This window comes from Tamandua tetradactyla, chromosome 17, assembly GCF_023851605.1.
Source record: "Tamandua tetradactyla isolate mTamTet1 chromosome 17, mTamTet1.pri, whole genome shotgun sequence".
Classification (NCBI taxonomy): domain Eukaryota; kingdom Metazoa; phylum Chordata; class Mammalia; order Pilosa; family Myrmecophagidae; genus Tamandua; species Tamandua tetradactyla.
Genome location: NC_135343.1, coordinates 13,538,593 through 13,606,908, shown reverse-complemented (window position 1 = coordinate 13,606,908; position 68,316 = coordinate 13,538,593). Strand labels below are relative to the sequence as shown.

Here is a 68,316-nt window from a genome sequence, read left to right as displayed (position 1 = left end):
TCCTAGAGCAGCATATGTAGGAAAAATTATGAGAACTAATATTTATCCAGTATTTTCTAGGTATCAGGCCCTATTTTTAGAGCTTTAGTTATATTAATTTATCTAATCCCATAACAAAGAAGGAACTACATTTTTTTTTTTCCCATTGTGGAAACTGATGAGAAAGCAGTCTCAGAGAGGTTAGGTAACTTTTCTAAGGTCATTCAGCTGGTAAGCAGATGAGCTGGGATTTGAATTCAGACAGTCTTGCTCCAGTGTCCATTTATTAATGACTATGCCAAGCTATTTTCCCAGTGGCATAATCCCATTTGTGTACAAATAAACTATTCACACATATAGCTAATATTTTAGTTTGTTAGGGCTGTCGTAATGAAGTACCACCAATGGGTTGGGTTAAAACAACCAAAATGTTTTGTCTCACAATTCTGGAGGCTAAAATTCTGAAATCTGCAGAGGCGAATCCTCCCTTGCCTCTTTCTAGCTTCTTGTGGTTTGTCGGCCATCCTGGAGCTGCAGTCTCCACATTGGTCATTACATGGCCTTGTTCTCTCTCTCTCTGTCTCTTCACATGGCATTCTCCTCCCCTGGATCTGAGTCCAGTTCTTCCCTTCTTATAAGGACACCTGTCATATTGCACGAGGGCCCATCTTAATCTAGACTGGCCTCGTCTTAATTAACAATGTCCTCAAAGACCCTACTTCCAATAAGGTCACATGCACAGGACAAGGGTTAGAACTTGAACACATCCTTTCAGGGTTTATGATTCTACTGATGAAAGGTAAATACATTAAAAAGAAAAAAAAGGTCTGAAAGTACAGATACCATAAACCATTAATCTCTGAGGAAGAGAATGGACTTGAGGAAGGTGGGATGGGACAGATGATTAAAGTGAAAGGGGACTTTCGCTTTTTATTATATACACTTCTATATTATTTTGATTATTTAGTGCAAGTATGAATTTACCTATTACTTTTGGGATTTAAAAAAATGGTGAAAGAAATGAATTTATTTTATTTCAAAAACACTTATGAGGAACTAATTCAGGTCCAGACAGTGTTCTTAGTGCTTTGCAAATATTAAATAACTTAAACCTTTTTAAAATTTCCATTTTACAGCTGAGGAAACGAACATATGCCCCACAATTCGTAAGAAGCAGAGCTGGGATTGGAACTCAAAGAATCTGGCTCCAGCTTCTGTGCTCCTAATGACTGTACTCAGATTTATGCATGTGTGAGCTGAGCCCCGAACCAATGGTCCTCACCCATTTTCAAATGCCAGAGCAGGAAACTACCCTTGGGGTGTGGGAAACATCCCTTAGTGGGGAGGCTAGACGTACGGGCTCTGGAATCACACATACATAAATTTAATTTCACCTCATTAGTTTCTAGCTGTGTGAATGTGGGCTGGTTATTTAACAATTTTGATCTCAGTTTCCTTATCTATCAAATGGAGATAACAATCATCACTCTCATAAGTCATAATTAAAAAATTACTACACACAAAGTGCTTAGCACAGAACATGGCACATGGTATGTTAATTATTGCCATTGTTATTATTTATTATCCAGGCACCTCTTCCCCAATTCTCATTAAGGTTGGGGGTAGGCTTTTTCTCTCATCTTTATTTGGAATACAAAAGCACATACCCTTGACCCAGCAATTCTATGGCTAAGAATTTTTTTTTTATTATTAATTAAAAAAATTTTTTTAAATACCAATGAACACCAAACAAACGCAAACATTCTTAACTTTTGATCGTTCCATTCTAAATATATAATCAGTAATTCACAATATAGAATTTACCCATTGATGCGCTTGCGAAAAATACATTTAAAAAAGTATATGTATGAAGAGGTTCTGTGCAGTGCTGTTTGTTCGAGCAACAAACTGAAAACTACCTACCTGGTTAAATAATCTTTGATATATCCAAACAAGGAACAACTTTTAGAGAACTTTCTTCCCTGCTGATTCTGGGCAAATTGAGGTCTAAGTATCCCCGTGATGGGGAAATTGGATGCTGTGCCGTACGCTATGTTGCATTAAGACACAAATAGGTTTCCTGATATTGAAACACAGATTTGGGCAGACATTCATCCACTCTGCCCACCTCTGGAGAGCAGAAGGCCCACTTCCTGTAGGTAACTCAACCCTAAGAAGGGAAAGGGCAGAGTTGAACCTTTCAACTAGTTTAACCTTCCAGATTTGTTAATCATGTAAGTCACTCAGCATTCCAGGGGAGGAGAAAGTAAGGGACAAAAAGGTGCTGTGGATTAAATGGAGTGTCCCGCACTTGGAAGACACAGTCTCCTCTAACAAAGATTATGCAGATGTTAAAAATAGTGGTATATCTGGAGTGCAGACGTCAAAAGATATGTGAGACAGCAGCCTAGGTGTAAAAAGCAAGCTGCTGAAGGATAAGTATAGTTAGAGCTCTTTCAGGTAAAAGTTGTTCAAAATATAGTAACAAGGACACACACAAATAGTAATGGTGGTTGTGGTTATTTTGGGGGGGAAGAGACTGAGGGGCAGAAAACTTTTGTCTTCCCTTGTAGGCGTTTTTACACTGTTTTAATTTTCTTCCCATCTGTATGCATTTCTTTTATGTTTAAAAACGTCACCAGGGGCTATCTAAACTGCTGCATTAATGATCAGCGTCATTCTCTTTTTTTCTACTTCTCTGCAAAAATGTTATCATAAGGGCTATTTTAAAAAATAAAAACAAGGCAGCGTAAAAAAAAAAAAAATTGCCCTCCAACTCAGTAGGCCTAAGGAGTTGCAATCATAGAGATGCCGGGCTAGCTGAAATTGGGAGAAAGAGCTATGATCACAGGAGAACTCTCTCCACAATTAAGCAATCCAGAATAAGCAGCGGTAGTGACAGCGGAGCTGGCTGCAGGGAAAGCAGCGACATAGAGCAGCCGCGGTGGGACCCGCAGGGATTGGGGTGGGCGATGTGGCAAAGTGACATCAAGAAACAGACGCTGCCACCCAGGCCTGCCCTACCCCAAGGGGAGGGAGAGGATGGAGGGTCTGAGGCGTAAACTAAATAGGAGACGAATTTAGGAACCAATGCTAAAGTGACCGTGACTCATAGTCTTATGGTCCTCTGGGGTCAAGTGGCTTTGAAGAAACCTGGTCCCAGCGTGGAGCTGAGTCACCCAACTCAGAAATACTGTGGGCAATAGAGCTTCTTCCTGCAGGCCCAGGTAATCAAAATGAGGTCACTGTGACCTACCAGGGGCAGTGAGGCAAGATATCTGCCTCAAGTAAGTACTTCCTCTCGCCTCCTTCCTCCTCCCGGAGCTCTGGCTATTACAGGAAAGCAGGCATGGGGTCTAACAACTGGTCACACTTATCTCACACTAGACCAGACCCTGTAAGAAAATTCCAAAGAATTGATTGTCACAGTAACAAAATACAGTAATTCATGTTGCAACCCAGCCCTATTCACTGAGCAGATATTTTAAGACCCAAATTCCTCAAAACAGCTTTGATTTACTACCCAGGACACGTTCCAACTGGTGTTTGAAGTGAGTGGAGCTGCCCACGGGAAGCCATTTCTCACTGTTCTCTGGCAATAAGTAGTCAAGAACAGAGAGATTTCTTCAGTTTCCTTTGGTTCTCACAACCGGGCTCACAGCTCCATGGATCAAGAAGTACCCGGTGACTGCTGTCAGTCATTCTCTTTGTTTAAAGTGTTCAGAAACAGTAAAAGTTCATGGAGGGGGAACATGTCCAGCAGGAAAGGGCCCGTGAGTTACTCAGCAGCTAGGCTCACGCATATGGCCGTGAGGCTGTAACTTAATCTTGACAACATAGTCTTTCCTGGAAGAGAGTCGAGCCGTGATTTATCATTTTATAATTTGTGGTTTAAATTGGAGCCATAAACCAAGCAGCTGTATCGGTTTGAGGCACTTTTGAATCTTTTTAAAAGCCCCAGAGGCGGGAGGCTAGTTTCAGACTCGAGGCCCCAGACTCTTGGGTTTGCACTAAGAGAGCACAAAGGACGGGGCTTCGGTATTCGCTCTGTTTTCTTAGGAAACATATGGAATGCACGCCTTTGTTTGTTTTAGACTTGGGAAAAGAGGCAGACTTCGATAGCTGGAGCCATGAGCTGGCCCCCCCATATCTTACCCCGGCGGGTTTTCATATGTTACAGAGCCCCCTGGGAAATGAGAAGCTGGAAGCTGAGAGGGGGGAAATGGGTGGAGAAAGGGGAAGCAAGGGGGAAGGGAGGAGTGCCGGAGATAACTTTGCTGACTTCACACTTCCACCAGGGCCTGCCCTGCCTACCTCTGTTGACATCAAAGCTCTCCGAGAGCCTCTGTGCGCTTGCTCAGTCGGCCCTGCCTTCCGCCAGTGGGAGAAGGAATTGGCTATTAGCCCCAGAACAGCTTTGAGAATAAATTTCCTGAAACTGACTTTTCCCTTAAAAGAAAAGATTTTCAAGGCTGTGTGACAGATCCGGTCTCCTCCACCCCCCCACCCCCCACCCCATGCCGGGGTTCAAGCATCCACTATGGAGAAGGGCAGCTTTTACAGGGGAGGCTCCAGAAACACGGGCAGCTGCCCAAGGCGTCTCACTGGTTCTGCAGCAGCGTTGGCAGCCTGTGGGCTGATGGGTGGGGCTTTTGCAATCAAGTTAGGGCGCCTGGATCTGGGAAGACTCGGCTCCTCTTGGAGCAATGCAGGGCATCAGATATCTGCTGGCAGCTGAGCTCCCACGTCTGTTGCCAATCCGTCTCCTCCCGGCTCCCCTTGCTGGGATTTACTTGTTTCCATTCCCATCTCTCTTTTCTCTGGAGTCCTATCGCCTCTCCCCAGGGAGGAAACAGAGGAAATAAGATGACCATCCTGTCTGCTCTCACTTGAGACCTTCCAATCTGCTTATCAGTTGAAGCCCAGGACCAAAAGTGTCGCAGCACCCTCACTAAGCCAAAACAGTTGTCATAGATTCTACATGTTAAAACCAAGTTGGGCAATATGGGTTTAAGAAAGTATATATGTGGGTGTGTGTGTATGATTTTTCACAATTCCTTCGTCCATCAGCCCCAAAGAGTATGGAAAGCGTTACCCTTAGCCATCTTCTAGTGTTAAATGTGAATTTAAAGATAAGCCTGCTTTAGAAGTAGTTTCCTTGTTAATACAGCTCCAGCAGTGAACCTAGGGTGCTGTAGCTGGCTAACAATTGTAGTTCCAGGTCAAAGGATGCAAGCATTCTACCCCTTTTAACTTCATCCTGGCTAGCCCCAGTTCCTGGCTAGAGAAAGTTCTTAGAGGAATCTCACCCGGTCTTTTCTGGCACAAGACCACACTGAAAGCTGTCTGTGCCCTACTGTGTCCAGCTGTGCATTAGGGCTGAAGGGAATGTTGAAGAAGTCTTGTCTTTAATGGGAATAATGGAAACAAAACATTTTAGATAGGAAATCGGTGAGTGAGGTAGTCCAAACCCTGTATTTTAAGACTAGGGATTTTAAACTTGGGAAATAAAAGCTTAGAAAAGTTAGTAAAGAGACTTGCCTATAGGTTTCAATGAGTAATATCGACCTACACATATTAGAGCCTAAGTCAATTTGTAGTAAACACTCCTTGTGGATCCACATGCAAATAAGAGTGTTACACAAAACTAGGCTAATGACAGGAGGGGCACTGGAGTTCTTTTATAGTTAAGGTAGCTGATGGAGAAATCCTGGAAACCCTGCCCTTGATTTTCTAAGCTCAAATTGACCCCCTAACACACACCCACAGTTCTGGGGTATCAACCAAGTACTGCTATCACAATTGAAAGTGATTCAATATGTTTTTTGGAGTGCCATCTCGATTCAGCTGGCAGGCAGTCTTGGGGCCCAAGTGGACATGCGTTCTGTCTGGACTAGACCCAAGTCAAGCTCTGTCTGCCTGGGAGTTTGTCATTCCCTGCCCCTGACTGTCTGATAGCTAAAACTTCAGACTCCTGCTCTTCAATCAACACCACCAAATGTCTGCAGTGTTGGCCTGACTCAGAGAACTTAATCTTTAGCTCCCATATAATGGAGACAGCTCTTTTTTAAAAGAGACAAACACCGTGTGGTATGTCTTCCCTGAATTCTCTTTCTCAAACGTCAATCACCGTACCTTTACGACTATGTCCTGAGTATCTAGTATGCCCTAGATGCTGGGGAAAATGAGGAAGACTCAGTCCACACCCTCCTGGATCTTTGAGGGCCACTGAGTAATCATGTATAACCAAGTTAGAGATTAAAAAAAATAAAATACGATGGGTAGTCCACAGCCTTCTGTCCCATTAATTCTGCACCTAAGAAAGTAAGGGATCTAATATTCAAGTTCTTCAGAGTTCCCTTGGCTCATTTCCCAGCTGTGGTCAAATTCTCTGCATGCTCATTCTTCCTTTTCTGGATTCCTTATGGAATTGCTGGGAGGACAGAGGCATGAAGAATGCAGGCAGTGAAAAAAAAAAAAAGCATCTGCAAACTATTGACATAAAGCCAGTTGTAGTTGAACAGTGTCAGAATTCTCAGTTGCAAGCAACAGAAACCAACAGTGACTGATTTAAGCAGAAAAGGAATTTGTTGAAAGGCTATCAGGTAACTCATATAATCATGGAGAAAGCTGGAGAAGCAGGCTCGGAAAACACAGGAACCTGAACCTCCAGACACAGCCAAGGCCGCAGCCAAGATCATACATGGGAAAGGTGAGATGAGGATACTACAGTTCTCACGGCCCAATGCTAGACTACAACTTGTACTGCCACCATCTTCAGCCGTGGTCAACTGGATACCACCCTGTGCTCCTCTATCCCAAGAGCTCAGATGTTGTCATTGCCCCTGCAGCCTCCCTCCAGAAAGGATTCTCTACTGTCACTGTTTGCTGATGCCAGTGATTTCTGATTAGGTCTGGAGCAGGTGAACTTCATCGGCCAAGTCTTAGATACATGTTTATGACCTCTCAAAGGACGCTGGAAGAGAGCCCTTCCATAGATTCATAAAGTGGGGAGAGAGTTCAGATACTGGATAGCCAAACTGCTTAATGTCCCACAAGATCCCCCTTGCAGTCACGGTGGGGATGGAGAGGCTTTCTGGGAGTGAGAAGAGCAGCCCCTCCTGCTCCAAAGCCTCTTCTCCCTGCACCGGGATTAGCTCTGCCAGCTCCAGCCATCCTGTCCACACCAGCAGGAAGGAAATCCAAGCTGCCATCATCTAAAAACAAAAAGATTTTCACCTTTATGTTGGAGATTTTCACCTTCAGCCTTGACCTCTCATCCCAGACCCACTGCTTAGATTCTTGATTAATCTAGGGATCCTAACATAGGGTGATTCACCTTGGTTTTGCTACTGCTCACCATCAAATACTAGAGCTGATACCTGAGATGCAGTGCACAGAGAGGGAGTGGGGCTCTGCATTCTCATAGCCACCCACACCCCTGGACCTCAAAACCCCAGGCCACAACTTCTACTCACTGATGCTCTCCACCTGGGGATTTTTTTTAAAAACCCGTGGTTTATTTATTGTTTGTTTTTGTCTCCCTCCCAATTAGGGAGTCAAGTAAAAAAAAAAAAAAAGAAAGAAAAGGCTCTCAAACAAATCTAAACAAAAATCGGAAACTCTTTTTTGAGGTATCTAATTAATTGTTCCATGCCTTGCGGAGAGAGGCAAGCTCACACCCATGTGTATTCTTCAAAGGATGCTCCATGGGTCATTCCCGGGACCCAATGGGGAGGGGGTTGGTTCTTGGTGATACACTGTTTTCCTCTGTCCTTTTCCTGGGGATGTGGCTGGGAAGATTCCTCTCCACAGGGAGGGTAATTCCAGCTGTGGATTCTAGTTTAGGGAGGTGGGGGCAGTATGGGAAGTAGGATGGGGCTGTTTCTGGCCACCTCTCTTCTATCCCTCCCCACAAACCTAGCTTCCAACCCGTTCCCATCCTCGCAGCAGTTGGAAGCTCCTAGGACCACACACGAAGCCCTCACAAAAGCTCTGGGCATTTGAAAACTTTGGGCCCCACTTTATTAATAAGATTGCCAGAAAACAGTATATTTAGAGTACATTCACTTAGGTCCTCATAAAAAATGCCTTCACTGAGCCCAGGCTCAATACTATACTCCCAACTTTATTACAGGGTAAACACAAGAAGTAGTCAGATGAAAAAACTTTTTTTTTCAATCTTCTGAAAATTGAAGTGAAAACGTTGTCCAGTATGTTTCTCAGACTCTGTCTTTAGGATCTATGTGATAAATGGCACTTTGAATTTAGTATCAGGAAAAAGATCGCATTTCCTCATGAGCTGATATTGCTTCCTTTTTCCAGACAATAAGGGTGATGTAACTAATTGTGTTTCCCTTTTTGCTTTGACTGTCAGGAAGCCCAGACTTAAATTTAGTACCCATTTACAAAATTATTTTATCTCTGGTTCCTGGTCTTCCTCTTCCTCTACATGGTTTCTCATCTCCCCTTTTATCTTTACTTTAACTGCCTTGCCTATTTGTACATTTAACTTCAACTATGCCGAAGCTTACTTATTAGCAGGCAAGGTATAACAACCACCATCAAATTAGTAACTTGAACAAGGTCACCTAAATTCAAATTTAACTGGGCATCCTGGAATCTATCTGGCAACCTTGCCCACAACCCTTCACCGCCACCCAGACCTGCCACCCAGAAACTTCCGTTAGGTGGTTCACTGTTCTGTGGGCTGAACTGCTCCTTACTCCTTCCCTGTCTTTCAATCCCTCAGGTTCATTCTCTGTGCCAAGGCTCAGTGGGACAGTAAATACTTTGATCAGATGAACAAATTCTTCTCCACAGGTAGGATAGTTATCCCATCCAAGAACCATCTCACATCAACCCAGGAAAGTATACACCCCATTTCCAGAAGGTCCTCAAATTGAATGGTGGGGAGGAACAGATGGAGAGTCATTGGAAACAGGAGGTCTTGGGGTTCATAGATGATGCCATGAGATCCTAAATCTCAAGGAGTCCTAACTTTGCCCGATGGGGAGCTTTAAACCCTACGGACGACTGGGTCCACCCTCAGGGAGTCCGACTGAATTATTCCGGATGGAGCCCGAGCACCGGCATTGCTGAAAGCAGGTCCCTCGGGGGGTGCCAAGGAGCAGCCAAGGTTGGGGGTCAGTGCCCTGCTTCCTGAAACACACGGAGACGAAGGAGAGGGGAGGACAGAGAGAACGAGACCTAGTTTTGGGTGCTCTGCTTGGCGGTGGTAATTGGGGGGATCTAGAAGAATCAAGAGGCCAACACATTCCAACCCAGCAGGGAAAACACAGTTTAGAAAGGAATATCCTCCAAATGTGTTCCCTTCTGAGCAACACAGAGGGGAAACAGTACTTCCCAAGGACCCAGATAGTGCTTCATTTTGTGCCAGACGCACCATCTCCAGTCCTTAGAGATGCCCCAGCTTATGGGAACATTCCCTAGAGAGAATGGCATCTTTCTTTGTATTACCCAGCGATTTCCACCCAGCGTGCCCGCCTCGGGCTGGCGCCGGGCTGCTCGCACGCGAGCCGGCTGCTGATGTCACCTCGGGCACCTCAGTGCAAGAGGCTCCCCTCTCAGCTCGGGGCGGCCACGCGCCCAGGATGTCAGCCTCAGTGCCTTCAGCAGCACGCCCGCCTCGCCTCTGCCCTACTTGTCAGCATAGACGTGGCTCCAGCTCCCACCCAGAGGTGCTCGCCTCTGGCAGGAAGCTGCTTCTGCAGAATTAAAAACCATCAGAGTTGATCAAAGGAAACGCGGGGCAGGCTGGCTGGCGGACCAGATCCTAATCTCCACTCGCTGGCCTCACACGTATCCCTGCACATGAGTCACCCCGCTGAGCTCAGCGGACATGCTGTTTGGATTAGGCTTTTACAGGCGAGGTTTGCCAAACTCGCCTTTGCCGTCTCACTGCTGCAGGGCCCACGAGAGGTGAGGGAAGGAGGAGGGGTGGGGAAGCGAGCTGAGGTGTGGTTGCCCAGGTGCCAGGGGGCGGTGTGACGGAGGGGTGGGGGTGGGGCCCCCGTGCGCGGTTGCACACCCCTCCCCGCACCCCTCCCCATCTTCTCAGCTCAGCTCTGTGAACCCCTTGGGCTGCCGCCGAGCTCACACCAGGCCCACATGTCCTGCTTCTCTCTCTTGCCAACTCTCCAATTAAGATGTACTATTGCAGGACACACATCTTGCCTTCACTCAACCATTTGCCTCTCAACTAGCAGGAATTCCTTTTCTCAAAAGCAGGCAACACTTCACCACTCAGGCATCTCGCCTCCAAAGCAGTGGAGTCCAGTGAGAAAGGGAGGGAAGTCAGAAAATAAAAATTCCTAAATTAAGAGCCAACCCATAAAAGCAGGGCTTTCCCTAGTGCCTGGCTGGTATGACATCACCAGGAGTTACTCAATGAAAATGGTGTCAGAGTAGCAGCTCGATGATAAGTGGAAAATTTCCTCAGAAAGCAGAACTCCGCAGAAAATTAGTTGGGCTAGTAAAATCAAGTCATGTCCTTGGATCTTTTGGGGCTGCCACCAGAGATGCTGATTTCCCTGGACAGAAAACAGGGTAGAATTATCTTCCGAGCAGCACCCACAATTGTCTTGGTGCTCAGGAGTGCTGGTAGCTATAACCCAGTGGATTGTTTTGCTTCCTTCTGTGGAAGCAGTGGTAGGAACGGAATCAAAATCCTTTGTTTCAGATTCTGCCAAGTTTTGCTTCTGTGCATGGTAACTTGGGAAGAAGCAGCCCCCATTATTTTGTAAGCCAAGGATTCTTGGCTTGTAGTCTAGGTTGGGATTCACTTTAGAGTATTTTAGACTCTCATTTATAAAAGGCATCTAAATGGAGGTAGCAGGCCTTGACACTTTCAAAATAAATATCGCCATCAGTTCCCACACCACTCTTGACCCTAAACCATAAATTTCCAAACCTACCATTGCTTAATTAGCTGTAATTAAAATTTTTTTAAGTGTTTCTGATTTCTCAGGTTTCTTCTCATCTATAATTCTCGTAGTTGTCAGATTTGCTCATGTAAGCTGTCTTTTACCTCCTTTCCTCCTTCGATATCTTCACCTTAAAATTGAAATGGGAATTGAAGGTGGTACCATCCTCCTAGCCTTCCAGTTACTAAAGCACACCGCAGCAGAGGAGTGCAGTGGTCAGGGTCAGGGTCAAGGTCAAGGCCAGCTTGTCAGACAAACCTGTGTTGGAGCCTGGCTCTGCTGCTTCCTAGTGGTGAGGTCTTGCAGCCGTTTTCTTAACCCTTCAGTGTCTCGATTTTCTCTTCTGTACAATGTGGATAATAATTGTCCCAACCTCAGAGCTGAGGATTAACTGAGCTAATGCAAGGATGGCATTTTGTAAAGTGCCTGGCATTTAGTAAACACATGCTAAAGGTGGTATTATTCTTATTATTAATTACTGTATTATAATAATTACTCCGCCACCAGCATTATGTAGCTGACTGTGCTAAACTTAGTCGGAATCTTCACCTAACAATTCCTCTTTCTGAAATTCCTCAGTCTCCAGAGAGTAAAAGTTCTAATCAAAAGCATTCTTAGGTTGGTGCCAATGTGTCAGCCAAGAATTGTTCTCATTCTTTGTCAGGAAAAGACCCAAAAGCAAGGGAATGAGAAGATCATTCACGGTGATTAAAAACAGAGACTTATACTTGGGTGCTTCTTCCGGTAACTAGAAGAAGAAAAATCTCAAAACTTTTGAGTGCTTTCTAAGGACAGGGGCAGGGGGTGCAAATTCACATCCAAGTGGAGATTTAGTAGAGGGAAACCATGGGGAGGAATTTGATGTGGCTCAAGGAATAGAAAAAGCACATCTGCAAAGCTTCTACCAGTTCTCTGGGTAGAAGAAAACGAGGCATGTGTATGTGTGTGTGTATGTGTGTGTGTATGTGTGTGTGTGTGTGTTTCCTTTGGAGAACACAGTGCTGGGCAGCATTTCCAGTATATAGGTAAGGCCCAGGCACAGTCTACACGGGGTGGGTGGAGGGGTGGTGCTGAGAAAGAAGGAGCGTGTACTGCTCTGCAGAGCAAAATTAAACACATTTCCTTATTTTGTTGGGCAGAATATGTTGCATTTAGGAAGATTCTCCCCCCTCCTCCCTCAACCCCTTCATATGGATTCAGACTGAGACTGATTGTCCGTAAAATGAGTGTAGAGAAGCACTTGACCTCACACTGGCAGATGGAGCATGAAAGAACAGGAGCGGGGGAAATGAAGCCTACCGTGGAATATTCTGGGAATCATCTAATTACATGATGGTTGACTCCAGACTTCGAGAAATGCATTGCTGTGAATTACCTGTATTTTATGGATTATCCTATTTAGGGAAAAGGGAAACGTTTCAAATGGATGCTGTTGGGTGGGGGGTTTCATGGAGCAGTTCCCTTTAAAATGAATGTACGGTGAGAGCTTGGATTTGTGTCTTTTGTGTTTCCTGCTCTATCCCCACACCTAGAACTGTGCCTGACATGTAGTAGGTGCTCAGTAAAATTTTGTTGAATGCATGGACTTGTACTGTGGAGAAAAGGGGACCTATAGAGAAAAAGAAGAAAAAGAGGGTGGACCTCATGTCTGGTCAAAAGACTAGGAAATGGAGTATTCCCAAAAAGGGACCCTGCTAAGGGTCTTTCCTTCTTCCTTTTGGCTCTGGGAATGGTCATATTTAACACGCAATATTTTTTCCTTCTAGTTATCCCCAAACTTCCAACAAAGTGGGTTCCACATATGGGTTAAAGGTGCAGATTCAAGGGGCAAGGCTACAAAAGAAAATGTGGCCTCCTTGCATACGCTCTTTTGCTCGTTTCCTGTTGCTGCTGTAATAAATTATCACAAGTTCAGTGACTTAAAACAACACAAATATATTATCTTACAGATCTGAGGTCAGAAATCAAGGTGTTGGCAGCCTCACATTCCTTCTGGAGGCTCTAGGGACAAATCCATTTTTTTGCCCTTTCCATCTTCAAGAAGTCACCTGCATTCCTTGACTCATGGTCCTCCCTTCTTTGCATCCCTTCAACTTCTTCCATGATCACATCACCTTCTCTGACTCTCCTGCCTCCCTTTTTCCTTTCTAAGAACCCTTGTAACTACAGTGGGCCTACCCAATAATCCAGGATGACCTCTCCTTCTCAAGGCCTTGACTTGATCACACCTGCAGTCATTTTGCCATGCAGGGTAATGTATTCACAGGTTCCTGGATGTGGACATCTCCGGCGGGTCATTATTCTGTCTGCTACACTCCTTCTGAGACTACCATCCGTGCCACATGGAGGGAGACAGCAATCCTGGAGTCACAAGCCAGGACCTGCAATACAGCACGCAGAGGGCCCTGCTGAGCAGAGAGTTTAGGAAACCAACTCTGCTTTTGCAAATGTTCCAAAGGAAGGTTGTCCCTGGTGACAGGAACAGAAAGATGGATTCTGCTATTATGAATACAGAGCCTGTCCAGGCAGCAGACGCTCAAGTTACATTGGTTTCCAGTTTGGGGGTTAAGGTTCGAGACAATTTGTAAAATGCAGTGCCTGGTTTATGGCAGGTGCACAATTCAATAAGAGCCATCCGTTATTAATAGTAGAGGGAGCAGGGCCAGAGAGATTCCACAGCCCCAACTGTGGCAGTCTCTGCATCCTGCACCCTGGAGAAACTAGATCTGTCAGAAAGGAATCAGGTATATGGCAGGTATGCAGAGGGAGAGTTTCAAATGCTCTTTACCTTGAACTTCTTCCCATACAAGCTAGGAGGAAGCATTTGGCTGGTTCTTTAATGAAACTTGGAACTTACTGCTGCAGTGAAGAAGGAAATGTTTTTGTGGTTTTTCTGCGGGGGAAGAAAGTAATAAATCTTTTTGTTGCTGAAGGAACACCTTTCAGTGGCGTGGCTACGAGAGGGATATATTATTCTTAAAGCATACGTGCTCGAAAGTATGTTTGTCAGGCCGTTGGGAAGTTTTACATAGATCCTGAAGGACGGGAACAGAGTACAGGACTTGGGCATGGGCCAGTAGTTACAGGCTCTGCTGTGATCACAGAGGATATGTTTAAGAAATGGATAATCCTATTTGAACGACTAGAGTTTTGGGGTGAATGTTGGCTCTGGAAACTCGTGTACCTCGGCGTGGATTTCTTGCTGTGCCCCTCCTCAGAAAGGAGCGTGGCATAGTCAGTGTCCCCTCTGATCGGCTGTGTGGCAGAAGACAGAGGACAAGACCTGGTTCTCAAAGAGATGATTCATTCTGTGCAAATGTTTTGAGCTCCTGCCATACTTCTGGAAGTGCTCTAGGCACAGGAGATTCGGCAATGACCAAAACAGAGAACAAATAAGCAAATATGTTGTTAAAGGGTATGAAGGAAAAAAAAGAAAAAAGGGCTCAGGAGTGGCAGCGGGAGTGGTATACTATTTATGGAGGGTGGTCAGGGAAGACCTCTGTGATCATGGGGTTATTAGTTAGAGAACTGAAAGAAGCCAAGGGGACAAAGGGGACAGTAACATTCCAGGCAGATGCCCAGAGCCTATATGGGCACTTCATGCCAGGGAGTGGGTTTACCAGCCTTTCTTTGAAGCAAAAACTCGCCCCAGGACTATTTTTTTGCAGCCCCGCCCCCCTTATGGGTGTAAGAATCCAATGTAGCTATTCTTAAGCGTAAATAACTCGATTAGGGACGGAGATTGCAAAGAAAGAGCACACAGCCAAGAGAAATTATTTTATTGAGAATGCCTTTGTTTGAAAGTTCACATACACACCAACTTGATGACTAAAAATTTAAATTGTGCTTTTCAAAATCTTTTGCTGAATGGTGTCTATTTTTAAGGCACTATCTTTTCAAGAATTCCAGGTGTTTCGGTCTTGACAATGTAACTTCAAATGATAGGTGTAAGATAGCTTTAAAAAAAAAAAAGTGGTTTTTCAGATATGAAAGAGATGCCTTTTAATACTCTGAATCTCCAGGTGGAATGGCGCAAAGTCAGGCTTTGACACGCCTCTCCTTCCAGGCTCTGCCAGCTGCTGGACTGTAACCTTTCCACAACTTACCTTGAGTTAGCTGAGCAGTTTCCTTTGAGAATAAAATGCAAATAGCAATGTACTTTGGGCTCCTGCATTTCTTTCTCCTGGGGGAGTTTGTGAATTTCTAACATGTTTCTCTGCTGAGTGGATTTCACGAAATAAACTTTGTAAAGAATCTTACTATAATGCCTTGCATTCACTGCTAAATGAAAACTGGTAGATACTAAATAAATATTAGTATTTTATAAAATTATATAAAAAAGGAAGTCCCTACCAGTTCAAGATACATGTTGAAATATTTATGAGTGAAACAATGCTGCATCTGGGATTTGCTTTAAAAAGTTCCAGTAAAAAAAGAAAAGTGTACATATTTATGGGGAAGAGGAGACAGATGAGCAGAACTAGATATTGAGTTGGGTGGTGGGTACATGGAGGGGTCATTATTCCATTCTAACTTTGTACATGTTTCAAAATTTTCATGATTAATAGTTAAAAGGAAGTGAGAAATTGAGAGGAAAAAAGAGAGACCATATCTGGCCCACTCTTTCCCTTCTTGATTCCATTGTTGCATGATATCATCAAGGATCCTGATGTGGGGATTTGATGATGGGATTTTTTGCAGCATGACTTCAACAAAGAGAAAAGTTTGATGGATTATTTCTGGAGAGTGGAGCAGTCAGGATTTCCAAGAAAAGTGATGTTGAAATGAATAATGAAGATTCCCTGCTCAATGAAGCAGCCCCCTGGGGTCTTGTCAAACGATCTGGGAAATCATTGAGCGGGACAGTGTTAATAGTGTATAGGGCTCAGCATTTACTTGTGCAATTTAGAAAAGATCGCCTACATCCTGCAGTTTCCCTCTGTCCCTTGAGGACAGCAGGGGATTTACCTTATACCCAGGGTGATCCTCAGGTCTGTGTGGCAGTGGCAGGTCGGTCTTGACCATCAGTTCTCTGGCCATGGCATTTCCAGAAGCCTGGGTGCCTTCCAGACAGTGTGTATGCAATCAGGCCACTTCTCCCAGACATTCTCACTAAGCCCTGCCAGGAGGACTGGAATGCAACAGGGGAAGTTCTCTCTTCTCAGCCCCAGTCATTGGGCCTGTAGGGTGGAGTGGAAATCAGCCTCAGGGTGGCCACACCCAGCTCCTTATCCAATCTGTCCAAAGACTTCACATCCTCAACAGCTGCTGTCTGCATTTGCCTTTCAACTTGACTCTCTTGCCCCAGCTCACAGAGACCATTTTTCAGGGGACAACTGTGACACGGGCGTTCCAATCATTTCCAACCTGCACCTCCTGCTTATGGCCTTCCTGCTATGCAAATTATATGCCTGCATCCATTTCTAGGACAAGATTTATCTCAGGAGGCAAGCCTTAGGTTTGCTCCATAGTTTTGTTCGAGTTTCTTAAGACTTATTCCAAATGCTCATCAATTAAAATGAGGGAAGAAATGCCTTTTTAACGTATGCTTTATATTTTCATTTAGTGAAATAAAGAATGACATGCTGTATTCATCTGGTATTGCTGAGATCACTTGGTGGTTTGAAAGAAGACAGTGAGTGATGCTTTAGGAGGTATCTTGGCCCTTCCATAATTAATTTTACAAATCAAGATGTGACATGGGTTATGAACTTCTGTAATGCTGCCTTTTTAGTGTTCTTCGTCCCATAAGATCATTCACACCCTTCAGTCTGGTAATAGAATCCCTGGAAATTTATACAAAGGAAAGAATTCAAAACAAGAAGGGGTGGAAGGCAACCAAGATGGTGGCATAAGATGCTCCAGGGTGTTGCTCCCTACAGAATTCTTGAGCAACTAGCAAAAACTGGCAGAGTCTTCTTCCACAAAACTCCAGATAACAGTTAAAGGGTTTCAGCCACTGAGTAGGTGCTGAATCAAGAAAATACAGCTTCAGAACTGTAGGGGAAATTTGTGGCACCCTTGCTGGTCCTTTTGATTCCCCCCTTGGCATGGTATGGAGCTGTCTGCACTCCTAATATGGGTCCCTGGCTCTGTTCTGGCTGGAGTGGAGTAACCCCTGTGCACATACAGTCATTCCTACATGTTGGTGAACAGTCTATCAAGCGGAAGTCTAAAAGCCTGAACCAGGAAATTTGTCTCTAACTCACCCTCCCGGAATTTGCCCTGTAGGCTGAAACAGCTTGCAGGCAGAGAAAGCAGTTACATTAAAGTGACCTGGAGCAGAAGATTAGCAGCTCTAGGACAATCAATAGGGCTCCCAAGAGGGGGTGAAAGTCTATTTCATAGGGAGTAGAGGGACTTTCTAGTTCTTGTAAGTAGGGAAATTCCTAAAGCCAGGAGCTAGAACAAGCCCAGGACAGGCCACAGGCTTAGGGAAAAAGGGGAGGGTATAGTACTTCATGTTGGCCTCTGGCTATTCAGCTTGATAGGAGGACTAAACTCTGAAGGAGAGCACTGACCAGTGCAAAGCCAGTTTGCAAAGACTATGAAAGGTGTTTTTTTGCATTGGTCTGTTACTGTTAGCTCCTGGCACTCAGAGAAATCTCTGTCATATCACTAGCTAGGTACAAACTCAAGAAAGCTCAGAGACTAAATCCCAGAGTTAATCTTGTAAAATATCAGAATGCATAATGTGCAACAAAAGATTTCAAGACAAACAAAGAAACAGGAAATGATGCTCTATCTAAAGGAACAAGATAAAAATCAGAAGCCCCATCAATAAAGAAGACCAGATTTTGGACATATTGGTAAAGTCTTTTAAAAAAAGATTTTTAAAATTGACAAGGAGATAAAGGAAAAACACAGAGGAAGAACGAAAGGATATCAGGAAAGCAGTGAATGAACAACATGAGAATCTCAATAAAGAGATAGAAATTTTAAAAAGGAACCAAATAGAGCTACTGGATTTGAAGACCATGATAAATGAAATATTCTCTAAAGGGTTCCAACAAAAGATTGGGGCTGGCAGAAGAAAGAATCAGTGAATGTGAATAAAATAATCAAAATGATTCAGGCTGAGGAACAACAAAAAAATTTTTTTCAGAAAGAAAAAATGACGGAAAAAAGTGGGCAGAAACTAAGAGACCTGTGGGACACCAACACGCATATCAATAAATCCATTAGCAGAGCTCCAGAAGGAGAAGAAAGCGAGAAGGGGGAAGAAGGACTATTCAAAAAAATAATGGCAGTAAAATTCCAAAATTTAATGAAAGACATAAATGTACACATTTAAGAATCTCAGTGAATCCCTCCACCCCCGCCAAAGCAAAACAGGAAAAACTCAAAGAGAAACATATCCAGACAGACAGTACTTAAACTGTAGAATGCCAAGGGCAAGAAGAGTTCTGAAAGCTCCAAGAGAAAAATATGTTATAGACAAGGAAGTTCCAATAAGAGTAAATTCTGATTCATCATCAGAAACTTTGGAGGCAAGAAGACAGTAGAATGAACTATTTAAAGTGCTGAAGGAAAACAATTGCCAACCAAGAATTTTATATCTGGTGAGATTGTCTTTCAAAAATGAAGGTGATGAGGGTACACAGGTAGTTCAGTGATAGAATTCTCACCTGCCATATGGGAGACCCATGTTCGACTCCTGTCCATGTACTTTAAAACAAAAACAAAGAAACAAACATTAAAAAACATGTTGTAAACAAAATTCCTTATGATATACATATTACATATATGACTCTGTGTGTGTGCATATATAAATATAGAAATACATATAAGTGGAGAGACACATAAAAAAAAATGAGGGAGATGTTAAGACATTCCCAGATAAACAAAAGCTAATGGAGTTTGTTACCACTAGACCTACCCTACAAGAAATGTTAAAGGGAATTCTTTAGATTGAAAGGAAGAACTGATGCAAGACAGTGAATCAAAATGACATAAGGAAATAAAGATCTCCAGTAAAGGTAACCATATGGGTAATTACAAATGCCAGTACAACTATATTGTATATTTTGGTATGTGTCTCCACTTTTTACTTCATACAATTTCTAAAATGCAAATGCATAAAAAGTAATGCTAAATCTAGAGTTTAAACATGTGATGCATAGAGATATAATTTGTAATAAGTACAACAATAAGGTAGAGGGATGAGAGTTATAGGAGCAGTGTAGAGGTAGGCTATTGAAGTTAAGTTGGTATCAAATCAAACATAATGGTTATAGATTTAGAATGTTATATTTAAATTCCATGGTAACCATAAGAAAAAACTGCAAACACATACAGAAGGAAATGAGAAGAGACCTGTATTAGTTAGTGTTCTCTAGAGAAACAGAATCAACAGGGAAAACTCACAAAAATAAAATTTATTAAAGTATCTCATGTGACCGTGGGAACGCAGAGTCCAAAATCCTCAGGGCAGGCTGTGAAACTGATGATTCTGATGGAGGGTTTGGATGAACTCCACAGGAGAGGCTAGCCAGTCAAAGCAGAATGAGAGCCTGTCTCTTCTGAATCCTTCCAGTAATTAGATTTAGCATCACTCATTGCAAAAGACACTCCCCTTGGCTGATTACAAATGGAATCAGCTGTGGATGCATCTGACATGATCATGATTTAATTATATGAAATGTCCTCATTGCAACAGACAGGCCAGCACTTGCCCAACCAGACAAACAGGTACCACCAATTGACCAAGTTGACACATGAGCCTGACCATGACAAGACCTAAATGGTAAACTACAACAAATTGAATAAATATGAAGGCAGGCATAAATGAAAGTACTGAGGAATATTATAAGACTGATGGAGATCAAATGGCAAAATGGTAAAAGAAAGCCCTGCATTATCAGTGGTTACTTTAAATATAAATGGATCAAACTCTAGTCAGAAGGCAGAGATTAGCAGAATAGATTAAAAAAACATGACCAAATTATATGCTGTTTATAAGAGATTCACCTTAAATTAAAAAACACAAGTAGGTTGAAAGTGAAAGGATGGAAAAAATATATCATGAAATAGTAATCAAAAGAGAGCTGGGTATCTCTGCAGGTAAACTCACTGCCCTCTTAACTACATGGGACCTGACTCCAGGGATGTGAATCTCCCTGCCACATGGGACAGGACTCTGGCAATGTGCCTGGTCATGGCATTCTGGGATTGAGAAAACCTTCTTGACCAAAAGGGGAAAAGAAATGAAACAAAATAAAGTTTCAGTAGCTGAGATATTTCAAATAGAGTTGAGAGATCAAAAGACATACAAGTTGTATCCCTACAGAATGGGAGAAATATTTGTAAACTTCATATGCTTTAAGGGTATAATATCCAGAATAAATAAAGAAATCCTACAACTCAACCGTACATGAAAGGGACAGATAACTGCTAAAAAATGAGCAAAAGACTTGAATAGGCATTTTTCCAAAAAATATATACAAATGGTCAATAAACCCATGAAAAGATGGTCAGTGTTATTAGGCATTAGGGAAATACGAACCAAAATTACAGTGAAATACCACTTCACACCCACTAGAATGGCTACTATTTAAAAAAAAAAAGGTAAATAACAGTGTTGGAGTGATTGTGGAGAAATACACATTGTATCTTCTCTGACCACAATGCAATGAAGCTCGCAATCAATAATGGTGCAGTCACTATGGAAAAGAGTTTGATGGTTCCTCAGAAAAGTCAAGTATAGAATTACCATGTGAGCCAGTTTGAAAGGATTTATGTACCCTAGAAAAGCCATATTTTAATCCTGATCCAATCTTGTAGGAGCAACTGTTTCCTTAATCCCTATTCAATAATGTAGGTTAATCTTTGACTATCTCCATGGAGATGTGACACATCCAACTGTGGGCATTAACTTCATTAGATGGAAATGTGACTCCACCCATTCCAAGTGGGTCTTGATTTAGCTTACTCAATCCTTTAAAAGAGGAAGCATTTTGGAAAGAGAGAGAAAGAATAAGGACAGAGCCATGAGATGAGAGATCCACAAAACAGAGAGCCCATGCCTCCAGAGACCTTTGGAGATGAAGAAGGAATACATCCCTGGGGGAGCTTCATGAAATAAGAAGCCTGGAGAGATAGCTAGCAGATGTCACCATGTTTGCCATGTGCCTTTCCAGTTGAGAGAGAAACCCTGTACTACATCGGCCTTTCTTGAGTAAAGGTAACCTCTTGTTGGTGCCTTAATTTGGACATTTCTATACACTTGCTTTAATTGGGACATTTTCATGGTCTTAGAACTATAAACTAGCAACATACTAAATTCCCCCTTTTAAAAAAGCCATTCCATTTCTGGTATATCGCTTCCAGCACCTAGCAAACTAAAGCACCTCGTGACCTCAAAGAATTGAAATCAAAGAGATTATTTGTACACTGATATATGTATTTTTAACATTTTTTATTGCAAAAAACAACATATATGCAAAAAAGTAATAAATTTCCAAGTACATTTTAAACAAGTAGATATATAACAGATTTTAAAGTTTGGTATGGGTTACAGTTCTATGATTTTCCCTTTTTCTTCTGGCTGCTCCAAGACACTGGAGACCAAAAGAAGTATCAATATATTGATTCAGCAGTCATATTCATTTGTTAAATCTTATCTTCTCTATTATACTCTTCCTTCTCTTATTTTAATTTTTTGTGCAAAATAATATATATACAAAAAAGTAATAAATTTCAAAGTACATTGCAACAATTACTTGTAGAACAGATTTCAGAGTTTAGTATGGGTTACAATTCCATAATTTTAGGTTTTTATTTCTAGCTGCTCTAAAGTACTGGAGACTAAAAGAGATATCAATATATTGATTCAGCACTCATACTCATTTTTTAAACCTGATCGTCTCTGCATAACTCCACCATCACCTTTGATCTTTCTTTTCCACTCTTTACGGGTATTTAGACTATGGCTATTCTAAATTTTTCATGTTGGAAGGGACTGTCAATAATAGGGGATAGGGGGATGGAACTAGTTGATGTTCTGGAAAGACAGGCCCCTCTGCATTTCAGGACTTATCTGGGTACGCTGACATTGACAGCAGCATTATTTATAATTGCCTATTGATGGAAACAACTGAAGTATCCATCAACAGAAGAATGGATAAACAAAATTGGGTATATACATAAGGATGGAATATTATTCATCTGTAAAAAGGAATGAAGATTTTATATATGTGACAACATGGATAAACCTTGAGTTAAATAAGCTAGATACAAACAGACAAATATTACGTGATCTCACTGATATGAAACAATTAGAATAAACAAATTTATTGACTCGGAAACTGGAATATGAGTTATTAGGGGTTGGGTTGGGAGTAGGAGATGGGGAGTTGATGCTGAATCGACTTTTTGGTGTTCTGGAAACATTTTGGTAGTGGGTGGTGGTTATGGTAGCACAACATTTGCATATAATTAGCACTGCTGCATTTTATATTTGAATGTGGTTAGAAGAGGAATTTTTAGGTTGTCTCTATGTTTCTAGAATAAAAATTTTAAAAGAATTACAGGAGTATACAATACAAACAGTGAAGTCTAATATAAGCTATGGACTATAGTTACTATTATAATTTTAATAATATTGTTTAATCAACTGTAACGAAGCTACCACCCTAATGCAAGGTATTAATGAAAGTGAAAGTTGTGTGTGTGTATGTGTGTGTGGTATGCAGGTATATTGCAACTGTGGATTTTCTGATGATTTTTCTGTAAACCTAAAACTTTTCAAAACAAAATAGATAAATTAAAAAAGTGGAGGAGTAATCTTCCTCCTCCATATATATATGCATATATATACAAAGATGTTTATAGCACTTAGAGAAAAATAGAAACAACTTCAAAACATGAAGCCACAAAAAAGTGATGAAGACTACATAAGGATAAGGAAATACCTTCATTAAGTAATTTTAAACAGCAAAGTGGAACACAAAAATCATATGAACAATATAATGAGAATAAGGCAAAATATTTCCATACCTGACTGAAGTCTAGAGAGAAATCTGGGGGATGAGAAAGCGGTTGTGTGAAATGATAGAAATATGCACGAAGTTTTCCTTTAATGTTGTTTAGACTTGTTTTAGGCATAAATAATTCCTTTTATAAAAACACACACCCAAGTGTTGTATGAAAGGAGAGAAGGTTAGCACTCCTCTTGACAAGGATGGAAGCGGCTCTTGGGCCCACACAAGATGCCTATGGTTAAGGTACTGCTGACTACTTTGTGGCGTCTAATCATTGCTTGTAGAGAAAACACTGGACTGTATAGCACAGTGACTCTACTACAGATGCACAACTACAGTTGGCAGTACAAGTGTAAGAATGCTCTTTCACGAATTAGAACAAGTGTACGAAACTAATGCAACGTGTTAATAATAAGGTGATACATGGAAAAACACTCCCAGTGTAAACTATGGAGGATAATTAATAGTACTACATAATAATTTTTCATCAATTGTAACAAAGGTAACTATTGTTTAAAAATGATTAGTATAATTACAAAAAAAAGTGTTACGATCAACTGTAACAAATGTTCCACATGAATGCAAGGTGCTGGTGCCGGAATGGTGTATGGGAATTCTGTATGTTATGCACATTTGGTCTGTAAAACCATCAACAAATATCAAGTTTTGAATTTAGAATGCGACTTATGGATAATGAAGAGATAAGGTGAGGGGATGGGAAGGTAACAGAGACAGAAGATAAGTTGAAGAAGGCTGTTCTGGGGGGAGGATTTGCATAGCTGAAAACTCATGCAAAGGAACAAGCTCACGTACATTTATTAGAGGTTGAGGATACCTGTGGATAAAAAGCGTGCCAAACAGGCACCCCACCAGCTTTCCTCTTTATCTCTTTGGAATGTGCACATTGCAAACATTAATAGTCCATTTTCTTTGATCCTTTCCCTGGAGGCAGCAGAGCAACTCACCCGGAGGAATGATTCAAATCATTCCTGATTAGAAAAAAAAAAATCCTTGGCCAATTTAATTAATCACAGCATAACAGCACTTGAAATCACTCAAACAAACAAAAAAAAGCCTTTATACATAAGAGATGCGTGTACTTCAGCTTGCCCCAAACGTGTTGGTAGCTTGGGGCAAAATCTGGTCCCTGGCAGCCAACGCTGTGCATTAACAGAAGGGAGCAACACAAGTCTGCAGCCAGAAAGCTTTTGGAGAAAAGCCTAGGTGTCCGTGTTAATTACAGCCTGAATTAAATCTTAGGTTCTGGATGGCCCACCATGTGGTCATATGAACCCAGATACTGAGAACTTTCAAGAGGAAAAAGAAGAAGAAGAAGAAAAAAAAAAAGCAACCCTTAGAATCATCCCCAGAGTGCACACACTGTGGTAGGTCCAGCGAAGATTATAAGGTTGAGGTTAGACATGTCTCCTGCCCACAAAGCCCTTGTATTTGGGGGACAAGATAGAAGTAACAGAATTTGAGTCAATAAACACAATGCACAGAATAAAACACAGGTAACTGTGACATACTTAAAAAACAGACAAACAAATGTTGAGTTAGAAAATCTGGGTTTAAATCCCAGCTAGACTCTCTAACCAGCTTTGTGATCTTGGGCAAGTATGTAAGACTAATTTCATTTTCTGTGAAAAGGGAAAGAATAATGCCTACTTCAATGGCAGGTATAAAGACCGAAAGAATCGGCACAGTTTCTGGCACATAGTAGATTTCACTACTTATTTCTTGAATATGTTGAATCCAAAAGTGGATAACAGAATTAAAAATAAAATTTAAAACAATAAACTTCTAGAGTAAAACATAGGAGAAAATCTTTGTGACCCTGAGTTTGGTAAAGAGTTCTCAGATACATCACCAAAAGCACACTCCATTAAAGAAAATTTACTAAAATGGCTTTCATCAAAATAAGAACTTCTGCTGTTTGGAAGACATTGTTAAGAGAATAAAAACGTTGGGAAAAAATATTTGCCAGTCATATATCTGAAAAAGGACTTGTGTTCAGAACATATAAAGAACTCTCAAAACTCAACAATTAAGAAAACAAAGACCCACTTTTATAAATGGGGTTTATAAAAACCATTACACATCTATTAGAATGGGTAAAATTACAAAAAAAAATTATTGACAATACCAACTGTTGGTGAGGATATAGAGTAACTGGAACTCTTATATATTGATGGTGGGTAAGCAAAATAGTAAAACCACCTTGGAAAACAGTTTGACAGTTTCTTCTAAAGTTAAACATATCCTTATCATACAGACTTCTAGGTATTCACCCCAGAGAAGTGAAAATTATGCTCATACCTGTACACAAATGTCTACAGAAGTGTCATTTATAATTGCCCCAAACTGGAAACAGCCCAAATGTCCTGCAAACAGTGAATGGTTAGACAAACTGTGGTCCTCCATTCAACGGAATAGTACTCAGCAATAAAAAAGAGGAATGATAAGGTGCACAGATGGCTCAGTGGTAGAATCCTTGCCTTTCATGCCGGAGACCCGGGTTCGATTCCTGAACCATGCACCTAAAAAAAAAAAAAAAAAGTAAGTAAAAAAAAGGATGACTGATTGATGCATGTAACAAACGATAAATTTCACAACAATTATTCTGAGTGAAAGCCAGACCAAAAACGAGTATATACTGTAGAGTCCCATTTATATAAAATTCTAGAAAATGCACGCTAATTTACAGTGACAAAAAGCAGATCAGTGGTTAACAGTGGCAGAGTGGAGTGGGAATGGGGGAGATTACAAAGGGGCATGAGGAAATTTCCGGGGTGATAGATATGCTCATCAGTTTGATGGGAGTGATGGTATCACAGGTGTATAACATATCAAGACTCATCCAATTGTACACTTTAAATATGCATGATTTATTGCATATCAATTTAAAAATGGAGAAACTGTTTTTTTTTAAGTTATTCAGACAAGGTGCCTGAATATCAATTAAAATATTAATTAAAAAATTCAAACAGCTGTTTTTTTTTAAAAGTTATTGGGTGAGGTGCTGCAAGTTTTGGGACCACTGGAACACTAAGCCTTTCAGTTGAGTTGTTCTACTGTACAGATTCCAGACCTGTTACAAATCTGAAACTTATAAGGTAAATGAAGAATGAGATACAAATCATTAGATAAATCCATTTCAGTAGTTCCAAGGCCTTCAGTTTAAGCTTCAGGGGAGAACTAGATAAAAATTACTAATCCAAAATGAAATAATAGCAAAAAAAGTCAAGCCTTTAATCTTCCAGGGTTATAAATCACCCATAGCGCAGAGATCATTTAGAATCTGGTAATTTGGTGAAATTGCTCCTTCCAGCTCTCACAGACTCAGTTTCTGTCCTACCCTTATTTTATTAGAGCTTGTTATTTGAACTCATTCTGTTTTCTGCTTCTCTCTCCTCTGACCTAATCTGCAGGGCTTCCAAGAATAGGTACTTGAATGTATTTTAAAAATTGCTAACTTTGTTATGTTATGAAAGACTTCCTTAAATAAATACATTTCCCCTTTCCTCTCAATGACTCAAACAGGACACTCTTTAACAGACATACAGGAGCAGTGTGAAGAGTTGAGAACCACCCCTGGACCAAGCAAAACCCATGTGCTGCTGCATCCCTGCATCCAGCTCTACATCCCACCGAGATGCCACCAGGCCCAAGAGAAAAGCTGAAGGGGATGCTAAAGGAGATCAAGCCAAGGTAAAGAGAGCCACAGAGAAGAGCTGCAAGGTTATCTGCTAAACCTGCCCCTAAAGAGCCAGGAGCCAAGCCTAAGAAGGCTCCTGCAAAGAAGGGAGAGAAGGGACCAAAGGGAAAAAGGGGAAAGTGATTGTGCTGGTTTGAAAGGATGTATGTGCCCTAGAAAAGCCACGTTTTAATCCTAATCCCGTTTTGTAAAGGCAGTTGCTTCTTCTAATACTTATTCAGTATTGTATGTTTGAAACTGTAATTAGATCATCTCCCTGGAGATGTGACTTAATCAAGAGCAGTTGTTAGGCTGGATTAGGTGGAGGCGTGTCTCCACCCATTTGGGTGGGTCGTTGATTAGTTTACTGGAATCCTACAAAAGAGGAAACATTTTGGAGAAGAGATTCAGAGACAGCAGAGCAGAATGACACAGCCACGAGAAGCAGAGCCCACCGGCCAGCGACTTTGGAGATGAAGAAGGAAAATGCTTCCTGGGGAGCTTCATGAAACAGGAAGCCAGGAGAGAAAGCTAGCAGATGATGCCATATTTGCCATGTGCCCTTCCAGATGAGAGAGAAACCCTGACTATGTTCATCATGTGCCTTTCCAGATGAGAGAGAAACTCTCACCATGTTCACCATGTGCCCTTCCACTTGAAGAGAAACCCTGAACTTCATCAGCCTTCTTGAACCAAGGTATCTTTCCCTGGATGCCTTTGATTGGACATTTCTATAGACTCGTTTTAATTGGGACATTTTCTCAGCCTTAGAACTGTAAACTAGCAATTTATTAAACTCCCCCTTTAAAAGCCGTTCTGTTTCTGGTATATTGCATTCTGGCAGCTAGCAAACTAGAACAGTGATACTGGCAAGGATGGGGATAACTGCAGAAAATGGAGATGCCAAAACAGACCAGCACAGAAAGCCTACAGTGCTGGGGATGCCAAGTCAAGTGTGTGCATCTTGATAAATGTGTACTTCTGGTGACCGCACAGTTTGAAATACTATTTTTTATAAAGTTTTATAAAAATGCAGAATTTTGTTTAACTTTTTTTTTTAAAGCTATGTTGTTTAGCACACAGGATACTTCATTGTTGTTTTGGGGGGAAGGGGCAAATGTCACTAATAGAACGTCCCCAAAGCTGGATTAATATGAGAGAAAATACCTTTCCCCTCTAGTTTTGAGCGACTTCATCTTTACTCCCAGGATATTGGATTTCCTGTCATTGTAACACATTAGCCATCTTGGCACAAATGCCTTGTGGAATAGAAAAAGTAAAATTTATTTCTATGTGCTCATGACCTCTTCTTCTCAGTCTTCAGCATAGATTTGATTCCCTGAAATCTGCTGGGACCTGATCCCCCAAATTACCAGAATGTCAGGCAATCTGGACTTTCCAGTGATGCTCCTGAGATGGCATCTCTCATAAGAGCAGCGAGTCCTTGTTTAAGTTGTGGATCTTCAAACTGATAATTCTGCCATTTTCATTTTATTTCCTAAAAGTCAGGGTCAGCTCATGAGAAGTTGTCCAACAACATGCTAAATGTGAAATGTCAACCCTCACTCTAAACTTTCCCTGTTCAGGGCATCAAATGAAGTCTTCATTGGGTTTTATTTTATAGTGGCTTTCTGAGTTTGGCAGTCCATTGAAGAAGGGAACTTGAAATTGTTGTATCATGTTAATGACTGTCTGGCCATGTCCTGCTTGAAATACCACCATAGTTTATGAAAAGAATCTTTAATAAAGCTGGATACAGTTTGAGGAAAGAAAAAAAAGGCATACAATTGGCTGAATGAGATTTGTCTATTTATTGTGCCCAGTTTTGCCCAAAGGCAACGGAATGACTATAAGCTGAATATTTTAACCTTCAATGTGCATATGAATCACCTGGGAATCCTGTGAAAATGCAGATTGTAAGACATTTCTAACCAGCTCTCCCCCTGTGATGCCAGTGCTGCTGCTTGGGGATCCCTCTTTGAGCCTTTCAAAGTCCTTTCATCCCAGGGACACAATAAAGCAATAACGACTCTAATAGAGAAGTGGTCATTCAAGTCAAAAGGAGGAACACTGTGTTAGCACCAAAAATGTTTATACCCCTGGTAAGGGTATGGATTCATTTGTTGTGACTAGCTCAGAACATTTGAAAAATTTTGGTGATTTAATTTATTTTACCTTTTTCTGAAAACGATTTGCAATAGAGAGGATGTTTTTGGTAGGCTATAGTTAGTCAGTCCAATTTAAGCCTCTTTATCACTGTTGCATCCAACCACCTCTTGTGTGCACTCACTTTTTTCCCAAAAGATTAATATTATGTATCTTTCATACTTCAATATCATATAAGTATGGAACTAACGTTTAGTATACTACATAGCTGATGTTTTCAGTTCTTTCGACAAACGGGCTGATTTCTATCCTAGATATTGAGAGTATTATATTGCATGTTCTGAATTTTCCTCTTTTTTCTGGCAAAGATAGCACTGGTAGCAGCAGCAGTCGCTTCTAATAATTTAGAATTAGAGTAAAAGACTTTGGAAAGAATCGTAGGACAAGACTGAGGCATGGCCATGAATCTTCCTAGGGGCACAGGCTGCAGCCCCTGGGTGGGTCTTACCCACTGTTTGCTCCCCCCCACCCCGCCTCTGCTTTGTAAATCAAGCTGCATAAATTTTTTTCCAAAGAAAATTCTTGATTTTCGGAAAGGAACAGAGTTAAGTTTAGTTTTAGTTAGTAGTTTGCCTCAAACCGACACATTTCAACAAACACATTTCAAATATATGCGGATTTGCAATTGAAACAAAGCGTCCTTGATGTGCTTACAAATAGGCCAGCCAGTATTTTCATCAAAATTCTTATTGTGGGTAATTTTCCATCTCAGTTTACCTTGCTATTTAAATTAGTTCGTCATGATTTTGAATAAAAATAACTGGGGGGAAAAGAAAGCATCCATAAAGCTAAAAGTAAATCCATATTTATAGCTCTGTGTTTCTAGTCTAGGATTCCTTATTAAGTGATTATATAGGAGTAATTTTCTGTCTTTCAAGACTATTTCTGCAGAAGAATTTGAATCACCACTGGAATGAATGTGGTAATGAGAGTAGTTCTGTCAACAATATGTGACATGAGGGAGGGGAGCATAGAAACTGGGCTGTCTGGACTATGGTTTTGGATAGGGTTTGGGATTTTTGTTGTTGCCAGAAAACTCAAAGTTCAAAGAGAGTAGAAAAGCATATTGATTAGCTTTGGACTGGTCAAAGACTAGATTTATATCTGAATTTAACTAATGCTTCACATATGTTTCCTTTGTGTTTAAAATATGTGGTACCCCTGGTTATTTTAAGATGAGGGCCAGCTGAAAGCAATTCCTCTTCTTGTCTTCTCTCCTCCAAATCATGACCATTTAATGGGTATGTAGATATTAAATCTCTAGGAACAAAGGGGAGTGTGGCTGGTGCAAATGATCCTTGATGTCCCCACTGGCGCCACGAGATCCCCATGGCTTATTTTTCTCCTCAAACCTTATAGCCCTGAGGCCACATTCGTGGGGCTCTCTGGAGAGCCAAAATGACCATTTGCCAGTGTGCCAGTTCAACTCTCTTTTACCCAGTGTGTCAAAGATATGTGGATCTGCTGGGGATTTCAACCCCATCAACTAATTTTCATGAAAAGGAAATACTGCTAACATTTATTGAGTGCATCATGCCAAGTACTTTACACATATTATTTAATCCTCACGATACCCATTTTACAGGTGGGGAACCTGAGGTGCAAGCAGGCTGTATAACTTGCCCAAATCTCTGATAGTTAATTTCAAATTCAAGATTCAAAACACAGGGAGTCTAATACCAGACTGCTCCTAACCACTGTGGTATCCTGCTTTCCTCATTCATAAATTCTTTTAGAACTTGGGAACTGAGAGAATTTGGGGAAGGGGTAAGGATATGGATTCTCTAAATGAAATTGCTTTGAAACTTCATAGTCAGCCATTCTTTCAATTTTGTCTGTTCCTGCTCAAATCTTTTAGAGCACACTTTCAGTGAAAGATCAAGGTATCAGTCCATAGCAAACACTTTTTTTTCCTGGAAAGTGACTCCCTCACTAATTCACAGGATGGGTCTCCTGTACCCACATTTGTATTTTAATACCTGCCCTCTCCCACCTAGTCATAACTGAGTGGGCCCCAAGCTGGGCAGCACGAGTCTATTGAAAGTTCGAAACCGGGACAGAGAGATGCAGAGTTAGTTTCCTATGTGGCTAGAGCTATAACTTGTAACTTACTGTAACATGAAAGCTCAGGAATTTCAGGGAGGCCATTTCTTCCACAAAAGCTGAGAGAGAGTAAGAATATGAATACAAATATGAATGTGAGGAACATAGAGCAGATACACAGAGAAGGCGAGGCCAGACAGGCAGGAAACATTTTTTTCCTGCATTCCAGTATGTGGATCTAGTCCTCTCTTAAAAATACTCTCCTCTGCTTAAGCTGCTGCAAGTTGATTTCTGTTCCTTGCAATCAAATCTTGATTCATGCTCATTAAAACTCCTACAAGACACAGGGATTGGCTGGCACCTCTGGGTCTCCCCAGAGACCAGGAGCAGACCGCATTCAATCAAGACTTTTGCTCTTCCTTCTCTGCTCCAGCCTAGTCCAAGCACCCTTATCTTCAGTCTTGGTTCAATTGCATAATTGTATTGCCTGAATTTTCCCATCTGTCACTTTCCAGTTCAGAAATCTGAAGTGGCTGATTTGCCCCTAACTGTGTCTCACGGAGCATCAAAGGAGATGTTCCATGATAAACAGAGTTCTGTGGTCAAGGAAGCTTGGGAAATCCAATGCGACTCTCCCAACTTTGTCACATACATAAGCATATTAAGGACCTTAAAAAGTTCTGCTCATAAATTACCCCCATCACCAAGCAACAACAACGACACAAAAACTAGCTTGAATTTTATATTTAATGTTACCTTTTTTTTTTTTTTTTTGGTGTAACACCTAAAGCCTATGGGGAAATACCTACTGAGTAAGGGCCAAATGTCTTTTACTGATATTTACTGATTATTTACTGTTTTTTGCCTGCCCCATTTAGAACTTTCTGATTTGATTTATCGTTTCTCTTCAACTGCAGCCAGATGAGACATTTTTGGGTCCTCTGCTTTCTCACCCCTGTGCCTTTGCTACAGAGGTGAGAATGTCTTCACTATGCACTGGTAATCTGGGCATTGTCCAATACAGATGTCTGAGAAGAGTACCAAGAGTAGGTCAAATTACCCCCAACTCCTTCCTCCTCCAGTCATATTCCAATTCCTCTCATTCTCTTCTCCCCATCTCACTCCCTTCCCCTGGAGAGAAAATGCTGATGGCAGGAGATATCAAAACCTTCTTTCAGGAGCTGAAAATGGACATGGAGGAGAGGCACTTGACCAAACAGTATCTCACATAGATAGATATGTGCAGCTTTACCTGACTTAACTAAGAAAGATTCCAGGTCTGCCTGCTTTGCCACTATGCTGACCAGGGAAAGAGCTGAGACGGGGTGCTAATATTGGAAATGGAGAAAAGAAAAAGTCCAGGGAGACAGGGGGAGTGGAAAGGCATGAGAGCCAGTGTGCGGTGTGTGTTGGGGGTGGGGGGTGGGGTTGGAGGGTACAGGTGGGAGGGAGAGAGGAGAGTTGCAAAGGGTAGGTGGGGGGCATAGGTGAGTTTTAGAAGAGTGAGGAGGAACAAAACAGAGCAGCTGTGAAAAGAAGAAAGCAATGACAGTCTCTGTTAAGAATATACTTTATCCCTTTGACTGCTTCTCATGAGACTGGGTAAATATTTCAACTGGTTTAAATTACATTTTCTGCAGGACTATTGTTTCTTTTACCGTGTTTTTGGGCTTACGCTGAACTACAGAGGGCTCCTTATTGTATTTGGCTAACACAAACATGAATAACTTCCTCATGAATGAATTTATCCACTCCATGGAGAAAATGACATGGGCTTGCCCTATTTCAGTGCCTCCTGGCTGCTCTCCCAGCCAAGCGACCACATCAACGCACATACCCTCCTTATGAGGAAAGGTGCCTCCGTTTTTGCAATCTGGGTTGAGTTTCTCCTGTAAATTGGGCTCTTGTCATTGTGTCTGGTAAGAGGGGTTTTCTGGAACTTCTGCCCAGGACACTCTGGAAATAAGGAAGGCCTGGGATTGCTTAGCAAAGTTGTGAGGTAAAGTCTCAAGACTGTGTAGGCTTCTGGGATTCTCTTTCTCTTCAGGACAAGTAAGTTCTCCTGCTGCAGACCCTGCTCTGGTCTCAAGGCCCTGGGACTGTAACATGGCTGATACTCTAGAGTCTGCAAGCAAAAAGTCTGGAGGGTCTTAGCCTCATTTTGTTATTACCCCCTGAGTGCAGAGGCTTCTTGCATAACACTGACATCTTTGGAGAAGGCATATGTTGGCAGTGAGCCTCTAGGCTGCAATCCCTATAGGAAAGGATGGTATGACCTCCAGACGCCTCTGTTAAAATGGACATGGTGGGGGGTGGGGGTGGGGATGGAAGGGTAGTTCAATGGTAGAATTCTTGCCTGCCATGCAGGAGACCCGGGTTCAATTCTTGGCCCATGCACTTCCCCCCAAAACAAACGAACAAGCAAAACAAACAAAAATCCAACAAATGGTGTTGCAATAAAGGGATACTCACATGGAAAAATAATGAAACGCTTTGTATGCTGCCATACAGCATACAAAAGAAAAAGGACATGGTGGAGCCAAACAAACAGAACTGTTAACCCATCTGTACCCACTGATCACTAAACTCCAATGCAGTGGGCCCAGGGACTGCCCAAACATCTGGCTCTGCAGTATCCACTACTGAAAAAGCACACGGGGGGAAGAGGAGAAGAGAGAGGTCTCCTTTTCAAAGACCTCACTTGTGGGACCCTGACGATTCACCTTTGCTTCTGGTGCCTCTCCATCAAACTGGAAGATAGGAATTGGGTAAGCCAGTGTCTCTGTCCTAGGCCGTTATTTGCCCTAAATATATAAATAAAGGCCCTTTATTACCTACAGTGTGGGAGATCTCATATCTCTGACTGCCTACACATAGAGTAACTACCCACATGCGGTTTGGTTATTAACTTCAACTGGACCTGATTATGTTCACAAATCGTGCATTTACAGTAAGCTCCAGTTGCTCTTCCTAGTTCTATTTTTGCCTTTGTTTGTGACCTAGACTAGAGCTTTCCTTCAGTATTTCTGATGGCTGATGAAACAAGTCCCTCTCTGTCTGGATTGTTCATATTCATTCCAAATAATATTCATTGCATCCCTACCACGTGCCAGGCACTGATCTGGGCATTGAGGATATATCTGGGACGGAAATAGACAACGACTCCTGTGGGGAAAGAGGAATGTAGACAATAAGCAATCGACATAGCAAACATGTCAGTTATATAGCATGTCAGAAGGTGCTAAGGACTACGGGTCTAAGAAAGAACAAGATGGTGCAGGTTAATGGAGATTCAGACCGAAGAGGTAGAGAGGAAAGGACAGGATCAGTATTAAACAGGGGAGCCAAGATGAAATTTGAAGATTGGACTGATAGTTAGTCAATAGCTATCTGGGAAAGAATGTTCAGGGAGAGGGTACAACTAGAGCAAAGACTCAAATGTGTGAGCATGCCTAGTTTGTTTGAGGAACAGCAGGGAGGCTGGTCTCCTAGAATGAGTGAGAGAATATCAGAAGAGGAAGATAGAGAGGTGAGTGGTGTGTGGACCGGGCAGGTAATGTAGCATCTTGTTGACCATTGTAAAGACATTGGCTTTTCCACTGAAATACATGGGGAGTTACTGAAGAGTTTCCCTAAGAGAAAGGGGAGTTTGAGTAGAGAGTTTGAGTAAAGAAGTGATATGATCCAATGTACACTTTTTAAAAATTTTTTTAATTCTTATTTATTAATTTAAAAAATTAACAACAAACAAACAAAAATATTAACATATCATTCCATTCTACATATATAATCAGTAATTCTTAATATCATCACATAGTTGCATATTCATCATTTCTTAGAACATTTGCATTGATTTAGAAAAAGAAATAAAACGATAACAGAAAAAAAAGATTATACATACCATATCCCTTTCCCCTCGCTTTCATTTATCACTAGCATTTCAAACTAAATTTATTTTAACCTTTGTTCCCCCTATTATTTATTTTTATTCCATATGTTCTACTCGTCTGTTGATATGGTAAATAAAAGGAGCATCAGACACAAGGTTTTCACAATCACAGAGTCACATTGTGAAAGCTATATCATTATACAATCATCATCAAGAAACATGGCTACTGGAACACAGCTCTGCATTTTCAGGCAGTTCCCTCCAGCCTCTCCACTACATCTTGAACAACAAGGTGATATCTACTTAATGCGTAAGAATAACCTCCAGGATAACCTCTCGACTCTGTTTGGAATATCTCAGCCATTGACACTTAGTCTCATTTCACTCTTCCCCCTTTGGTCGAGAAGGTTCTCTCAATCCCTTGATGTTAATTCTCAGCTCATTCTAGGGTTTTTCTCAGTCCCTTGATGCTGAGTCTCAGCTCATTCCAGGATTTCTGTCCCACGTTGCTAGGAAGATCCACACCCCTGGGAGTCATGTCCCACGCAGAGAGGGGGAGGGTGGTGAGACTGCTCGTTGTGTTGGCTGGAGGGAGAGGCCACATCTGAGCAACAAAAGAGGCTCTCTTGGGGGTGACTCTTAGGCCTAAATTTTAAGTAGACTTGACTTATCCTTTGTGGGGTTAAGTTTCATGTGAACAAACCCCAAGACTGGGGGCTCTGCCTATAGCTTTGGTTGTCCACACTGCTTGTGAGAATATCAAGAATTCAACTTGGGGAAGTTGAATTTATCCCCGTTCTCAGCGTTCCCCGAAGAGGGCTTTGCAAATACTTTTCTACTCACTGATCGAATCACTCTAGGATTCATCGGGGCATCACTCTGGACAAACCAGCAAAATCTCATGTCCTACCTGAGATTCCAAGTACTTATGGCATTCAATCAAACTATCCACATAAGTTATATTAGGAAATGCACTAGTCAAAATATAAATTTTGTAACAAATGAACATTTTTTGCTTTAGTCTCACACATAAGATGACATTTTAAAATATTAATTACCATCTATTTTCAGCACCCTGCAATAATGACATTCCTTTGTTCTTCCTCATGCAAAAACATTTTTAAAATTTGTACATTGCACATTTCACTATTATTATACACTCTAGGCATTCCTAGATTATACCATCTCAATCTTTAACCTCTATCTTTCTTTCTGATTTCATTTATGTCCCCAGCCCTCCTCCCTCTATCATTCTCACATGCAGCTTCATTTAGTGTTTTAACATAATTGTATTACAGTTAGGTAGTGTTGTGCTGTCCATTTCTGAGTTTTTGTATCCAGTCCTGTTGCACAGTCTGTATCCCTTCAGATCCCCAATGTACACTTTTAAAGGATCATGCTAGTTGCTGGGCTGAAAGCAAGAGTAGAAGGAGGGAGACTTGAAAAAAGGCTGTAACAGTAATCCAGGTGAGAGACGATGGAGGTTTGGACTGAAATGACTAGAATGTGTCAATGAAGGAAGTGAGATGTAGTTGAACTCTGCATATATTTTGAAAGTAGAGTTCATTTCTGCCAGATATGACGTGAATGTGGCAGAAAGACAGGAGCCAAAGCTAATTAGTTTTTTTTTTTTAGCCCTAGCCACTGGAAAAATAGATTTGCCATCAATTGTGAGAGGAAAGGCTGTAGGTAGATCAAGTTTGGGGAATATAACAAGAGTTCGGCTTGGGATATCTTGAGTTTGGAGATATCAAACAGATAGTCGGATTTATGGGTTGAGAGTTTGGAGACGTGTGGGCCAGAGATATAAATGTGGAATTCACGGACACATTAATGACATTTAAAATGATGTATCTTCATGAGATCATGAGAAGAGTTAGATAAGGAAGAATTGAGGATTGAGGACTGGTCCCTGAGAACTTCAACAGGTAGAGGTTCAGGAGAAGAGGATAAACCAGGAAAAGAGACTGAGAAAGTGGGACCACTGAGGTAGAAGAAAAACCAAAAGAGTGACATGTCCTGAAAGCCCAGTGGAGAAAGTGTTTCAAGGAGGAGGGAGTGATCAATTATATCAGATGTCATTAATTAATAAAAAGAGAACAATGAGTTAACTATTGGATTTGGCAACATGAGGTCATGGTAACTTTGAAAAGAACAATTTCCATGGAGTGATGGGGATTCAAGGCTGATTTGGGGTTGGTTTAAGAGAAACTGGAGGGGAAGAATTAGACAGAGCAAGTATAGATGATTCTTTTGAGGAGTTTGCTTCTCAAAGCAAACAATGATACAGAGGTTGACAAAGAAAGTACAGTCATGAAGAGGCTTTTTTTTTTTAAGGTGAGAAATAACAGCATGTTTGGGATGTTCATGTGCTGATGGAAATGATCTAGTAGAAAGTGACAATTCGGTGTAAGAAAGAAACAGAGTTGCTGAATAATGTCCTTGAGGAGGTGAGAAAGGTTGGGTAGAGTGCTTGAGTGGAGGAATCTGCTTTTAATGGCTGGGGCATCTGCAATAACTTAATGGCAAGGTATGAGGGGCAACGCTGATAGGTGCATAAACGTGGTGGTGGGAATTTGTGGTGCTCTCCTGTCATTGCTTCTGTCTTCCTCGTGGAAAAAAGTCTAATGATGAGCTAGTAGTGAGCATGGTAGGAAAATGCTGAGGATTTGAAAAGAGAAAAGAAGGTATGAAACTGTTTGTCTAGGGAAATAGGTATGTGAATAGCCTCACCAGGAAAATATGACTGTAGGACCCAGTAAGGGCCCACTTGAAGCCTGTTATCATGAATTAAAAATGAGATCAGGCTGCATGGCTGCATATTTTTCTCTAGGCATGTTCAGCTGTGTGGCTAGAGGTGTGGAGCAGGCAGACTTGGATTTGACTAGGTCTACTGTCTTGGCAGGTAAACAAAACAAAGAGAAAGGCACCAGTGAAAGGTGATGGGATCAAAAGATTGGAGGCTCTGGTAGAGTAGGGATGGTTGAGATGGGGTGAGAAGGTGAGCTGGAAAGATAAGAGATTGGGTCAGAAGGGAGCAAGAGTGAAACTGAGATTAAGGAGGGGCTGCAGTTATTGGTAATTACAATCAGGAATTGAGCAGAGGGAAGGTAAGGGGAGGAGAGGAGTTCAAAGGCCTAAGAGACTCGGGTGTTGGAAGGGTGATCTATGAGTACATTGAAATCACCAAGAGCTTTGGAGGAAGTGACAGCAAACCCAGATCTAAAAATACTGAAGATGACCCTGGGGGGTCAAGAGAGTTCAGTTGTGGGTGATTTAATCTGATGACAGGAGATTCTATGAGGAGTGCAGTGGTTTATACAGCAGGGAGTCAATACATCTGAAAGTGAAAATGAGGAGCAAGAACTTATATCACCCCAGGCCTGGGGATGACTGTGAGAGAAAAAACAGCCACTGGGGAGAGGCAGGTATCCTGTGGGGAAAGGTGTGAAGAGGACATTCAGAGGCAAGAATAAATACCATTTCGCAAATCATGGACTATGAACTCCAGGGGGCATGGAGGAAGAGTTGTTTCAGGACTTGGGGAGGGTGGGAAAAGGCCAAAGTTGAGAGGAAAGACAGAGTCTCATGGGTATTGAGAGCTGGACATGGCATGTCCTAGGAACCAGGGAATTCTTAGAACTGACACACACAGGGACAAAGACCCAAGATTAGTCCCTGTGGAGACAAGGCAGATGATGGTGAAAGGCTTTCAGTGTTGGGGTTTAGGGGGGGTGCTTTTCAGGAGATCCTTCTTCCTGCCTATTGATGGGAGGAAGGTTAGGAAATCTTTCTGAACAGACTGTGCCCCGGACCCAGCCTGGCAACTCCCCCCAGGGGCCTCTCCTCCTCTTCTCCTGCTCTCTAATTTTTCACCTTTCCCAAAAGGTTGTGACGATTCTGGCATTGGCATATTATTATCGGCTTTAGAAGAGGTGGGATAGGTTTTCCTATTCCTGACGATGGAGTTTCCTTTCTCTGAAAGCTCTAAAAGTATTTCATATCCACCCCCATCTCCCCACCCCCAGAGCACATATCTTGAACTCTGTTGACACGTTCGTCACATGGGCTACTGGCAAAGAAATTTTGAGTTCAAATATTCACAATGTTGAATTCCTTCTAGATCTGCATTTTGGGAAGGTGGAGGCAGCCCCAACAACTATCAGATAGGCCTTCCTCAGGCCATCTCATCCATTCCCTCTTCTCCATACAAAACCTCCCATCATTTTCCCCTCCCTGCTTGAACAAAAAACTACTTTAGTAGGAAGAGCTTCCAAATTCTGGGAAGATGATTTTCCCTCGTATGGTCCCTATTTCAGAGAGTACAACTGCTTATCATCTTGGTGAATGAGATCGTGTTTCAGTTCCTTCCTGGCTTCCCCAACTTCAGTTAATTATTTGGTCCTGCTCTTCACTCAGCTTCTCTTCTGGGCTCAGCTCTGTCCTGGTCAAAAGCCAGATTCATTCCTCTGGGCTCGTTCATAGCCTGTGATTTTGCAGCCCTGTAATCACCTCCAGGGTTTGCCTCTGGACATTACCCAAGACACTTTCAGGAGGAGGTGCAGGGAAGGGGCTCCACAATGCTAATAAAAGCTTGGTGTCTGTTGAGTTAACAAAGGTGAGCTTTCGGGGAAACAAGTGATGTTTCTGCTTGTATGTGTTACTTTCATGACAGCTGTTGGAGCATCAGTTTCCCACTTTGTGGCCTTCTAGGACCCTAGAATCTCTGCTCTGTTCTGGCATGTGATGCCTTGTTTGTGGAAGCCAAGCTTTCTCTCCTACCTTCACCTTAACTTGCCTCAATTAATCTCCCTTAACCAGTTCTCAGTAAACAACATCCCCACTGGGATGTCACTAGTCAGACACAATAGTTACCGCTTTAGTAGATTTTGCATTTTAGTAAGGGGGATGAGTCAGCAAACTCAGATGCTGATGGGTGAAGTTGGGAGGGAGTACTAGACCAGATGGAGTGCCTGGGGCTGTGATGAACTGAAGATTACATAGCAGTGTGGCCAGCTCTTCAGATTTTTGGACAAAAGCTAAAAATCCAGATATTTATGTGAAATAATCTGATTAAAAAAAAACTTCTTGGTAATTTAATTCAACTTAAAAGTATAGCAGTAGAATCAGACAATATATCTTTTGGTGACTTCTGTAAATTTAAGCACACATCTGGTTGCACGGTAGGCACAATGGTTCTTTTATGGCTGGTTTTTAGCAAAAAGGCCATTTGGAGCCCTTTACAGTCCCTGAAGTCACACCGCAAGATCTGGTCCAGGGTAGACTCTAACTGTGGTGACCTGAATCCTATCCATTTGGAATCTTGCTCCTAAGGACAGTTTGTTCTTCTATGCGCGGGGTTCTTAGAAGAGGTTGCCTGAGCCTCTCAGGGAAAGCCATCAAGTTCACTTAGGCTGCCACCACTCAGGTGTGCTAGAGGCAGGTGCCTGGCAGCTGGAGGCACAGTGGAGTCATTTCCATCTCTGGCCAGTGGAGTGCATTTTCCACAGCATGGTGGCTAAACATGTGGCCTCTGGAATCAGATGCCTGGGTTCAAGCCCCTGCTTTACTACCTGGGTGCCCTTGGCCTCTCTGACCTGTTTCCTTATCTATAAAATGAGGCATTAAGAGGACATTGTGAGGAGGATTCAGAGATAGAGCTTGCAAAGTGCTTTGAAGAGTAAGCTTTCACACTGGAAAAGTACCCACATGTGACTTCATTTTTAGAAGGCTTACTCACTATGTTTTAAAATAGGGATTTAGTTAGTTAAAGCTTGTTTTTACAGTCATATTTGAAAACTGGTGGTGCACACTTGTTTCAGGTTTCACTCATCTTCAAGCCTGCTTTCTCCAGAACAGCACTGAGTTTTCCACCCTTTCCCCGGGCCATGAGGCCTGACTGTTTTCTGGGGATAATTTTTTGTGTTCCCTGGCTCCAGGTGGTGAGACTTCACCAACCTTTTCCCCAGTGGAGTCTCTTGCTGCCCAACAGGCTCTTCTTCACTAAACTGCTCCTTGAAGTCTCAGCCCAGGGAGAAGACTAGCTCAGAAAGTCCCACTAAGCTCTTGGGAACCAGTCTGCTGGGAAAGTAACTTTGCCAGCAGGCGCAACATCCTTCCTTGCACATACTTGAAACTTCTTCCTTCCTCTCTTAGATCTATGCTGCCTCCAGCCTTTTTTTTTTCTTCCCCCTTTTCTTCTCTTCAAACAAAAAGTGCAACCAAAATTTAAAATGGTAAAATCTCATTTATGTCATTGCCTTCCATCCTAAAGCACATGCCTCTTCCTTCTCCATGGAGGCGGGGTGGGGAGGTAGAGGTGGGGGTGGTGGGGGGTAGTCAGTGGTCAGCATTTTTTGAAGAGGCCACAGTGCAGGTTCCCTGGGAGTCTTCTAAAAATGCCAGGGGAGGAACGGAAGCGGTCTGCAGCTGGGAGTTAGTAGCATCCTGAATACAGGGAAAACCCTCAGGCCGGGCAGTCAGGATGTCTCTGGAAGGGTCAGGGATGGCAGGAGCGCGCACCAGGACCCCGAGACTGCCACAACCCGCTCCTCCCACTGCTGGGAGACCAGCCTGCAGCTCCGAGACGGCCGGAAGTGCCGGGCTCGGAGGAGGGTGGGTGGGGAGGGGCTGCCCGTGGGCTCAGCCTCCCCGCTGTCCCCACCTGGACTCCTGCAGCCTGTGGCTGCAGCCGGTGTTGGGGGAACGAGTGGCACGTCTCGCTCCACGGGGCTGTTTCTTGGCCTTGGAACTCAGGCTTGAATAAAAGTTACAGAAGCAAAACAAGGCGCGTTGTGGGGGGACCTGCAGGCCGGGCGGCTGTCGGGGTGGCGCTGTGTCTGCAAAGCACTCGGTGTCTGGGCCTGGTGAAACGCGGGGCTTTCCAGCCCCTGATCGCGCCAGGCAGGCGGCGGCCGTGGGCGGCGGGGGGGGGGGGGGGGGGGACGCCGTTCCCACCCCCACCCCCTCCAAGTCGCCGGGGGCCCTCGGAAGGGTTAAGGAAAGAATGTTCCCTCTCCGGGGGATCTGCACTTTGAAAGAGGATCCCAGAGAGCACGTGGTGGCCGGTCCTCTTCTCAAACCGCAAGACTAAAGCGTCCACGTCGGCGGACCCCCGAGGGGGCCTGGTGGGAGCGTCTGACCGTCCCCTCCCCCTCCCCCTCCCCGGCTGCTCTCCCACTGCAATGACAACATTTAAAAACAAGTCAGGAACTGTCTTTTGGGCCTTTCAAGACCCTGGTGCGGGGTGGGAGGGGGGAGAGGGCAATGCTTAACCCCCAGGCCGGCTCGTGGGTCGGACTTCCAGGCGTGGTTCGGCCGTTGAGGGAGCTCTCGGGGAGGCGGCCACCGACGCTGCCTCCCTGCAAATTGGGCCGCGAGCGCTCCGCCCGCACAGTTGGGCGGGAGCGGTGGCAGGCAGGGTGGGCGGTCCCACCTGAGGACGGCGAGCGACAGAAAGCGATACCCAGGGAAGCCCAAACATCCCGGACATTGCCCAGCTCCTTCCTTATCCCGTTTCACCTCAGGGGCGCACCAAGGAGGTGGGCACTGGTGACAGGGTCCCTATTTCACAGGTGGAGAAAGGCGGGCGGCAAAGCAGAAGGGACGTGCCCCGAGTTACGGAGCCAGCGTCAACTGCAGTTTCCAACTCCGACTCGGATTCCGGGGACCCCCTGGCGCCCTCTCTCCGCGGGGGCCGGGGTGGGGGCGCGGCGAGGAGAGGCCGGCGCGCGGAGGGGCCGCCCAGGCCCGGGGCGGCTGGAAAGGCCGGTCTGGTCGCCCGGGACGAGAGGGCGGCGGGCCGGGGGCCTCCCGCGGGGGCCTGAGGCCCGGGCGGCGGCCAGACGCGGCTGGGGACGGTCCCGCCTCCCGGCCGCGCGGCGGTGGGGCTGGCGCAGGCCGCATACCTCGCGGCGCAGAGGAAATGGCCGGAATTCCTCCTGCAGCGCCTCGCTCGGGCCTCGGGGCGGGCGGGCCTCTCCCAGCTCCGCCCGGAGGGGGCGGGGAGGACACGCGGGGCGCGGGGCACTGCGGGGGGCGCGCACCCCTCCCCCCCGACCCAGCCTCGGACCCGGCCCTGTCCAGGGGTCCTCTCTCCCGTGGGGGCTCCCGCCATTCAAGGACAGCTTCAGGGTTGCCAGAGCCCGGAAAGACCTCGTGGGGAGCACGTGAAGGGACGCAGGCTCCAACACAATCCACCCCCCTTCCCGCCCCTGTCCCGGCCCAACCTCCCGGGTAACCTCAGTCAGAGGGTGGCTCGTGGGGCTCTGGGAACTAGGGCCAGTTGATGCAGAATCCAGTCAAGAATGGGATTTCAAAGACCCTTTGCCCTGTGTCCCATACCTCCAAACTATCACCACCGAGCTTACCATTGGGCTTCCAGCTCAAATGTCTTCTGTTCTCTGTGACTTTTCTTGATCCCACTAACTTGTGCTCCCCCCTCCAAAATCTGTTCCCATGCTCTAACTCATGGTACGTTTCACACTGGACCATGAATAATTGTTTATAAATTGTCTCCCAGTTAGACAATAGCTCCACAGTGGAAGGGACTTACTCCCGTGTGTCTAAATGGTGCTTGACTTACAGTAAAGATACTACTTAAATATTTGTTGCGTGAATGAATGAGTGAATGAATGAATGAATAAGGGAAAGAGGGAGGAAGTGAGTGGGTTCAGTACCAGCAGAAGCAGAGACCAGAGCAAAAGCCACTAGAGAGCTCTAATCGGTGCTTCCTGTGTGGACAGAGAAACTCCTACAAAGGCAGAGCCTAAGGTTGCCTGGGTACAGAGGGTCTGGCATCATTACTTCTTCCAGGTCACTTTGACCTTCAAACCTTGGACCTAACCTTAATGTCGGTCCTCACTCTGTTTCTTACTCTTGCCTCTAGGCTCTGAACTTGGCTTGGTTGATATATGCCTGTTTCCCTGTCCCACTCTGTTCCCACCTCCACTCCTTAGCAGGCCTCATTTCACAGTCCTGGTCTCAGGAGGGTCTGTTTCCACATGAAGTGGTGCTGTCCACCCATTCTAAAGGGGACTCGGGCACAGAAAGTGGTGCCCTGGCCCAAGGCTAGGGGCACAGATGATGGTGGCCCTGTCTGCTTGTCCCCAGGGTGGGACAGCTTCAAGCTCCAAAGCAGGGCAGGGATGAGTTTCCCAAACTGACACCCACATCAACTCTGTGTCCCAGTTACCAGCTTAAATCTCCACCCCCTCCAGAGGCTCAGAGCTTTGGAGGAGGCGGGGGACTCTCCTCGGAATGTTCCCCAAAGAGGCCTCAGGAGGGAACTAGGAGGCCGAGCCAGGCCTGCCCCTCCTCAGATAGGCCCAGTGGGTGGCGGGGAACTGGGGAGGGGCAGGGAACGAAGCATCATCCCCAGGGCTGCCCCTGGACACTCACCCACGAGGAGCAGGCCCAAACGAGGCCTTGGCAGACCCTCACACAGAAAGACACAGGCAGACCAGAAAGACAGCTCATAGTGACAGCGTTGGTTCTGGGAATTTTGGAAGTCAAAACCCCTACATTTTTCACAAGAAAAAGGAACGATTTTGGCATCTTTGCTCCAGAAACAGGAACTGACCAAGACACTGTCTTCTGATTATCACTTCCTCCACTCCTTGGATCTCTGTCTTAGAGCACTGAAGCACAGCCGTGCACACCCTGCGCCCCTCCTCGCCCCCAGCAAAATCCCTCCTGTGGTACCTCCTTTGCATTTGTGGATTGCCTACTCTGTATCGAACAGGCCGGGTACTGGGTGAATGGGAAACAGATTTTTTCCCATGCAGAATCTTATAGAAAGAACTGGAATTCAAATAATAAAGCATTAATATAATTCAGCCAATTGCCAAGAGAGGAGGGAGAGGCTGCACCCGGTTGGGGGACAGCCCACAAAGCGTTTAGGGAGAAGGAGGCATTGGAACTGGGCCTTTAGACAGGTGGCGATGGAAGAGGGCCAGCATTCCAGGGAAAAGGAACAAAGGTGCAGGGGAGGGAAAGTGCCCTGTACATTCGGGGAGCTGAGAGCCTGGGGGCAGATGGGCACAGAGGAGAAATGGGAGATGGGGCTGGGGCGGGGGGGGGGGGGCAGGGCCCATCTCACTGAGGCACCTGCAGTTCCTCAGAGGGCCCTGGGGAGGCTTGACAGGCAAAGACATGACAGTCCGGCAGCCAAGGTGCTGCTGGAAGCCAAGTTTAAAGAGGGAGGCAATGGGGTGGTCTGGGGAGACAAGGGGAAGCAGCCAGACCCATCCCTGATGCCAGCTCAACCGGGCCATATTGAGTGGTTTAAGCCCCCGGCCTTCACAGGGCACAGCTGGTGTGAAATCCACACCCCCACCCCTGACCCCTTCCCCGACCAGGTCTCTGTCAGGCAAATGTTTCTGCTGCAATAGACTCTGAGCTTTGGCTCCCTCTGGGAGAGAAGTACTGAAAGTGGTGTCTGTGTTGTGTGTGAAATGACCAGAGGGCCTTCCTCCTCTCTTCCGAGCAGGCCAGAGATGGTCTCTGTGCTGACGTGGGAAGGGTGAGGGGGTAGAGATCCAAACTTCGGACTCTGAGAAGGTTGACACCTTGGGACAGCCCATCGGTCTGATGGGAACAGAGGCAGACAGGCTCCTAAGGCAGCTGGGGTGGTTAGGGGCCAGAGGGGCACTGGACATTGACCTTTGGACCTAAAGTTCTCTGTGGCTTTGTGCTTAACAGGGCACCTCTCATATGGAGGGTGTGGGAAGGAACTTTCTGGGCAATTGGCAGAGAGTGTTGTGTTTGTGAAATATATATATTTTTTACCAGCTTTATTTCTCTTCTTAGGTTGTAGGCTCCTAGAGAGCAGGGATGGTATTTCCCACAGTCCTAGCACACAGTATGCATTAAATAAAAGTCAGCCGAGGGAAAGGGTTAGGGTAGACACCACCTTGTGAGGAGAGGAAGTCTTTGGGTGAGACAGCATGCCACACATTTCCCTCCACCCTGACTCAACTGTGACTTCTCTTGAGTGTGACTGCAAAATCCCCCTCCCGTGGGGTTTTTATTGGTGCCCCAAATTTCTGTGCTTCTTTCCGTCCCCTAGCCGCCCCATCAGCAATTTCTCCCATGGGGCATATTGGCATTTCATCAGTTCATTCTACAAATATTGATTGAGTATCTTCGATGTACTAGGTCCTGTACCAGGTTTTGGATACTTAACAATGGAAATTTATAAACCCCAAGGCCTGGTAAAGTCTGAGATGCCAAGAGGCTGGAAACAGGGGCCTTTTCCTTGCTAGCTATGATGTTGTGGCGCCATCTGCTAGTCATATGTAGACACACGGAAGAATGCAAATGCGCACACAAAAGAAGCAGACTATCAAACACACACACACACACAAAGAGGGAGACAGTTATGTATCCACAGTGAAACACATACGTGTTCACAGGCACACACATGTGGGAGTACAGCCACACAATTACATTTAGGAAGTCAGGGTCCAGCATAGCCCCTCTTCTTGGCAGGAGCCTAATACTTGCTAGTCTACAGAATAAAATGCAAATTCTTCAGATCACCTTTCTTCTAGGTTTATTTTTTAGCACCTTTCTAGGCAGATTGGAATGCTTTGTCATCACCTGCCCCTGCTTACATCCTTTCCCCCACTTCTACTGATTTTTAAAAAACATTTATTTGGAAATAACTTCAAATTTACACGAAGTTGCAAAAATAGTATGAAAACAATACATAGAAATCCAGCATCCCCCCCACAGATACCCAGATTTACCAACTTATAGCATTTTGCCGTATTTGTCCTTTCTATCAACTGTTTATCTGTCATCACTCTATCACGTTGTATGATTTCAATCTTTTTAAATAGATTGAGACTTGTTCTGTGACAATGTCCAGCATTCAATAAAACTTTACTAAGCATACTAACAAGCAAGAAAATGTGACCAATAGCAGGAGAAAAATCAGTCATAAGAATCAGCTCTAGAAATGGTAAAGATTGTGGAATTAGCATACAAAGAGTTTAAAAGAGCTATTAAAAAGATGTTCAGGGGTTTAAGGGAAAACAAAAGAACTGGACTATCAGATTTTTCTAGAACTTAAAAATGAAAAATTCACTGGATGGGTTTAACTTCAGACTTATGAGGTATTGCAGAAGGAAATATCACTGAACATGCAGACATAGTAATAGAAACTCTCTAAATTGAAGCCCCTAGAAACTCAGTGACTTGTGGGAAAATATCAAGTAGCCTAACACACATGTAATTAGAGTTCCAGGAACAGAGAAGAGAATAAATATGACAGAAAAATATTGGAAAAATAATGGCAGGACAATTTCCACATATGATAGAAACTGATGAATACAAATTTCTAAGGAGCTCGACAAACCCTAAACTGTATAAACACAAATGAAAACACATCAGGACACATCATATCAAATTGCTAAAAACTAGTGAGGATGAGAAAAATCTTAAAAGCAGCCAGAAGGAAAAGATGCCTTACATGGAGGAACAAAGACAAGAATTAACCGTGACTTCTCATTAGAAACAATGAAAGAGAAGACAGTAGCATGGTGTCTTTAAGTAAAATATGAGAGAAAAAGCTCTCAACTCAGAATTCCATATCCAGAAAAAAATATTTCAAAATGAAAGTGAAATAAGTGATTTTTCTTTTCTTTTTTTTTTTTTTGGCACAGACAGATACTGGGAATCAAACCCAGGTCTCTAGCATGGCAGGCGAGAATTCTGCCACTGAGCCACTGTCACACCACCCCAAAATGAAAGTGAAATAAAGGTATTTTCAGGCAGACTAAAGCTGAGAGAATTCAACACTGGCAAAACTGCGCTACAAGCCATGATAAAGGGAATTCTTCAAGTTGAAGGAAAACAATACCAAATAAAAACCTGGATTAACACAAAGGGATTAATTAGCAAAACCAACAAAAGAACACATTAAAAATTTGAATATATAGGCACATAAATATGAATACGCATGTTTAAAGATGTTGCATTTATCATTTCAAGCTTTTCCACAGAGAAAACTCCAGGCCCAAATGCCTTTTCTGGTGAAATTTATCAAACATTTAAAGAAGAAATAATGCCAAGTTTAACATAGACGCTTTCAGGAAATAGGGAATGAAACACTTCTCCAATCATATATAAGATTAAATCAAGGTCAGTATTTTAGACTTTGTGAGCTACATACATACAGTTCTGTTATTGCTGCTGCACCTTCTCCTCTTCTACCTTTTCCTTCCCCTCTTCCTCCCCTTCCCTCCTCCTCTTTTCCTCTTCTTCCTCTCCCCCACCCCCTCCTCCTCCCTTCCTCTTCCTCTTTCCCTCCTTCGTCTTCTTTGCAATACTTTAAAACTGTGAAAACCATTCTTGTTTTTTCACTCTAAATTTATTTTAACATTTGTTCCCCCTATTATTCATCTTTATTCCATATGTTTTACTCATCTGTTGATAAGGTAGATAAAAGGAGCATCAGACACAAGGTTTTCACAATCACACAGTCACATTGTGAAAGCTCTATCATTATACAATCATCATCAAGAAACATGGCTACTGGAACACAGCTCTACACTTTCAGACAGTTCCCTCCGTGAATGTAGCCTCTCCACTACATCTTGAACAACAAGGTGATATCTACTTAATGCGTAAGAATAACCTCCAGGATAACCTCTCGACTCTGTTTGGAATCTCTCAGCCACTGACACTTATTTTGTCTCATTTCACTCTTCCCCCTTTTGGTCGAGGAGATTTTCTCAATCCCCTGATGCTGAGTCTCAGCTCATTCTAGGGGTTTTGTGAAAACCGTTCTTAGCTTGAGGGCCAGACAAAAACTGGTGGTGGCCAGATTGTCCCATGGCCATAGTTCGCTGACCCCAGAGCTGGCACGTTAGTAAGCCATACCTATTTTACTAAGAATTTTTTTCTGAGGAGTTATTTCTTACACCAAACAGCAGCAGACCTCCATCAGATATTTAATTTCCAAATATTTGGGGATTTTCCAGTTATCTCGTTGTTCGTGATAGTTTAACTCCATTTTGGTCAGATAACATATTTGGATGATTTCAATTCTTTTAAAATTGTTGAGGCTTAAATGATGTCGCAATATATGGTCTATCTCAGTGCGTGTCCTGTATGCACTGGACATGAGGGTGTATTCTGGGTGGAGTGGTCTATAAATTAAATTAGGTCAAGTTCATTGATAAGCGTTGTTCAGGTCTTCTATAGTTTTCCTGATTTCCTGTCTCCTTGCTCCATCACTTATTGAGGGAGGAGTGTTGATGTCACCAAGTATAATTCTGGATTTGTTTAGTTCTTCCTTCAATTCTGTTGGTTTTTGCTCCATGCATTTCTAAGTTCTGTTTTTAGAACTTACATATTTAGGGTTGTTATGTCTTCTTAGTGAATTGACTTCTTTATCATTATGTAACATCCTTCTTTATCTTTGGTAATATTTTTTTGTAGTAAAATGCCCGATATTTATATAACCACTACATTTAAAAACAGTATTTGTATGGTATATCTTTTTCCATCCTTTAGCTTTTTCTCCATCCCTTTACTTTTAACCTAGGTATGTCTTTATATTTAAAGTGGGTTTCATGCAGACAGGATATAATTGAATATTGCTATTTTTTCCACACCATTAATCTCCATTTTTAAATTTGAGTATTTAGACAATTTGCATGGATCAAAATCTAATACCTGGTTACTCATTTTCTATTTGTTCTATCTTTTCTTTGCTCATTTTTTCCTTTTTCTATCTGCTTTTGGATTAGTTGAGAATTTTTTATTACTCAATTTTTTCTCTTTTATTGGCTTATTATTTATACCTTAAATTTTTTTTAGTGGTTGCCCTATGGTTTAAAATGTATGAGTTTAATTAATCATCGTCTACCTCCAAATAATATTATACTGCTTCATGCATAGTGTAATAATCTTACGACAGTATACTACCAAATCTTCCCTCTCAACTTTAGGCTATTGTCATACATTTTACTTGTATATTATAAACTTACAATGCACTGATACTATTTTAGCTTTGAACAATCAATTATCTTTTAGAGTGATTAAAAATAAGAAATAAAATGTTTTATATTTGCTTTAATTTAACTTTTCCTGGAGATCCCAATTTTTGTCTGGGATCATATTCCTAATGCCTGAAAAACGGTTTAATATTTCTTATACTGTAGTTCGGCTGGTATTTGATTTTATCAGCTTTTGTTTGCCTGAAATTTTATTTCTCCTTTTGCTTTGAAAGATATTTCATTGTGTAGAGAATTCTGGGTTGACAGGCTTTTTCTTTCAACGTTTAAAGATGTTGCTTCTTTGTCTTCTGGCTTATACAGTTTATGACAAGGTGTCTGCTTAATTCTTATCTTTGTTCCTTTGCATATAAAATATTCTTTATCTCCAGCTGCCTTCCAGATTTTCTCTTTATCTTTGTTTTTCAGAAGGTTGAATATAATATGTGTGTGTGCTTTGGGTTCTCTGAGCTTCTTGGATCTGTGATTGATATCCTTTACCATTTTTTTGGAAAATTCTCATTCATTAGTTTACCTCTTTAGATGTTTCTTTTCCCTTGTTCTTCTTATCTTTTTCCTCTGGGATTCTAATCACATCTATTTAAAATATTTGCTATTGTCCCAAGCTCTTGGATCCTTTGTTCTTTTTAAACTGTTCAGTATTTTTTTCTCTTTGTGTTTAAGTTTGGGTAATTTCATCTGGCCTATCCTCAATTCACCAATTATTTCCTTGACCATGCCAAAGTTACTGATGAATCCATTGAATACATCCTTCATCTCCAGTACTGTGGTTGTATTTCTAACATTTCAATTTCACTATTTCTTATATTTTCCATCTCTCCACTGGAACACTCCATCTGTTCATACATGTTGTCCATCTTTTCCACTAGAGTACTTAATATATCAATCATCGTTATTTTACATTTCCTATTTGGTAATTCCAGTATCTGGGTTATCTCTGAGCCTGGTTCTGTCAGTTGCTTCATCTCTTAACATCTCCTTGTGTGTGTGTCTCACAATTTTTTATTGAATGCTGGACATCAACTACAGAACAGTGGAGACTGAGGTGAATAGTTTTTATGTCTTTTCATGGATACATTGTTCGGCTGCTTCACTTTCCTTAAGTGTTGCTTTATGCTTAGAGTGGGTGCTGAATTGTCAGAAAGTTTTTCCCAATATGCCAACTCCATCCTCAGCTCTCAGCCTTCCTAATTGGTCTGTGCTTCAGAAGGCATCTTTCTCAGCACCCTTGCCCTCCACCCATGGTGGACTTCTGTGGCTTCTTACTCTCTGGTGTCCTGGCTCAGCTGTAGCCTTGGGCAGGTCTTGTGACCCTGATTCTTGGGGGTGGCACTTTCTCAGTAATCCTGATCTCCTCTCAGCTGTGAAAGATCCCAGATGACCTGGGCCAGGGCTGAATTCCTACCCCCAGCCCAGGGGTAGACTTTTTTGTTTTTTATCATCCCCCTGGGAATAACAGGTTTTCTGCTCTGCCCTATACGGATAATCCCTCTAGGGATCCCATAGGGATAAAGGGCTTGGATAGGCTTTATGCCTTTCCTGTCGCACCAGCTGCTCCTCTCTTTCAGGCTTCCACCACCAAGGGAGGATTTATCAAGTCTTCTGTCCTACTCCCATCTTTCCTCTGAGTGTCTGAAGTCCATGGAGGAAGAGCCTGCAAAGGGGGTGCAAACTCCTCTTTTTGCACAGCTCCTGGAGATTCTCTACTCACACTATCTCACACTCGGTCTTTAGCAATTTGTTGAAAAATTGTAGTTGAATTTTTCTTGCCTGCTTGTATAGCTCTCAATGTCTCTCCCTCTGTAAGCCTGTGTTCATGCACCTCTCTATTTGGAGGCACCTGTCTTCCCTTAGATTTTGGGCTCTTTAGTTGTGCTGCAATTTAAGGACTCTGATGGGTTCAAGAAAAGCTAGGAATTTAGTAGATTATCCCTTTTTTTCCCCTTATTGTTAAAGAGGGAGCGATACTCTTTATGCAAGGATTTTAGCCTAGTTTATTATCTGCTGATTCACTAGTACCTAGAATAGAATCTGGCACTGAGTATGGGCTCAATGAACAATTGTTAAATGGATTAATTATAGTGACGTACTATAAAGCAGGTAATCCTTTTATATTGCAGGTGAAATTCCATTTTCTGTTTTGAATGTTGGACATAAAAAATATCTAGGCCCAGTTGAATTCTGAGCCAAAAGATATTCAGATTTAAGGAAAGGACAAAGGAGAGGAAGAGGAGGCTGAGGGGTAAGTATTGAGGAGTGGGTTCCTATGTCAATGAGAAGGTATGGAAACCAGTCCTGTTTCTCTAGCCCCTGAGCTCCAGATTGGGTCAATCCAGTTTCAGAATGGCCAGCAAGTGCTGATAAAATCAATCATCCTTTCACCTCTCATCTTTCTGTACATGCTTTGGCAAAGCCCCAAGTAAAACCTCAGATGATGAGAAATTTCTCAAGTGGAAGCCACTGAGTCCAAGCTCAGCACCCCTCACACCCTGCATTGGATTAGCTGCTTCTGGGGATGAAAGTTTGACCTCAAGGTCAAGTTGAGGAGGGGCTGAGCTCAGGAGGAGCAAGGCAGGGCTGGGTATCCCTGATGCTCCAGGACCCGACAGCTGCAGGGAGGGGTGGGTGAAGGGGCAGGCTGGAGGGGCCTGCACGACCGCCACCTTCTGGCCTCTTCCTGCTCTACTCCTGAAGGCAGTGGGGGAAGTTGAGGCTGATTTTGCATACCTTGGAGCTTACTGTTCACGGATGGCTCCTGGCCGGCCTCGCAGGCAGTGGAGGCTTCGATGGGAGCAGGATGGGACCTCCCCTCCATGTAGATCATCCATTTGGACACCAGATGGCAACATCTCCCTTTGCATAGAAGCGAAGTCAAGGGACTCTTCACAGCTGAAAACTGTCACTTGTTCTGAGGGCCTCCGAGCTGCCCCTATAGGATTTAGGTCTGGATTTAGGGAGTGCCTCGGCCACCCTGATTATCACACAGTTACACTAATTATAGATCCTATCCCTGTCCATCTGTCCAATCAATATTTATGGGAGGTTACTATGGGCATAGCCCTGGACTTGAGTTGGGGGATGGGAGTACTGCAGGTCCCTTGGATCTTATGGCCCAGTAAGGGAGACAGACATGCTTTAAACAAATAGTCGCAAAACAATGAACTCATATCTACTGTGATAAGTGCTAGTAAATGATAAATATAAAGCACCATGGGACCATAATAACAGGAGGGAGTTGATCTCATCTGGGCTGTCAGGGAAGGCTGCTCTGTCATGGAACCATCACACATCCCAATGACCACACCTCTCACAGACCCTATTACACTCCGTAATATCCCCATCATCTTTGCATTCCTGGTGCCTCCCCTAGTCCCCTGCAAGTAACAAGTTCTGGAAAATATTTGGTAAGCCAGTGACCGGACCAGTCAATATCTCACACCATCACAGAGATATGATATCTCCTCTATCACAGAGCTGTCAGGGGTCCTATCACAGAGCCAGGGTTACAGCCCCCAGATGCAGAGGCCTTCTTTCCTTTAAGAAAGAGCTGAAAAAGAAGTTGTTCCCCTCTGGATACTCCCCTTCTCCCATCAAGCTCGGTCAGCCCAGGCAGGCTCCCTGCTCTCCCTCCCTCCCAGGAAGCTGCGTAGTGCTGGGGAGCAGATCCAGTCCTGTGGGCTGTCCCTCACACATGCTCAGGGATCAGTAGCCACTGTTTTATTTCCTTTTCAGAGGCCACAAAATGGGCCCTTAGGCAGCACCTCCCCCTTCTCTCCTTCTCTGAAGGGCTGGAGGACACGGAACGGACATCTAGCCCAACACTCCTCTCCTTCTCCTTTCCGCACCCTCACCGTTATCTAGTTTTTATTTTGGAATGTAAACTCACAGCCAGAGGGAAACACAAAGACCAAGTGTCACTCGCTCAGGAAACAAAGGAGGAAACTGAGGTCCAAAGAGAGGAAGTCATTTGTTCACACTCAACAGCAGGGCAGGGCAGAGCTGGGTCTCCTGACTCTCTGAAGTGTGCTTCCGGAGACCACCCTTTAAGCAGCCTCTTTGTTCACATTAGCCAAGAAATACTACTTCCATTAGGAAGGCACGTCCAATGCAAACCACTCCAGATATTGCATTTCAAAGATTGATAGACATGGCTTTTGCATTATCTGCTGTTTCAGATTAGCTATGCTGTGGCTTCATTCTTTAGGGTTGATATTGGGGGTGGGGAGGATGGGGAGTGGGGGTGGGGAGCCATTTTCACATCCCTCAGCCAGGCCCGGGGCTCCCGCCTGCGAGACTGGGCCTGAGAGGGACAGGGTGATCCATCCTGTATTTTCAGTCAGTCAGGAGATTTCATTGTTTAAACAAACGTTTCAGCGAAGCCATCCAGCTGGGCAGTGATTTATGGCTCTGGCTGCAGTTTTTCCCCAACAAAGATAAACAATCCTGCAACTCTTGGGACTGGGGCTGGGACTCCTGGTTCTAATAACTTGGAGTCGACTGGACCTCGCCAGCCATCGCCTGGTCTGGGGTTTGGTTAGGAGTCTGTTCGCACTGGCCTTGTGGCGGAGCCACAAACCTTGGGGGTCTGTGTTGTGTTTGGAAGCTAGAGCCATTGCCTCTGGAGCAGGGGAGAGCGGTGAGCAGGAAAGAAATAGTTCAGGGTTGGGGTTTCAGACCCATGTCTCTCCTCCAGGAGGGCAGTGGCATCCCACATTCCATGCAGTGGATGCTTGGTGTTTTTGGTCAACCATCATCTGTTCTTCCTTCTTTTGGTAAAAGTACATCAATTTCCTTTTGTGGAACTATCCCAGATTGTATGCTGTGCACATGTGCTCGTAGAATCTGCTCAACCCCTGCTGCAGCCCTGACCAAGCACAGCAATACCTTCTTCTGGTCAGAGTGCTTGCTCAGGGCTAGGCACCCAATCCAATAAAAGGCAGTGAAAGGCTAGGAGAGCTTTGCTGGGCTGCAGGGAGAGGGGCAGGTACTGTTTCCCGGGGAGGGTTCTCCATCAGCCCCTTAATCCACTCAATAAGTCTTCTTTTTGTTTAAGAGCTGGGTATTCTTTCACTTGCAATTGAAACAAGGCAAACTAGTATTCACCATCTGACATGGCAGGAGAAGTCAACTAGGACAGAGCTCTTGCAGCATCCTGCCCAGTTGTCTGAATGGGATGACTTAGCCAGAGAGGGGTCACTCCCTCCCCATCTGCGGGGATGAGTTTTATGTATCAATTTGGCTAGGCAATATTACCTGGTTATTTGATTGAAGATGCTGTGATGGTATTTTGTAGATGTAATTAACATCTATAATTGGTTGACTTAAAGAAGATTACTCTTGATGATGCGGATTGGCTTTATTCAATCAGCCAATTTTGCTTTAAAAGCAAAAATGGGTTTTCTGGAGAGGAAGAAATTCTGCCCCAAGACTTCAGTATCTACAGACTCAAAGCAATTCCAATAAAAATTCCAGTAGCCTTCTTTGCAGAAATGGAAAAGCCAATCATCAAATTCATATGGAAGAGTAAGGGACCCCATATAAGAAACCATCTTGAGAAAGAAGAACAAAGTTGGAGGACTCACTCTTCCTGATTTCAAAACTTATTACAAAGCCATAGTAATCAAAAAAGTGTGGTATTGAGATGAGGACAGACATAGAAACCAATGGAATGGAATTGAGAGTTCAGAAATCAACCCTCACATCTATGACCAATTGTTTTTTGACAACATGTGAAGTTCACTCAGTGGGGAATGAATAGTCTCATCAACAAATTGTGTTAGGAAAACTGGATAAACAAGTGCAAAAGAATGAAAGTGGACCCTTACCTCACATCGTATACAAAATTAATTAAAAATGGATTGATGACCTAAATTAAGAGCCCAAACTATAGAAGTCTTAGGAACATGCACGTGCACACACACACACACACACACACACACACACACACACACACACACACAGACAGGAATATCTTCAGGACTTTGTATTAGAATATGGATTCTCAGACTTTATACCAAAAACATGAGTAACAAAGGGAAAAAAAAAGGGAAAAGAAACTTTCAAGAAAGTGAAAAGACATGTTAACCAAAAAAATGTTAGAAAATATTTGGAAACCATATACCTGTTAATGGTTTAATGTCAAGAATATATAAAGAACTCCTAACAGCTCAAAAATAGAAAGACAAACAACCCAATTAAAAAATAGGCCAAGGCTTAAAAAAAACATAGGCCAAGGATTTGAATAGAAATTTCTCCAAAGAAAATATACAAATGGCCAATAAGCACATGAAAAGATGTCCAACCTAATTAGCCATTAAGGAAATGCAAATTAAATCAATCATGAGATAACAGTTCATATGTACTAGAATGGCTATTATTTTAAAAATGGAAATTACAAGTGTTTGCAAGGATGCCAAAAAATAGGAACCCTGGTACATTGTTGGTGGGAAAGCAAAATGGTGCAGTCACTGTGGAAAGCAATAATCTTGAGCCCTGATTGGAGTTACTCTTAAAAGAAAGAAGCAGAAAGAGTCTGAAAATGGAAAAACCACTGAATGAGTATTAAGAGATAATCTTGGACTGGGAAAGAGTGAGGGGAGGAAAGGCAGAGAATGAAACAGAAAGTAGTTTTAGTTTCTTTTTATTAATACCCTGAGAAGTGTGAGGTTTTTGAAGCATAGCTTAAAATCCAAAGGTCATAAAAAAAGCTTGATATATTTGGCTACATAAAAATGAAAAATAACAAAAATGCCAGAAATAAAGTCAACAGACATGGACAAACTTGGGGAAACATTTTTGACACAAATGACAAAAGGTTAATATGTCTATATAAAGAGATTTTACAGCTCAGAGAGGAAAAAAATAACTAATGATAAATGGGCAAAGGACTTGAATGGACAGATCACAGAAAAAAATACAAATGGTTGTTAAATATATGAAAGATAACAATGATAATTAATACTCATATAACCTTTTATATGTCATTGAATTTTCACAGGAATCCTATGAAGCATATTATTATGATATCCATTTTTATTGATAAGGAGCCAAAAACATAGAGGCTAAGTGAGTTGCTCAGAGTTGCACAGTAATAGCAGTTTGGGTGGGACTTGAACCTAGGCCTTCCAGGTACCAGAGTTTGTCCCCTCAAGCACTGTGCTATACTCCCTGCTTAACCTTACTTATTCTAAAAACAAATTCAGACCGTAAAAAAAAAAAAAAAAAAAAGAAATTCAAATCGAAACTACACCAAAACATCCCTTTTCACATAGCAATTACATGGATGAATACACATATGGCTAATATATGAGTGGGGAAGCTGACACTTGTGCAGTATTTGTGCAGTATTAGAGTGAGCCGGAGTGACCATTTTGGAGGGCCATTTGGCAATATCTATCAACATTTTGAAAACATGTAGTCTTTGCCCTAGAAATTCCATTTCTGTCATTTCTCTAAAACGTCCAGAAGGGGAACACACAGAGATATTTATTGTAGCGTGCTTGTAATAGCAAAAGACTGGAAACAACCTTAGCAGCCATCAACGGGGGCAGGTTGTATGGCTTATGGCATAGTCATAAAGCTGATAAAAGGGTAAGGCAGGTTTACATGGTGGTTATAGGCCAATCTTTGAGATGTATTAAGTGAAAAAGGCACCGAGTGGCCCAGGATATGGGTTGCCACCACGTGGGCATGGCCTACATGCTGATGAGGGGGCAGTGTCCGCCTCCGGGGAAGGAACCTGGATTCTGGGATCAGGGCAAGTTTTTTCACTGTATGTGCTCTGTATTGTTGGAAAACACTTCAATCTGTTTGTGGATCACCTTTTCAAAATTAAAAACTTACAATAATATAAAATATAGTACTAGTCATATCAACAACCACAAAGAAATATGTGATTTCCATTATCCATCCGGCTTGTTCACCCATTTACCCCAGTGGGCAAGAGAAGAGGCCTCTGCAGTGAGGCTGCATGGAGAACTGAAGGGCAGGGAGCCAGGGCGTGGGGAGTTAGGGAACTTTACCTGGGAAGGTATAGGTGGCCAGGTGGTCATTGTTTTAAGATGGAAAACATGAAAACTCATTTGTTTCTATGGTTAGTGTTTTATACTTCAGAATTTACCCCCCCCCCTTTTTAAACTAAATTCCTTTTGAAAAATTCCAATCTGTTTTAGGTGATCTCATGCTTATGCAGAATGGTACAGTGAGGTGAGAGTGGGCGCCACGAAGACCCAGGCAAGGAGAGAATTCAAGAGCCCGGAGTCACGAGGCCTGCTCTCGCGGCTCTGTCCTTTTTCACCACGAGGCCTCCTTTCCCTCTCTTCCCGGCATCCTGTTTGCTGGTGTCCAGGTGCCTTAAGAAGGGGCTGAGTGAGATTGAAGAAATTGGATTGGGTTGAGAGTCAGGGGGAGAAGAGTCAACAAGATGTGGGGTTTTTGGGGATATTAGGGAAAAAGTCAGAAGAAAGAGAAAGTAAATTATGGCCAGGGTTAGCCGAAGCCCAGAAAGCAAAGATGATACTAGCTAGAAAAGTATGTGTTATGAGCAGCACTGTAAAGGGCATCTTTAGAGATTTCTTGGTGCACTTGGCCAATTCTTTTTCTTTTTGGGGGGGTGCATGGGCTGGGAATCAAACCTGGGTCTCCCACATGGCAGGTGAACATCAATTCTTTCTTTAAAACATTAATTTTAGAAGTTGAATGGCTAGGTCAAATGCAGTGCACTATTTTGAGTTTTGGTACATGTCACCAAATTGCTCCAATGAGATTTTATCAGAATGTACCCAGGTGGTATGGAAGGCTTTCCCTTTCCCCCATCCCTGCCAGTCATTTTCAGAGAGATTGTGAAGCAAAGGAAAGGGAGTTTGAGGGACCTCCTATCAGATGTTCTTATTCTTCTCCATAAAGTTAGGAGTGCGAGCCTGACCAGGGTTCAGAATGAAGGGCACGTGGATTGGGGCTGAAGAAGAAGGGAGTGAGGAGGTAAGAAGAATCCAGGTGACAAGGCCTAGAGCAAACGTGCTAGGGAAAACAAAGTAGCAATTAGGAACAGGTGAAACCTGATAATGTTTGTACCAAATAATTGCATTTTCTTTAATTGCTTTCTCTTTAGGACAATCTCCTTTGCTCTGCAGCTGATTTAATGAGGAATTCTGTTTTTAATTTTAAAACGTGCACTGGAAGGACAATTCAATTTAACTGTACAAACATTAATTCAGTGCCTATTATGTGCCAATTACAGGGGCATGCAAAAACGAGTAAAACTGGTCCTGCTCCCGAGATGCTCCAGTCTGATAACAGACATAGGCTGTTAGTAAACAATTACAACACAGAACAAGAAGTGGAACCATAGGAGTGGGACAAGTTTACAGACATAAACACTGAGGAAAGAGTAACTACCTCTACGAGGTTAGACAGTGCTATTAGGCAAGGCTGGACAGAGAGGCTAAGTCTGAGCCCAAGTTTTGAGGGTAGGAACTTGCATTATCATTAAGCCGCACTAGATGCCTTAATGCCACCTAGCAAACATTCAATTAGTGTTGTAACTGAGGTGTGTTTAACCCATTTGTGGGTGGGAAATGGGGTATGGAGCTACTCCACTGTGGGTGGAAGCGAGGTGGTGATGGTAATGGACACCGAGGACCCAACTTTCTTAAGTGCACAGGTGTCCCGGGGCATTGTGGATCGGGGGAGTTGGGGTAACTCGGATGGGGAGAGGGCAAAGCATGGCTTACCTGTCAGCTGCCATGAAGAGTCATTGGTGGCCCACCAGGACAGACAGCCACGGGGTCCCTGGCTGCTGATGGTGGTTGGTGTCTATGGACTCCCCAGAGATTCTGGCATGTTTCTCATCCAGTCTGCGTGGGTCCTTCAGCCTCTCTGCTCTCATCACCTTCCCTCCATCTCTTCTCCCAGCTTCAGAGGAATCTTTGCTGTTTATTTTTGGGGGATGTAGAGGCAGGGCAGGGAGAAACCCTGTTCCTACTCAGGATGTTTTTCCTAATTATTTTAATCTTGCTCAGACATTAAGCCTGCATTTTCCTTTCCCTCCCCATCACCCTCCACTGAAGATGTGACAGAGCGCACAGAATGGCCCAGCTACTGCAATGCGAATTGGGAAAGGAGTGGGAGCGAAGAGGACAGAGGAAAGTCCTGGGAGGAAAAAAATCTGCTATTATCTCAGAACTGTTTCCTGCTGTGTAGTGGCTGCCTCGAGACCACCACTCACCTGGCATCCGAACCTTCTACTTGCAAGTAAGGTAGTCAAGTGAAACCAGCGGAGGACCTATCCTGCAGCCCAGATCTCTAAAGGGGCAATTTATGCTCACAAAACGAGAAATAAGGCTACACAGACTAAGCATAGCTTGGGTCCCACCGCATCCTTTCTGTTGTCCCAAGAACAGAAAGGGCAGTTGGTAGGAGAAGCGGAGCTAGGATCCCCCTGTGGAAACACCTCCCAGTGTCTGTGCTTCTGCCTTGGGCCTCTGCTCACTTGATTTTGCCTGCACCCCCCAGCCTGCTTCAGGGAGGAGTGAATTTGGGTGAAGTCTGTATGATGAGAATTGGGGCCATGTGGCCAGGAGCATCACAGCGAGCGGGACGTCACGTTAACGTGGGCTGAGCCCTCTCTTTGTCCAGCTCAGCACCTGGGTGCCCCATCCCTGGCCAAGCTACATGTTTCTTGAGCCATGGGCCGAGTACAGACTCAGGGTCAGCACAGTCTCAGATTCTCCTCTAGCTTTTGCCCACATTGTGGGTCTCATGGGGGGGTGGGGGGGCTGAGAGTGCTGTGACCAGCGACTGGAAGAGGAATTCATAGGACAGAAGAGTACTTCTGAGAGGCAGAACGTGAGGAGGGGGGTGCAGACAGCTGCCTAGCACAAAGAGGGTTGAGCAAAGTTACCAGGTCTGATAATCTTCCTTCTCCAGAACTTTTCATTTGAAGCATGAAATTGAATCAGATGGCTAAAGATACTGGAGGAATAAATGAACAAACGCTGGAGCAGAGAACAGACCCTGGGGCAAGTGCAGCATCCGCATTATTCTGACGGTAAGGACAGACATTGAACCTGGCTGTGAGATTGGTTTTCGTATCCTGTTATGTTACTGGAGTAAACAGGCGCCGGGGAAAAATTGCCTTTCATTTCCTGAGATAGGAAGGGTAGGAACGGGCTGGGAGGAAGTGGTCATGAATCTCCGGAGACAGGAGTATCCGCATCTTCATTAACTGGGGTGATGTCAGGATGAAGCCAGACGGTGCATATTTCATCAGAAAGGCCATCTGGCAGAGGAAGGGCATGGCCTGGCTCAGGAGGCCCACGGGCCTGGCGTCAAAATACTAGTGGTCATGGCCAGTGGTCAGCCCTTATTGAGCGCCTACTGTGTGCTCAGCTAGTACTGTTGTTTATACAACCTAGGACATCCCATTGTATTCTAAGCGAGTGCCACTCCTTGGAGCATGTCCTGGGTATCTATTGCTGTACATCAGACCACCACAAATTTATCATTTTTCACAGCTCCAAAGGTTGACTGGACTCAATTGGCAATTTTTTTCTTTTCTTTCCTTTCTTCTTTTTTTTTTTTGTATTCTGTAGGCAGGGGTCACATTTCTTTTCTCCAAATGAGTATCCCGTTATTGCAGCACCATTTGTTGAATTTTTGTCTTGTTTTTTTGTTTGTTTGCTTTTTGGGAAGTGCATGGATTCTTTTTTTCTTTTTCTTTTTCATTTGATAGACTTTATTTTCTAGAGCAGTTGTAGGTTTCCAGAAAAATTACACAGAAAGGGTAGAGTTGCCATATAACCCCTCTCCCCCATGCGGCATCCCAGGGATTGGGACCCCCTCCCTTAGGGAGAAAAAGGAAGCCTTATGCACATCTGGGTTGTGTGACCAGAGTGCAAATATTACAGGTCAAAGCATTAAAATTCCCCTCTCGTCATCACTGTTGGTGATTAAGTCTCAAGAGACTCCATTGTAACCACATTTCACAAGACTCTGCAGAACTTTATAAGCTGCTCTCTTCGTCTTGTTTGGGTGGATCATTGACTTCCATTGCCCCACTTACTGCCATCGGGAGGAGTTTTCTCCTGTCAGTAAGTCCCTAATTAAACACTCATGGGTAGCTTACTGCTTGCATGTTTTTGAACTGGAGCTGTGCTGGGTTGCAACACCCCAGTTTTCCCTATTGACATTTTGCATTAGAGTGAAACATGTGTTACAACTGATGAACCAATATTACTATAATCATTATAATTATATTATTAACCAAAGACCATAGTTTACATTAAGGCTTGCTCTTTGTGTTGTATGGTCCTCTGATTTTGTTTGTTTGTTTGTTTTTTTATTATTTTGTTAACATAAATATGATAAAATTTCCCATTTTAACTACTTTTACTATATAATTCTGCATTAATTTCATTCACTATGTTGAGCTACCATCATCACCATCCTTTACCAAAACTTTTCCATTGCCCTAAACAGAAACTCTATATCATTAAGCATAAAAATCTTCATTCCCCAGCACTGCCTCTGGTAATTTGTAATTTACATTCTGTCTTAATCAATTTGCATATTCTAGTTATTTCATATAAGTGAAATCATACAATATTTGTCCTTTTGTGTTTGGCTTATTTTACTCAGCATGATATCTTCAGGATTCATTCATGTTACGGCATTTATCAGAACTTTATTCCTTTTCTGGCTGAATAATATTCCATTGAATATATACTCATACATTTTCAATCCATCCATCTGTTGATGGACACCTGGGTTGCTTCCACCTTTTGGCCACTGTGAATAATGTCGTTATGAATATTGGTGTACAAATACTTGTTTGAGTCTCTGCTGTCATTCTTTTGGATTTATCCCTAGAAGTGGGACTGCTGGACCACCTCTGTGAGGAATCGCCCAACCGTTTTCTATAGCATTTGCACCATTTTACATTCCAACCAACAATGTATGGGGATTCCTATTTTTCCACACTCTTGCCAACATTTGTTATTTTCCATTTTTAAAATAATAGCCAGTCGTGTAGATGTGAAGTAGTATCTCATTGTGGTTTTCATTTGCATTTCCCTAATGGCATTATTTCCCTAATTACTTCTTCACATTGTTCATTACTGTTGTATGGAAACAACATTGATTTTTGTGTGTTGATCTTGTATCCCACCACTTTGCTTAATCTGCTCATTAGCTCTAGTAGCTTTCTTCGGGATCTTCTCTATAGAGGATCATGTTGTCTGTAAATAGAGAAAGTTTTACTTCTTACTTTTCAATTTGGATGCTTTTCATTTCTTTTTCTTGTCTAAGTGCCATGGCTAGAACTTTCAGTACAAAGTTGCATAGCAGTGGTGAAAGTGGGCATCCTTGTCTTGTTCCTATACTTAGGGAAATGCTTTTAGTTTCTCACCATTGAGTATGATGTTAGCTGCTTTTTGTTGTTTGATTGTTTTTTTTTTTTGTAATTGTTTTTCCACAATTCATTTGACAACAGATTATGAGATATAGCTAGGAGAGAGGAGTTCTTGTTTTCCTTCAGAGGAGGCGATTGTGTCATGAATGCTTGTAAGTTTTCCAAAATGTTCATTTGCTTCTGTGCAAGCTGGGTCTAAAGCTGGAGAAAGGGCATGCATACATTATTTGAGGAGTCCAAAGCATTCTCTGGGCTCGTGGTCAATTCCTGAGAGCAGCTCTGTCTTCTCCATATTCAGGAAAGTGGTGTGTGGGGAATTTGCTTGCATATTAATATGGCTGGGGAGTATTTGGCTCAACAAAGAAGCACAGCCCTACCTTCCTCTTTGCCTTTTCTGGTAGTGGTGTGACTAGCGTGCTGCCTCATCTGAGCATCAGCAGGTGTGGTGCCTGCAGCCTTCATTGAAAGCCTCAATCCCAGTTCCCGCGCCAGTGGTGGCTCTAGTGTTGGTTTTTATTCCCTCATCATATTGAGGAAGAGTCCCAGATTTCTGAGTGTTTTTAACAAGAAGTGATGCTGGATTTTGTTAAATGCCTTTTCTACATCAATTGAAAGGATCGTGGGTTTTTCCCTTCATTCTATTAATGTGAGGTTAGGTCACTGATGCAAGATCTTTCTTCCTTTTTAGTATAAGCATTTAGAGCTATAAATTTCCCTTTCAGCACTGCCTTTGCTGCTTCCCGTAAGTTTTTGTGTGTTGTGTTTTCATTTTTATTCGTCTCAAGATGTATCTTTATTTCCCTTGTGATTTCTTCTTTGACCCATTCTCTGTTTGAGTGTATTTAATTTCCACATATTTGTAAATGTTCTAGCTCTCCCTCTGTTATTGGTTTCTAGTTTCGTTCCATTGAGGTTAGGAAAGATACTTCTTATGATTTCAATCCTTTTAAATTTATTGAGACTTGTTTTGTGACATAGCGTATATTCTGTCCTAGGAATCATCCATATACACTTGAGAAGAATGAATATTCTCTTGTTCTCGGATGAAGTGTTCTATATATGTGTGAGGTTTAGTTGGTTTATAGTTTCATTCAAGATTCCTATGGATCTTCTGTCAGAATGTTTTATCCATTATCGAAAGTGTGTATGGAAGTCAGCTCCTATTAACATAGAACCATTTATTTCTCTCTTCAAATATGTCAATATTTGCTTCACATATTTTGGGGACTCTGCTATCAGGTACATATCTATTTATAATTGTTATATCTTCTTTTTTTATTATAAAAATGTGCTGCATTTTATTTACTGACCGAATTGCTCCCAATTTTTTAGAAATTATCCACAACACTACAAGGTGGTTACATGTTTAAGTTGGTATTTTATTATTACCTTAGTATAAATTTGGAGGAATAAAAATGCTGGCCCAATAAGTGTGCATATCTTATGTGGGTTTTTAATTTTTTATGGGCTACCGCATTATTCTCAGCCCTCACCATCAGTGCAAGAGTGCCCAGGTCTTGAATTCCTGCCAACCTTGAATTCTGGCATTGAAAACAAAGTATGCAGGACAATCATTGCAAAGTCATTTTTGTTTTACTTGGGGAGGTTAAATTCCTTTTCATATGTTTATTGGTGCTTTTTCTCTTATGTAAAATGTGTCCTTGGCTTATTTTCCTACTGGGCAATTCAAATACTTTGTTTTGCTTTGGAGTTGTATCAATTTCCATGATCCTCCTGACTCAAGGGCATTTTTTTTCTAAACTTTTTTTTCCTTGTATAGTATAACATATATACAAAGCAAAGAAATAAAAAGGCAAGAGTTTTCAAAGTACTCTTCAACAAGTAGTTACAAGACAGATCCCAGAGTTTGTTATGAGCTACCATATGATCCTCTAATATTTTTCCTTTTAGGTGCTCCAGAATATAGGAGGCTAGAGGGCTTAAATATTTTTTTTATCATCACAATTGACTTTTTTCCCTTCTTTTTTGTGAAAAATAACATGTATACAAAAACTTTATAAAATCAAAGCACTGCATCCCAATTAGTTGTAGAACATATTTCAGACTTTAATGTGGGTTACAATTTCACAATTTTAGGTTTTTAATTCTAACTGCTCTAAAATACTGGAGACTAAAAGAGATACCATTTTAGTGATTCAGCATTCATATTCATTTGTTAAGGCCTATCTTCTATGTATAATTCCACCATCACCTTTGATCTTTCCATACCTCTCTTTGGAGTTGTTTGGGCTATGGCAATTCTAAATTTCTCATATTGGAAGGGTCTATCACTAATATGGGGTAGGGAGATGAAACTATCTGATGTCCTGGAGAGGCTGGGCTAAGTTTCAAGACTTATCTGGACCAGGGATCCATCTGGAGGTTGTAGGTTTCTGGAAAGTTACTCTAGTGCCTGGAACCCTTGTGGAATCTTATATATTAGTGCCCTAGGTATTCTTTAGGATTGGCTGGAATGGTCCTGAGGTTGGGGGTTGGCAGGTTATGATAGGTAGCAAGGTCTAACTGAAGCTTGTGTAAGAGCAACCTCCAGAGCAGCCTCTTGACTCTATTTGAACTCTATCTGCCACTGATACTTTATTAGTTATACTTCTTTCCCCCCTTTGGAATTGTTGGTACCACAGTGCCATCACCAGGGAGACTTTTACCACTGGATATCATGTCCCATGTAGCAGGGAGAGCAATGATTTCAATCGCAGAGTTGGGCTTAGAGAGACTGAGGCCACATCTGAGCAACATAAGAGATCCTCCAGAAGTAACTCTTAGCATGCCTATAGGTAGTGTAAGCTTCTCCGCTACCTACATAAGCTTCACAAGTGTAAGTCTCCTGATTGAGGGCATGGTCAAAGGCCATTTTGTAATGATAGATGTTATATGAGGTTTGTGCATGCGTGACTTGTATCTGTATGTCCTTGAGCAAGGCATTTATGAGTAGAAAAGGTTTTTCTGGGGGCTACTTTGAAAATTAAAATTAATGTCTGGTTTTCTTAAAGTTTTAATTAAAAATATTTTTCTTTATTATGTGTTCATTTTATAGATCATATTATTCTATTTATAAAATTTAGTAAATTTATAAATTTACTATAAAAATTTAGAAATAATTTATTATTTCTAAAGGGGAATTTGATATTTGATTCTGATAATTAAATTCCCGTGACCAATTTGAACTGCATTTTTACATTTAACATTTAAAATTTTCTTTTAAAGTACATCAATTCATTTAGATAAACCACTAAATGAATCTTATAAATAAAATAGCATGACATGTAAATATGACAAAGTTAAGTTGTCTTAAATTTTCTAATACTGTTTATGAATTTAGCACAATTTTATCTTAAAACCACAAATCTAATCAAATACTTATTATACATTTTAACATTGGATTTGTAAGGCTAATCTGTTGGATAGTCTTGTTAATCTTCTCGATGAATTGACTCTTTTATCAATATATAGTAATCGTCTTAGTCTTTTGTAACAGCTTTTGAATTAAAAGTCTGTTTTGTCTGATATTGGTATAACCATCCCAGCTCTCTTCTGGCTATTATTTGCATGGAATTTTTTTTCCCCATCCTTTCACTTTCAGCCAACTCATGTCTCTGAATCTAAGGTGAGTCTCTTGTAGATAGAACATAGTTGTGTCATGCGTTTTTATCCATTCTGTGAACCATTGCCTTCTGTCTGGAGAATTTAATCTAAATCATTTATATATAAGGTAACTATTGATAATGCACAACTTTCTTCTGCTATTTTGCTATTTGATGTAGTACATCTTTCACCTTTTTTGTTGTTCAATTGTTCCCTAACTGGCTACTTTTGTATTTAGTTATCTTTTGTGGTGAACCATCTAGAGTTCCTTATTTCCTTCTGGGTATATTTTTCAGATATTTTCTTTGTGGTTACCATGGGGTTTGACTTTTTATTTTTTAACATTTTTTATTGTGAAATAAACATATATACAAAAAAGCAATAAATTTCAAAGTACATCTTAACAAGTAGTAACAGAACAGATTTCAAAGTTTGGTATGAGTTGCAGTTCCACAATTTCAAGTGTTTCCTTCTAGCTGCTCCAAGACACTGGAGACTAAAAAAGGAATATCAATATAATGATTCAGTAGTCATACTCTTTGTTAAATCCTACCTTCTCTGTTATAACTCCTCCTTTTTCTTTGATCCTTTTCCCAATCTTTAGGGATATTTGGGTTATGCCCATCCTAACTTTTTTCATGTTGAAAAAAGGGTATCAACAATATGGAATGGGGGATGGAATTGGTTGATGTTTTTGGAGATACTGGCACCTCTGGGTTTCAGAACTTCTCTGGTATAGGAACCATCTGAAGATTTTAGGTTTCTGGAAAGTAAACTCAGTGTGGGCAACTTTTGTAGGATCTCAGAGCGCTGAGATCCTGCATCAATAGGGTTAATAGAAATGATGTTGGCTGGGGTTTGGCAAACTGTGGCAATTAGAAATATCTAGCTAAAGAGTATTGGAAAAGTCCCTTGAGGGACTAAAGAAAAAATGTTGAACTATTAAACTTTCCCACCTGGGAAAACTGTGATACTCTCTCAAGCACTATGGATTCCCAAATTAATCCGTAGCTTTAATAAGAATAAAATTCTTATTAAAGAATAAGAAGCTTTTCTAAGAATAGCCTCCAGAACAGCCTCTCAGCTTCATATGAACTGTCTTAGCCACTGATATCTTGTTTTGTTACATTTCTTTTCCTTCTATTGGACAGGAAACCATAAATAAAACAGTGCCAAGGCCAGGCTCATCCCTGGGAGTCATGTCCCACACTGCCAGGAGAGACTCACATCCTTGGACATCATGTCCCATGTCGTGGGGGAGGGTAATGATCTCACTTGCAGAGGTGGGCTTAAACAGAGTAACAACAGAGGGTCTCTGGAAGTTACCCTTAGGCATAATCATAAGTAGGCTTAGCTTCTCTGCTACAGAAATAAGTTTCATAAAAGCAAGCCTCAAGATGAGGGGCTTGGCCTATTAATTTGGGAATCCGTAGTGCTTGAGAGAGTATCACAGTTTTCCCAGCTGGGAAAGTTTAATAGTTCAGTATTTTTTCTTTAGTCCCTCAAGGGACTTTTCCAATACTATTTAATTATCTGTCCAACATACTCTGGGTTGTATCTAGATATTATATTAAGCTA

The 68,316-nt window shown here is 42.5% G+C and overlaps 1 non-coding gene across 1 annotated transcript; it reads left to right on the top strand.

The window, feature by feature from the left end:
- The first annotated feature begins 23,062 nt into the window (after window positions 1-23,062).
- On the top strand, window positions 23,063-23,189 carry LOC143661828 (U6atac minor spliceosomal RNA). Its single transcript, XR_013164872.1, has one exon. It is a non-coding gene; the product is annotated as a U6atac minor spliceosomal RNA (small nuclear RNA).
- The last annotated feature ends 45,127 nt before the right edge of the window (window positions 23,190-68,316 follow it).